Raw genomic sequence first — 72,089 nt, 5'->3', positions numbered from 1 at the left:
TCTTGGACACTTTAACTATTTGGGACTGTGATCTTTGTGACTGGTTTAGTGTTATCTAAGCTAAATCCAGACTTTAGTCCTCCATTCCACGTCCAAGTATTATTTTCACATACAAAGCCCAAGTCCTAAAAGATACCACTCACAAATATATGAGAGAAGAGTTTTAATCTATAGATGGACCAAGGAAGAACAGACCCAGGCTTAGTCCCTACATTGAAAACACATCTCAGGTACTCCTTGTAAATACACAACCACCTGTAACAGTGGCATCTTTTACATCTTAAACTTAGCATGTGGAATAAAAATGTCTTGATCACAAAAAGTCTGCTTCTAGTGGATGGAAAACTTTCCTGTACCTCATGACTCAGAGCCAATGAAACTGGTAAAACCCAGTAAAAGCTTTCTTGAGAAGAGTTGTTGTCGAGAGTCTCCTCAATCCTTTCTATGCTGTGCCCAGTTGAAGCATTATTTCCCAAAAGTGCACCAATTAGGAGGTTTGGTAAAGTTTCCAAGTCACATTTCTGTGGGATGAGGAGGTCCAGCATAATGACTATCTGAAAGACACAGCACATCAATTGAGTGCTGCTTCCTCTCCTGCTGTTCTTTGACCATTACTCATTTATTCATTAAAGAAAGTACTAGTAACTAGTACCAGTAACTGCTGTGCTTTCAAAATTTGCCACTCCATGGTCCCAGAGATGAAAATCCCCTTCCTCCTGCCATGTGGGATAGAAAACCTCCTGGTGTCCCTCTCCTGGTGCTTCACGGTTGCTCTGGAAAGCCCACCTGCAGCTGAGAGGTTAGTTCAGTGGCCCAGTCAGTGCGCCCTGAGACAGTGGCTGCCATGTTCTCTTCATATGTGAAGGACGGAGAAGTGGGTGCTCTAATTATGCTTGAACCACCCTGTGTCACCAATGGACATCTGCAAATTCATTTCTTTTTAGTACAAAAGTCTACATGCCACTTACCCTTGATCTGGTACAGAACTTCCACTGCCAGTATGTGGATTTATGCATACCATCTAAGGAGTGGAACAGATATCAGTTATTTATTATTGCTTGTAGTTTTCTCCCAGGGAAACTGTCAATACCCTTAGTTTTATTCAGCCTCTTTAAATATAACTCAAAGGGTTCTGAGCGTCAAGCAGTGGTGATAGTCACTGTTGTCACCCAGAAAAGGAAAGGCAGGGGAATTACACCTCCACGCCCAAGCTTCCCCAGCCTCATACTGCATACACAGCTTCCTCAACAATCAAGAGTGGTAAAGTCACCATCTAACACACGAACAGTCATGCTTCCCTTGCTACCACAAGCAGGAGAAGAGGACAAAACAGAGAACAGAGAGAAAGCATGGACAGATGAGGCCGGCAATGTCTTAAGCTGCCATGGTTAAATTCAGGAATAAGAAGTAAGATCTTCCTAAATGAAATTTGATATAATCAACGTGATTAAAATTCCTGATTTGGAATCCCTGAGGTAAATAGCTCAGCTCATGCTTTGGAGCTAAACCTTTCAACAAGAATATTCAAGTTTAGGAAATGGTTTGAGGTAAAAGAAAGCAAGGCAGAAACCCAGCCTGGAAGAATGTCTCAGTCACCACAGCGGTCTGGCAGGTTGTTTCCTAAGGGTAAAAGACACATGCCAGAACTGCACTGTGGGCTTGTGAAGTGGAAAATGAGAGAGAGAAACTAGCTACCTTCATAGAAAGTTTTAGTCTTAAAATAGAGTTGCTTTAAGTGAGCAGTATCCTGCAGCGAGCAGGGACTGTGGACACTCACTGCTGCTCCTAAGACTTCTGTGCTGCCTGCCACTGGGAGATCTGTATGGACACGATCACTAAGGGCTGTAATTTAAAACTCAGAACAATGCATTCATAAATCTGATGAATAACACAATGAGCACAAGCCAGACTTGGGAGCTGCAGTAAATGCTGAAAAGCTGATGTGGCTACAAAAACTTTGTCTCATGACCAGCCTGGATTGCTTTTACATGAGTCACCTGACCTCAGAACGAGGGCCTGCGAGGGCTGGGTTTTCTGATTACCCTTATTAGGGGTTTATTGTTTCTCAGATTTCACACTGCTAGACTGTCATTCCAGAAAATGACAATGCATCTGCTGGAAGCATCCCCCGGGGGTGGCCAGTGATTCATTTTGAGTGCTGTGATAAAATTGCACAGGTGTTTTGCTTACAAAATAAGAGGATGCTAACGTGGTGACTGCACTTACAGGACTTTCTAATGTGGTATTAAGAGAACCTGGTGTGTATTTGTGTCAACGTTTTCACTGTGTATCAAAAATGTCTGCATCAGAACAGTAAGTCAGGTCCACATAACTGAATCACTGTAAAATGGCTAAAATAAAAACAGAAGAACAATATACCAACTTAAGGGTCCAAATTTATTGAGACATAAAAGGATCACCCTTGCTACAAGCTAATAAAAAATATCCTTTTAGAATATCACTTCTAGTGCTAAATGTAAATCCAAACTTACTCAAATGCTATGTCTTTACTGTAAAAAAGGAAATGTTCTCTTTGAAAATTTCAATCTTATTTCAATAGCTTCTAGCTGCTGAAATCTGTAGGGCTGCATTTTAAGCTGCATTTTAATTTCTATATGAATTTAAGCAGTTCTTCTACTCTCACTTTTAAAATAAAAAAACATAATCTATTTCTCACTTACAAAGAATTCCACTGTAGGTGACGCAGGCGCTGGCGGGAGTCACTAGAATCCAAAAATGAAAATTTTTATTAAATGCTGTTCCACATTTCTTTTCCCTTCCGGGTCAGGGATGAACCAAACCTTTAATCTGAGTGATTGATATGCAATTTATACCACCTTTGGCTTTGATCTTTCAGTCCTACCACAGTGTAAATTTGGCCTCATATTTAAAACTTGGAAAATCCCCTGGTTATAACGTCTGCTTTTTCTCACTTCCCATTCTGCTAGAATAATTTTTTTTTTCTGAAATAGTTGTCTTTTTTGTGGTTCCTTTGAGAAGTGTAGCCCAGCATCTCCTCTTGAACTTTCATTTCTTTGTGTTATTTAGACAACTAAAGACCACTGCTTCAAGATTTTTCTTATTATTACATTGCAATGATTTGCACTGTGGAGATCTTAATAAATTCAAAAATTTTGAGTGTACATTCAAAAAAATGCAAGTGTGCATGACTTTTAAGTACCTGCTAAAGTCTCATTAAGCTCATGCCTGAAGTAAAATCCACCTAAGTATTTCACTGAATAGAGCCCTTTTGGGTCTGATCCAATGCACGCTGAATCCAGTCAAAAATTCCCATTGACTTCAGTGGGCTCCCAGCCGATTCCTGGGAGGTACTGAGTGTGTGAAGTTCAGCACTTCTCCTGCCAAACTTCAGTTCTTGCTCTGACATGTGTTCTTTAGTTTTTTTACATTGTCTTCTCTCAGCAGAGAAATATAAAATTTTTAAGGCCTCCCTGAAAGGCCAGAAGACTTTTTCACCACTGCTTTAAATGCACTCTTGTCAAAACTGAAGCATTTCAAAACGGTTCATTTCCTCCTATGAGAAACATAAAAACAAAAATAGTTTCAGGTCTAATATATAACTCCAGGGTTGATAAATGTCATTGCAGCTTTATTATTTTGAGGTTATGTAGTATTTTTATACAAATATTCAGGACATTCATTACTAATACTATATACATGTATAAACACAAAATGCAAACACACACTATTATACTTATTTACAATCTTCTAATGTTTTAAGTAGTTAACAAAATGTTTTTCATTTTCAGAATTATGGCTTTCATAAGTTTGGGTTCAGATGGAAATTTTAAAATGGAAACATTTTCAGTTCAGATTACAACCAAATTTCTAAATGTTCAGTTTTCCATAGAAGAAAAATTCCATTTTTCTGTTGATATCTTCTAGAATACTTCAGATTATATAGCTTTTTATACTTACTTCTCCCTCCAGCCTTTTACTAGCAAACATGGAAATCCACTTTTCAACATCCTCCTTTATTACAAATACTTCTACATTATGTATGCAACCAGTATCAGAACACAGTACTTGGCTTGCATAAATGAATCTTCCAAGTTACAGTGCATCAGATATTCATCTTGAATGGGAGCTCACAGCTAATCATAGTTTGTCTTAGACTTGGAGATTTATACTATGACCATTCTGTTGATTAGTAAGTACAAGTATATGCGGCACTTTCACCTTGGCTTGCCTTTTTGAAGCAACTTAGAAACACTAATAAATTCCTCCTTAAATAATCTTGCAGTTAAATAAATGGACTTTGTATACAATGTGACAAGCTAAGCTAAATTCTGCAGAGGAGAGCTCTGGTCTCTGGCCATTGTGTTAATTTTGTGGCAGCTTCAGTACACACAAAAATTGAGGGTCAAATCTTAAGACTTAAGACCACTGAAGCTCTGAAGTCTAATGAGCTATACTGGTTCAATGCAGCTGGAGATGTGTTCAGTTCAATATAAAATTGAATAATAGGAATTGCATAAGAAGAAGCCTCTGTTTTATTAAGATAATATATTCAATTTATTTTGTGTGGTCCCTGAATTTTCAAAAAGCCTCTTTACTTTTTTGCTGTCTTCTCATTGAAGCTGTTAGGAGGGTGCTTGATGGTGGAGATGGGGAGCTGGCACCCAAGAAGGTGTAGGAGGAAGTCTGAGCTTCTCAAACAGTTTGAGTCATAGGATATACCCACTAGAGGGATCAGGACAAAATTTAACCACACTTTAAATGTATCACTTGGAGATTTCACAGTTACTGTGCCATCAGAGTACACAGGGCATGTCATGTCTTTCAGATACAGGCACAGATTGGCCATGGGGACTAAGGGGCCTATTGCCCCCATCTCCAGAATCCATTGAGGGAGAAGCAAGGCACCACTAAAGCTGCTGCCCATAGCTGCCTTAGCCTTGCTGTTCCCAACGCTACACCAAAAAGCCAAGTGCCTGGGGACAAGGGCATTGCCCTTGCTGGATCCATACCTATGGCAGCCAGTATCAGCTGCTCAGGCAGTCCTGGTTTGGTATGGAGCTTGGTATCCAAACACTGCTTCTCCTGAAATACCTTGGCTCTCCAGAGTGCATCCTGTTCTTACCCCACCACCCTCACAAGGGAAGGAGTCAAATATTTCTTATCAGTTATTTGTATGAGAAGCTTTCCCCACATCTTTACAAATGCAGATGTGAAGGACTGTGTTTATTTCGAGTGACAACTGAGTTAGGAAATGTTTTCCACACCTGGAATATGACATAAAGCCTAGTGGTAGAAAGAGAATAGAAAAGAAAGTGAGAAAGAGAGAAAGGTGGCAATAAAAAAGAAAGGCTATATTTATACAATGACCTGTATGTGAAAGATGAGGGGACTGAACTTTCTTCATGGGAATTTAAGGCTCTGTTTCTATGCTCAGGTAGTCACTGTGCTGGCTTTAGATTGGCCTTTCACTATAACAATGATCCAAAGTGTGTTTGTCCTGTGAAGAGAAAAATGAAAATAGTTGTCAGTAATCTACTTCAAGCACTTTTTCCTCCTCCATCTTCTCTGCCTGCCTGTCTGCTCACAGCAGTGGCTCTTCTGAGTCAAAGCAAACATCATAGGAAATGGTGATTTGAAAAATCACCTGTTGATACTACTTTGGACTTGTCCTCTCCCACACTAAAATCAGTGGTGATGTAATTGATTCCTTCAGTGTGGTGCACAACCTGAACCCTGTTTTGCAAGGACCTTGTTCTGCAATCATTACCAGTCAAATCAAAACTTCCCTCAATTTCATTCAGAACACAATTGGGATATAAATATATATACATATATATTTGTATATATATATAAAACCTTGTGAAGCAGTACTTGCTAGGATAAACACAGACAAAGTAGAAAGGTTATTGGAGCACGTAAGTTCAGTGACTTGTTTTACTCCATAAGAAAAATAACAGATTAATTAGGATCTTTGTTCCCCGAGGAAAGCAGTCATGTTCTTTCCATCAAGATTTTGAAGAGAAAAATAAAAAAGAAAGAAAGAAGAAAGCCTTAAAAACAAACAAAGAAAAAACCCAGAGACAGCTCTCTCTGAGATCACTGCTGTAGTACCTGGAGAAGGGGGCAAGTGGGAGGCTGGTAAGTAAGAGGAAAAAAATGTAGATAATTTTTTTAGAGTACATTTGATAGATTCTTAAGAAGAGTTGCTGGTCAGGAAACCTACAGAATAAAGAGAAGGTGCACAGCAGAGACTCTATACTTACAATATGTCAGTGGTGTCCACCAGCAGAGGATCACAGAAATATTACAAAGGTAGAAGTGCCAAAAACTGCTGAGTCTACAACTGGAGAGAGAAAATGAATAGGAGAAAGCAGAGGAAGCCTCCACCCTTCGTGCTTCCCTGATCTCTTAAGTATAGCTAGTGCTTTTAAATCCTCTCACTGACCATTTCCCTGGTGCTTCTCTGGCAACCTAGTTCCCAACCCCCGTAGACTAATTAAACCAATAGAAAGTAATTTATGCTACTGTAATTCACATGATGCCTCTTCATCATTCCAGGATAATCCCAAACATTTTATTTCTTAGTGGAGCATTAGCTTATGTTGTACAGATATCTACATAAAGGCAGCTTACCAAAATACCCGGTTGGAACAGCATTGTACACAGAGGTTTAACAAATCCTTATACTTTCAGATAATTTAATAGAGTTAGTATTATTACAAATACAAGAGAACATAAGCTTTTAAGCTTTGCAGCTCACCAGCATTATTTCTCTCCCTGTTTTATCAGCAGCTATACTGATGGTTATGCCAGAGCAACCACGTCACTTTTTTTCTCCGTCAGATGACACTACACTGCCTGGCCAGACTACGTCGCTTGGCTGCAAACCAAGAACTCTTCTAGACTCCTAAAGACAGGAAAGGCGGAGGGAAGAGTGGGCTACATGGGCAACTAACACATGCCTGATTTCAGAAGAGCAGTTTATAATGAACAGCATAGATATCTTGTCCAGGACAAGGCTGTGTTGTTTTCAGTTTGGCTTTCCAAAACCGAAGTGAATTAGACTGTCACTCTGTAATGCACACTGCTTCTTTATCTGCTGCATTACTGCTTACACACTTGAAGCCTGAACTAGGTGAGACTGTTTCAGACTAATTTGAAGCTTTTTTTTAGATTGAGGGCAATTTTTTAACCTTCTATGTTGTTTTTCACTTCATTAAGAGTAGATCATGCATTTAAGAATATCTACAGAAGGCTTCTAAAAACTTGAAAATAAAGAGTGATCTCCTAAAAAGAAATATGTTAGTAAAGAAACTGCCAAATGTTGCATAATAAGAAATTAATGAAAAATAAAAGTATTTTTTCTTCCTACCTTTCCACTCTCTGCCCCCAAGCCTCCAGCATCTCTTAGGAGCTGTTCTGATTATCCTCTTAGGAATTGCTTTAAAACTAAGCAAATCCAGCATAGCAAGTTTTAAAAAATTGTTTTGTCTTTGTCCCAGGTTGCAAAAATATGTCATTAAATACAAACTCATGAACAGAGTAGTCATATCTGTGATTGCCTGGGTTATCAGCCATAGCAGGAGTGGTCTCTCTTATCGTATGACACCACTGCCTTCCAGTTGCACGCACTATAGAAAATGTCTGGGCCCACTGTAACAGCTATAAGTAATAGGAGTATATATATAGTGCCATTTATCTTCCACAGTGAAATCAGCTAATCAAATATACCTTGTAGTCCCTGAGTGAAAGTTGCCAAAGTACATTTTATATAGTTCCATTCATTTAATGATTTAAAATAGCATCACTTCTGCACAATGAGTGCAGATAATGAGTACTATGAGCAGTTGCAATCGTTATGCCAAATACTTTACACATAGGAGAAGTTTGGAATATTTCCCTAAAAGAAAATTGTGAGAACTGAAAATATTATAACTTTCCAGAGGGGAAAAAAAATTAAACCACACTGCCATTTTTCATCTCTCTTAGATCTTTGTTAACTGCATCGGGAGGAGAAAAAGGAGCACTCCTTTTTATTACTGTGTTTAGCTTTGATACAATGGCTCAAGGAACGCGTCTCTCCCCTTAGTTATTCAGTAACTTCTTATGAAGGGTCCAATTGTACACTCCGTAGAAACTCATGTTTCATATTTGAAAAAGATAAAGCTGTTCAATAAAGATTAGGGACTGTGGGGGAGTATTATAAATAGAGACAGGCAAGTACTAAACATTACATACCCGCCTGTGTCTGCATAGTGACAAAACAGTGGAGAAAATCTACACAGTAACAAAGTAGGACACCCATTGGTTTCAGATACCAGGTGAACGGAATCTTTGGGAACTAGCCATGAATAAACAGTCCAGATTTTGTGGAAGGGCATGGCTGATTACTCAGCAGTTCCAGTTTTTATTATGGAAAAGATACTTAAGTATCTTACCTACACACAGTTGCTCCAGTTGAACAAATCTTTCATTTTCTTTTTTCCTTCATTTCAATAGGTTTAATGACTATTTGAACAGCATAATTATCCTGGCTGAAATCATGGCAAGTTGTACGTGCAGTCTGGTCCTTAAGTTCACTGAGATCTGGATAAATTTGGCCAAACTAAGACTGGAGGGGTAGGGGGAGCATGGAAACTGTGGTGGTTTCCAAGATTTTTGACATAAAACCCAGCAGTTTTTGCAGATATTTTGCTCTGAGGTTTAGGTGCTAACAGATGCCAGGAGTCAAGACAGAATACAGAGGGAGACAAACCTATGGATTTTTCAACTGGAAAGGCTTTGAAAGAATCTTCACAATTGTTAGTTCCTGAGTTTCAAATGTATCTAATTACTCCTACACATATGGCTGAGTCAATTCTGAGCAGCTTCTAGTGCCCAAACATGGCTGTGTGGAGATGCACAAGGGCTTGAGAAAGTCTGACCTAGCTTCAGTTTCTAATCTTGTTGCTCCCTCCCCACAACAAAAATTAAAGGCTTAGAAAATAATTTTCTCTTCAGGATGAAAAAAGGGAGTTTAAAATTTTGTGGGTTTTCCTATGCCTATCCCAGCTCTGAATTAACTCAGTACTAGTATACCTATGCACAGGCCAGCATGAAAGAAAAAGCACAGAACAGCAATGATTGCTCAGCAGTCAGCACTGTACATGAGGCAGGGATTTTCCAGGTCAATTTTATCCAGTTCATCACTACAATTTGCTGGTCCAATTCTGCCAAATCAGCAGATGTACTTCTTAAAAGAAAGCCTCACCCAGTTTTGCATAGGCAGCACTCTGAGAGTTCGCAGGGTTACTAGCACTTTTCATCAGAGATTCATTGTGAATTGCACTTTTAACTAAAGCACACAAAGATTAGAAAACTCTCACCACTGCTGGACATCTGCATATCCCCAAGTCAGTTTATAACAACTGATGATTTTGCCCAGTTGAAATAGCAATATGGTACTTGCATATAGCAGGCTGAGACATGAACTGAACTGCTACAAAAATATATCCAAAAGTAGGCTGTGACCAACACACAGGCTATTGTTTCTCATTTGTGGTTTGATTGATGTACACAGGAAAAAGTAAACAGTTTTACCTGTTGATGGCCTGGTGGACAAAAGAATGGCTGGAATGAAATCATGTAAAAGAGGAGGAAAAAAAGTAAAGTAAAATTGAGAAACATTTCATTCTGGGCACTCAGACAACACTTCAAAAATCCATTCAAAAAGGGAATAGTCAGTATCCCAGAGTAAAAGTCTGCAGCTATTGAAGTACAGCACTGTGGGATTTAGTTAAGACTGAATGGTACCTTGTACTGCCCTTAGTCCTGCTGAAGGCAATGTAGAGTGAATTATTATTCCACGAAATCAGATATAGTCTAACTCTTACTTATTCAGGTGGAGGAAAACAGTTCTCACTGGGACAATCTCTGGTTATCGCAGAACCATAGAAAACTTGAAAGACTTTGACTTTCAAAGTCTTTCAGGGCTTCCCATTCCCCTGCCCTAAGGGAGATGCAACCATATCCACGTAATTCCTGACAAATAGTTCTCCTCCCCATCCTTAAGCTCCCCCAAGGCAGTTCCACAGCCTCCCCAGGTGATTTATTGTCCTCCACTTGTCTCCAAGCAGGAGACCGGTGCAGATATGCCCCAGGCGGAGGGAGGAGCAGCTGGTGGGCAGGGAGAGGCAGCCCACCTGCAGCCCACTGCAGGGAGCTCTGGTGAGCTAAAGGTGGGCAGCTCTTCTTGCCCACGTAGTCCGTCCAGGCCCAGCAGCACATCAGGCAGCTCATAAAATGATCTCTCCAGGTTAACAGGACCATTGTTGTTTTAGGCAAGTACTAAAACACTACACACCCACCTGTATCTGCATAGTGATAAAACAGTGGAGAAAATCTCCGTGGTAACAGGATAAGACACACACTGGTTTCAGATACCAGGTGAGCTGGTATGTCTTTGTTTCGTACGAGATGCTTTGAAGGGCAAGGCTGTACATGAAGCCTCTCCAGAAGCACACGAGCTCTCTGGAAGACGTGGTATGTGTCGTGTTCCTTTCAAATGCGTGCTTTGGCCACTTTAGGAAAATCTTGCCTGTTGACTAAAGCATATCCAGAAAGAGAGAAAGAGATCCTTGAGGGGAAGGTTAGGTCTGCAGAAGGAAGTAAATATCAGTGTGGGAGAGCTGGAGTGAAAGGGAAAAGAATAGCAGTGCGTGACTTTGTGCCTTCACATGCAGGCAAACCTCCCCGTACTTTCTTTCTGCATAACATCACTAACCTGCAACCCATTCTGTCTAGTCCAGGCTCTCAGCTTGTGCTTTGCCTCCATACTCATTCAAAGCAATGCTCTGAAAATCATCATCCTGGCCTTGCACGCTGACTGCAATCTTCTCCTGCCATTCCCCCTCTGACTGACTCCTTCCCACATTCTTCTCTGACCTTGTAATGTCTTTTTAGTCTTCTCTGTCTACACCTATCCTCTGTCACTGAATTGCAAGAGATTGATTCTTACGTTCAATGCCATCAAACTCATTATGGGTTTTTCAAGCTGGACAGCAAGGTTATAAAATGAATGGAAACAGCCATTCACATAAAAGTTGCTCTTTCAAAAAAGTCCTATCTACGCTGAAGCATTATGACTAGAATTGATTGCAGTTGGATCTGATTTATAGTATCATTGGATCTGACAGTATCTCATGATACTATCACTAAAACAGGACTTCTCATTCACTGAAAATGAGCTCTTATCGCTATGTAGAACTGTGGCCACAGCTTCCATCCCATCCTCTCATTTTTATTAGAAACATTCCATGCATTCAAGGCGCCAGCTAGGAAGTTGTACTTCATCGACACCATGGTTCGTTTCCTTTTATACTCCTACATCCTGCTGTAGAAAGGTTTTGCTTATGCTGTTGCAAAATCTCATTGAGTATACCAAAATGTATTTTTATGTACTTTTAATCTAAATGAAGTTTCAGAAACATAAGCATCATACAAAAAATCTCTTTAAATAGGTTTCAAATATGATCCCTTCTCTAAAAACAGCTGCAACAGTGGACATATCTTTCTGCTAAACTGGATGTCCCTCCAATCATCACAAGTTTTGCTTTTGCCTAAAAGCAATATTTGTTCTCATGGTAGCTACATTTTTGTCGTCAGCTTCCTCCTCTACAATACTGTATGTGATCCCATTTGTAAGGTGCTGCTCTTTTTGGGACGCAGCCTATGTCTTTGTCGCCTTAATTCTACCATGAAGTTAAACAGCACTTTTATGCTAACTATCATACTTTCAAAGACTTTCTCTTCCATTCTCTGCTTATCTTGACCAAAGAACTGTATAGCTTTTTGTGAGGTTTCAGCCTTGGAGCTGACCCACAGAAGCACTCTCCAGCTCAGCATGCTAGAATGTATCAGCCACCCTTACTTTTTGAGCATGGGGAAGAGAGGGGCTCAGTGAGATGTGGGGCACCCAACGCACATTAAAACTCATTGACAGCTTTTCCCAGTCCCTGCCATTGGTATTGACACACCAAAGCCAGAGGCAGCAAGCTCAAATGCAACATGGCAGCACAGAGCTCAGTCTGGGTGGTGAAGAGACATCTGACAATTTGGATATTTCTATTATTAAACCTATTATTAATTTTATTATTTATTATTATTTAAATATTAAAATATTATATAAATATTATTTCTATTAAACCTATTCAGATCCCCACTAATGTAGCTATGTTGGTTCTGGCAGATTAAACTAGAAAAATTGGTATAAAATTAGGTCAGGTATGGCTACAAAAATAGTGTCAGTGCAGTGAAAACAGAGCTGCTGTTCAAATCTCATCCAGAAGTTTGATCCACCATACATGTGATACAACTAAGCTAGAACACCAAAATATGGTGCAAGGCAAAATTCAAGTCCAAGATTTTTAAGTGCAGCATGATGCACCAGTTTAAATTTAACACCTATTAGAAAGCATATACCACTCCTCCCTGCTATCATTAACTTTTCTTCTCTGTTTCATTTTTACATGTATATGTAGAAATATGCTGCTCCTTTTGTTGTCCTCCTTGTCTCACAGAAACACTGTGAAACATTCATAAAAACTGACTGTACCTAAAGTCTTGAATAAATCCTTTAAATTTACTATTTCAGAACTTACATTATGTTTCTACTTAGTATTCATACACTGCTTCAATTCAAATCCAAATCTGTTTGTTATTAGGTTATCACTAAGGTTAACAGCTTAATTGTCTCATATCCAATCATTTAATGCTACCTACTATAATGTGACATTCTATTGCTAATAATTTTTTTCAGATCTATATGGAATAACTGCAAATAAAATTATTTTCATACAGTTCAGTGGACCGGAATCAATAATTTTGCTAGCTGATGGAGTGGCCTCCCATGTTCCACGTTTTCTTTCCTTAGCCTGCAATGTGTGGCCAGACTCCATTAGATTGTCCATTTAGCTTATCATCAACACTTACGCTATAAAAGTATTCTTTTATTAATATGTCCTTGAAAAACTGGCTATCAGGAAACTTTTTCTTTTAAATAAAATGCTGGAAAAGGTTCCTAAGTAGCGTTAGAGCTTCTTCTACTGGGAAAGGTTATTCAAGTTTTAATGGGATTGCAATTTTCCTTTGCAACATACTCATGAGCTACTGTTGTTCGCCTTTTGAAACAAAAATGCTAGCTTGGGAATGCTGTCTTTTATTTAAAAATAAAAAAATGAAGTGCAGCTGACAAAGATCAGATAATTGGACAGAGCAGCAGAGCTTAAACCAACAATGCGTTCAGCACACGGACATGTGATATCTTTTGAAATCTCCATAGGGTCTTTTAGCCTACAGTGAGCCATTTCAGAATCCTGGACCATTGCAGAATAAAGGCTTTGCTCTTTCAGACTTGCACCAATTTCCAGTGATATAATTATTTTTTCAGCTTCTCCTTCCCACCAGATCAATTCATATTCTACTTGGTAAACATGTAAGTTTTTACAGACCGGGTCCAGAATCCTGCAAGTAATGCCAGAAGTCTACAAAAAAAAAAATTAAAAGCCAGAAAAATGCTATTAATGAAGCATCAGTATGGTCTGTCATTACAACACACTATTCTCATTAACACATAATAAACCTAAAACTGGTAGAATGCCAGTAAAACAGGGATAGGGGAAAAGGAGTACTAAAAATGAGAGCCACTGGAATAGATAGAACAGAAGCCCAGCAGCTGGCTTCCTGCCACGCTGGGTATGTCTAGTAGCCAAGCTTCTCAGGGGGACTGTGTAGCCTGTGATTAAAACACCTACTATTCAGGTTTAAGGTTTAAAGTACTAACTGCTAAGTTTTAAAGACCTTCTCCATTTTTTGGTTAGTATGACTTATGGTCTGGCTTCTATGAGCTTTTCCCCATTCCCAAAGTGAAAAGACCATCTAGGGTCAGACTCCTGTTTCACCCTGGTTTTCTGAACTGGCTGGAATTGAATGGAGAAAATTGAATTCTATTACTTTTCCACCTCCTAATGTGAACAGCTCTATTCTGTCCTTGTATTGAGCCCAGTACAATTTGTTTAGTTCTTAAGTGAGACTGAATGTCCAACTTTACCAAGTGTTCATCTAAAACTACTGGCCAGCTGAACTGGCAGTGATATTTAGCAAGTTATTCATTTTGCAGCATTTTGATGACATTCCAAATAACAGACTGGTAGGTCTTGTAGGAAGATTTCACCTTACCCTCAGCAGGAACGTCATGTAGAATCTTTGAACTTTTGCTTAGTATGGGGAACAAAGTTGGAACTCAATCAAATCTACACCTCACTTGAGTGAACAATCTCAAAAAAAAGTAATCTTGATCAAGCCAAGACATCAAGAAGCTCCGACTCCTGATGCAACGGGAGACTCTCAGAGATGTAAGACTTACATTGTGGAGGGAAGACAAGCTAAAGATGGAGGCAACACATTTAAACAGTCATGAGAGTAAGAGCTGGAACTAATATTTAGTTAAGCAAATATGCTAAAAGAGAGACAAGTATCCTGACAAGTTGGAGTGACTTGGTAACCCTGTGGTGGCCAGTTAACATACTATAGTGTTGCTCCAGGAAATAAAAAGATTGTTTCATAAGCCCTGTGTCCCAATTCCTGTGGTCACATTTTGAAACATCCACTCCCTCCCTCTCCCCCCAACAAAAAAAAAAAACAACCTAAAAATACCTCCACCTGCTTACCTGCCTGTGGCCAGAGATTGAGCCCACCATGATCTGCAAGCAAAGATCTGCCAGTCCCAGAGAAGACTCTTTTTCACAGCAATGAAGGAAAACAGATGTATGTTGCTGTTCCTTATGTTGTGTTTTTCCCATGACTGAAGGGCCATGGTTTCCAAATCTGTCTGCTTAACAGCCAACATGCATTCATATTGCATGAAATGTGGTGGGGAGGTTAAATATAAAACAGGATGTAAAAAAAACAGTAAATGAAAGGCAGAAAGTCAACCAAATTAGACTCAGGATAAATGTGCAGACAGAAGAGTTTGGTGCAGAAAAAAAGAGGTGACCAAAAAAAAAAGCAAACCAAGTGATTAGCATTTAAAAAATTTGTAAAGATAGCCTTAAAGTCTATGAATTCACTGCCATGAGACAGCAATGAAAGTATGACAGTAGATGTACTGAAGAAATGTACTGTGAGAAAATGCCTTCTGCAGCACAGGCAACAAATCTGTGGTATTTTGTTGATACACTACCCAGTTTAGCTAAATAAGGATGAATTCACAGAAATGCAATCTAGTGATAAGAAGCTCCTGAAGCAAGACTGAGGGCTTGATTCAACCATTGCTTGAGGCTAAGTTCAGTACACTAGAATCAAGCTGGAGTTCAAGCCCATCCGGAGAAGGCAATTGTTAGGTGAGACAGAGAATGGATAGACCTCCCAGTTAAGTGCTTGAACAAAGGAAGAGCCAGCAGAAATTGAGAAGTCACTGCCTCTTTAGGTACAGGCAGTCACACGGTCACACGCCTAGAAGTGCTGTCACATAAGACACTGACACATCCTATAATGTTTTATTTTACTCTTTCTTCATGGAAGTGTCTATCCTGTACAGACACATAAGTAAGTGTACAGAAACCAGCTTCAGGGCAAGTGGTAAGCATTGCTCCTAGGAATTTATTTCATTATGAATATTTTAACATAACTTCAGTTGGTTTTCCATCTCAAAATGTCATTATAAAAATGCCAGGAGGTACATTTCAAGTACAGGGGAAAAAAGAAAAAAAAAAGAAAAGAAAAAGGAGAGGTTAAGTTGCTGTACATTTAACAGCAGCTGTGTTTCTCCTTGCTGTGAAAGTGCAAGCAAAGTGTGAGCAAAGCCAATGGCACTGACCTTCCTATTGTGTAAGGGAGAGCAACAGATTCTTGACAGTCTCCAAGGCAAAACAAGGGAGACCTTGCAAACATCTCCCTGTAGGGGCTCTAAACAATAGCAAAGGTTCTTTCCCAGGGTTGGATTTCTCTCTTCCTTTGGCATGCTTTCACAAAAGGGTTGGGTCCTTTGAGGTTATCTGCAATGTGCTTACGCTCAAAGCATTAACATGCCTGTTAGCTCTGTACCCTTAGCATACTTTTACTGTTATTAAAGAGTGATTATAACTCAGTAAAAGAGGATCCTGGAGATGAGATACTGGACTGAGGTGAAGAAAAGCAGGGCTCTAGGCTCTCACCTCTTCTCATGCCACTTCAGGCAAGCAACATGCTTCACATTTCTATTAACCATATGCGCGTAGTTCATAAGCTCTTTGAACAGAGATGATTTCTTTCCTTGCATATGTAGGTATAGAATAGCAGCAATGTGGAGCAATGGTCTAAACGAGAATGCCTTGGCACTATCAGTTACACACTAAACATTTTAACTACTATGACAAGGCTAATTTTGCAGCCCCCTCTGTTAATAAAAGAATTAAAAACATTATATGCCAACTTTCCTTTTTATTTATTGAGAATACTGAACACTTATTTAAGTGCATCAGTCTTTGGCTGCACTGCATCTCAGCTTCTCAGACACAAGTGCATATTTCTTTGACCATGTGATAATGATTTCCAGCCACATGGGACATAATATTCCCTTGCGCCATCGACACCGTCGGGAAGAAACTACCATCAGCAAGCAGGTTGTGAGAACTGCAGCATGTGTGTTAAGAGTTTGGTGTCAACTGCTGCAGCAGCTGCTGGGTTTGGATACAGCTGGGGGGCACAGGGGTATTTTTAATTGCCTCAAAGAATTAAAGTAAGACTGCATTCAAGAGCTTCTCACCAGCTCTAAGTGTGCCAACTGAAGAAAGCTCAGGGAAAAACAAGGCATGTGTTCATTGTCAAACTATTTTAGTAATAGAGATTAAGTGCTATTTTGAATATTATTTTGAAAGTGAATGGGTGTGATACCAGCCAAGGTGTGATATTGGTAGCAGGCACATTCTCATACCATCCCAGTAAACAAGTTACATACATACCTATTATCCATTGACAGCCACTTCCAGCCCAAAGGCAGAGCACAGATTTCATCCCATCAGCTTCGGGTCGATTCAGTAGCACATCACTACGAAGTACTGCAGAATCCTTGCACTCCTCCTCTCAGTCCTGGACTCGTCTCATGAAAATTCATGGGGGAGTTGTGGACAGAAGTTCTCCCTTTCCAGGACACATCTACACTGGGAAACAATGGCACAGGGCTCTTACAGATTTGCAGGAAAGCCATAGACTTGGCCACACAAAGATGCTGTAGATTGTGACAGCTATATATGCACAAAGCTTGGTAAACTACTGCAAATGTGTTATCTGCCTGGCCCTTTGCAGTGCTTCAGCTATTTAATCTAAAAAAGCCTTTCTTTTTAAGCCAGAGTACTTAGCTGACCTTTCTCTGTGCAAAAGAATCCACTTTATTTTGACATGTTATGCATGAAATTGACTCCTTCACATTAAGAATGCAAAAGCTTGATGGTGGTGCAAGATTCATGTAAATGAATGACCTGATCTAAACCCAACAGAACTACTCCTGCCTATTCCAGTAAGCTTTCCATGGGTGCACAACTGCACATCAGTATCCCCAGCACAGTATAGGAACCTTGTATTTCTGAATAAAAGGAAAGAATTATGGAAGTCTGTAGAGTGAATCATCCTCACTGCATTGAGATAGAGTATGTGAAATAATTTATATAACTTTAAAACTCCATTTCCCTTATTTACTAAATACAAGTCCACTCATCCCTTCGGTATGTGTACAAGCTGTGTTTCTATTTACCATTTCCCACTTTTCTCAGAACTTCTGTCAGCCTAAGAGCTTATTGATGGGCAGACCAAATATCCTTCTTTAACCAGTTTTGTGAATCCTGGGCTCTGCACTGAAATCATTGACTGTATCCAGCAAGGACACCACTCAGCAGAAACTGCAATTATTCAGCAGTTCTACTGAATAAAAATGGGGCAAACAGGCAAAACTATTGAAAAATGTTGTTTATGCTAGGCTAAACTCTGCTTAGCTACACACGGTTACCCACATTTGAAATACACAGAACTGGCCTTTTGTGGTAGCTGTGGTTCATCTCCTGCACAGTGGCAATGGGGAAAAGAACAAAGTGTGTCAGCATGAGGAATATTTTAATAGGACTAGGATTAAATTTAATTGCCTCATTTTAAAAGATCAGTTTATCAAATCCACTGTCTTACTCCCGGTTAAAACCCAGTCAGCATGCCTCTGGCTCTTTAAAATAGCAAGACAGCATTTTTTTCACATGTTAAGGCAGGCAAAAAACTTTTCTGTTTTGCCTGGGATAAAACATATGTGAGATGTGCTGTTCATTTGCCACTTCTTCCAGCCTCATCTGTGAATGCTTGTGGCTGTTGAAGTAGGAGTTTATGGCAGCATGTTTCTAGGGTCATGAGGCTGATGGTTCTTTCTTTACCTCTACTTCACTATAAATAGGAGAGTAAGCAGCCCCAGATGTAACATTTCTTCTCTGAGTGTAAGGATCTCCTTCACCTAGCTCCCAAGGGGTAAAAGTGAAGATTTAATCAGTCTTTACACTTTTATATTTTTTAAATTATTTAACTTTTATTACTGTTGCACCATTTATACAATTACATATAATTTCAATGCATCCATTGTACATTTTGTTTTTTCTTTTGTTTTCCAATGAGTGTGTGTTGGTGTCTGTGACACAGAATGGAAGAGAAACTGGAACTGCAATGAACGCAGACTTTTTCATTTCCACTGACCAATAAACAGAACTACAGGTGCACCCAACCACGGACATGCATTAACTCGTCATGAGAAATCTAGGTAGGCTAAGTAGGATGAGAATGTTTTTTACTCCCAAAAAATATTTGGAGAGGAAGAATTGGAGAATTGGCATTGAGAAATATGTGGACAGCTAAGTGGGTTTTGTCTGAAAGTTGGCATTCATCCACTGCATAAAAAAAATATCAAAATAAGAAAGGCTGTAAATAAAAAAAACACAGAAAATACTGCTTTCATAAAGATCTGATTGCCTTGGCACAAACCCAGTGGGCAGAATCAAACGCATCACTCCCAAACCCCATTACAGAACAAAAAGAAGATTTTGATACATTGGTGGAGTGCATTTACAGCAGTTCAGATACAAAAGATGTGCTGTACTTTCAGACATCCATTTATTTTACTTTTTTTTTTTAAATCCAGGACTTGTGTCAAGCTGGCAGAAAGTATATTAGATATTTCCCCACAAAAATACTATTTGGATTCTCCCCCCTCCCTCCCTCCCAACTTGATGGGACATCCTTTTATTTTTTCTTTTTTTTTTTTTTCTCCTTTTCTTTCTGGGCAATACATATTTGTTATTTCAGACCTGAAACGAGTTAGTATAGCTGAAAAAATAAAAAAAAGACACAGGTTGTTTTAAGTGGTTGTTTCAACAGGCTGTCCAATTTAATCTTGCACTGCTATGGTTTGATCCGAATTAGTCGCTGGAACTTCAGAAGGTTTCGCTTCCTCTGGTGGGGCTGCAGGGTCCGAGGCCTTAGCAGTGGAACTAGGTGCTGCTGCTGCTGCCGCGGTCTCCTTGGAAGAAGGTGCAGCCTCGCTGCTGCTAGGTTTTGAGTCTGAAGCTGGGGCCACTTCACTTTTAGTTTCTTGGGCTGCAGGCGTTGCGGGAGCCTCAGTCTTTTTGGCTTCCCCTTCCTCTTTGCTCTTGTCATCTGCTTTACTGGGAGCTGTGGCTTCTGAAGGCTGGGAAGCTTTTGCATCGTTGCTAGGCTCAGAAGTTTTGGGTGCTTCGCTACTGGCAGCGGGAGCAGGGGCTGCAGTCGGCTCCTCTTGCTTGGGTGCCTGTTCAGTGTTCTTCTGTGGCTCTACTTTTGCATCGACAACAGACTCTGACTTCTCTGGTTCTGGTTTCTGGGTTTCTTCCTGGGTCACTGTTTTCTCCTTCTCCCCTTCTTTTTCTTCTGTCTTATTGGCAGCGACCTGAGTATCCTTTTCGCCCTTTTCCTCCTTGTTGTTCTCCTTCACTTCTGTGGTCTCTGTGGTCTGCTGGGCATCCTCAGCCTCCTTTGGAGTCTCCTCTTCCTCAGTTGCTGCTCCTTCAGCCTTCTTGTCTTTGTCTTTAGCTTTTTCATCATTGACACTGTACCCCTTCTTCTTCTTGCTCAGTTTGCCTCCCATGTTGGAGCTCTATAACAGAAAAGAGAAGGAGGTGGTTACCCAAAGCCCAGCAGTTATCACCAAGAGAATCAAAACCAGATCAACTGAGGCGCAAGAGAAAAATTGATACTGGCTCCTGAAAAGAAGACTACAACAGGTTTGGTCAGACTTTATCAGCTGCACGCACTGCTGCCACTGAGCACTACTGCCGCTGAGCTTATGTCCCGCTCAGCCCTGCAGCATTTCAGTCAGCAAACCCGCTTCCGCCACATCCCCTTATGAACAGTCCTTCTCTGAACCCCTCTAACCCTGGTTACTTTTCAGGGGGGAGGGAGGGGAGGGAGGAACAAGATGATGGAGGACTAACATACATCACCATCTCTTGTGTCCTGAGAAAGGGATATAAAGGGTGGAAGTAGAAAAAAGCCACAGGTTGGGCACAAACTGAATTTGACTGTCAATCTTGACATCCACCCCTGGTTAACACAAAGTCCACTATCACTCTAGCAAAGGCTATGAACAAGCTTTGCATTAAGGTTTGGAAGGATCAAAGCAGGCCCAGAGTCAGCGAGAAGGCTGATGTTCTTCCTAAAACAGAAGACTGCATCTACTCACTCCACTCACCACTTGTTACCTACACAGCCAGCTCCCACTGTATATACAGCCTATGTGCAGGGCTGATGGTACCCACAGGCCAGGAGCATGTGCTAGGGAGGTGTAGGCATCACACTCCAGCAGCCCCAGAAGTAGGAGCAGCTCCTGAGCGGGGACGTCCCCATGCACAGAGCCCCCATCCAGCCCCTTCCCACCCTGCAGAAATCGCTCCCGCAGGGATCGCCAACCACGAGCCCCCGCATTCCCACACACGGCGGCGCCTCACAGCCCCCCGCAGCCAGATGGGAAATGCAAAGCCCAAAACACAGCAAGCCTGCGACCACTCAGTAAGACAACAGAAGCAAATATGGGTGCTTCTGAATGCAGGCTTACATGTAGTACGTGACACGACGCAAAAAAAATAGGGGGGGAAAAGAGGGGTGCATGCTTTGTAGCCTCTGCTCACAGTTTGCAAGCGTGACAAGTGATCAGTTACAGAGTTCAGTTATTTAAAGGAAGTTCAGCATGTATGTAACCATATCAGTATTTATATAACCTTCGTGTGGGAGTCTCAACTAAGAATATACAAAATTTTCCACAGTATTTCAAAGCAAACTTTGTCTATTAAAACAGGAGAAGACACAGATATATTGTGTCATTAACGAACATGAAAATCACTGTGATTGCCTAAAAAATACAATTCTGGTATTAAATATATCATTCACACTCAATGAAAGGATGAGAAAAAAATTTCCTAGTTTCGTACCGTTTGAAAATAGTGCAGAAGGTGATTTTTTTCATAATACCGTCAAACAAATGTTTCATTTAAGAATTTCTCTGAGGGAGCTGAATAATTCTAATTTTCTGGTTTGCAAAGTTATGTAGTCTCATAGGCCTTGTATTTTTCACACACTTGCCAAAATTGTGGATACAAACCAGTAAAAATTCATAGGAGTACTCAAAATAATTTTTAATATCACTAAGAACTAGCTGTCTCTCAGTAGATTTTCTGCTACCACAGATACAAGGTACAGGCACAGCCCAACAGCAGACTTTCCATGTCTTGGGCAAAAATGAGATATTATCGTCAGCAGAGACTTTTCTGATTTCAGTACTCAAGAAGAATAACAATTTGCAAATACTGTTGAAGGGTTAGCACACAGTCCTGCAAAATGGTAACCTAATGTTACTAAAACACTACTTTGTTGTCTGAAATTTTATCGGGAATGGCAATAAAAGGATTAACTTCCACAGAGCCAGAGTTGAGCAATCTAATCTCTACCTTCATGGCAGAGATACCAGCTTTTTAGGTATTTAGGGCATCCTATGGTCATTCATTTATCTGACAAATTTACAAGCTTCTTGATACTCCATAAATATTGCTCCAGCTTATTTTTTATGTACAGTTACAACTAAAAACTTTGAAAGGGCTTTTGCAAGTCAGAAGGACCAGAGATTTATACTGAAGTCATGTGTGTATCCCAATTTGCAGTCCCTAATTAAGCCTGTATTTGTTTCCCGGAAAAGCCCAGACACTGTGAGCCTAATTTCATTTGCTGCGTCTTCTCTATTTTTCCAGATTTTGCTATTTCATGGATAACAGTAACTCACCACAATTTATATTTTCTTCCAGAAAAAGCTTTTAAACCTCAGATACAGCTAGCTACAGAACACATATGCCAAAGGACCTTTAATAAGCAGAGAAGCATGCATATGAGAAATGTGCTCCCAAACTATGAAAAGAAACACGCACCGTCTTTGCTCGGAGGTATACTGCGAAATTGCTGTGTCTCAATTTGCATCACAGCCAGCTGGCTCAAGATACTGGAGCAGAAGATGGGGAAGAGGTTCAGAGACTATCATTATGCTCTATTAGTAAATATTTATAGTTACAAATGGACTGCCACCGTCCAGCATAGTTTCAACTACTTTATAACAGAACAGATTCACTTCTTGTGACACTGAATCTTACATCTCCCTATTTAAAAGCCACCTAGATCATCATTGTTATAGCTATGCTAGGCTATCATGCAAAAGCACAGCAATCACGAGGGTCATCGCCCAGCCCTGCAGTCAGCAATGCTATGATGTTCCTTTCCTCCTGTATCTGAATTACAAATACTTCTCCTCCTCTCCCCAGCCTCCCAATAACATAGCTGAGCTCCCCTGTCACGTTCTCCAGAAACAGCCCCCACATGCTCTGCTGCCTCAAACAGATGCTGATCTAGTCCCTGTCCCACCTTAACTGTGCCTGAAGCACAGCCCTGAACTGTCCAGTGCAAAGAGTCTCAGGGTGCAGCAGACGCAAAGCAGACCTTAAAAAGTATTTTAAAATTACAACCAACTATACCTGGAACCAACGTAGCATGTAGATCAAGCCACTTAACCATCTCTGACTGTACTGGATATTCTTGCAGGGATAATTCTGCCTGGTGCCACATGAAAGTGAATCTCAGGGAAATGTCTCACAAGTGAATCAGACAGCAAAGTGCATGAAGTCATTGAGGTATGTATTCATACGGTGTTAAATACACTCTGTATTACTACCTACATATTAACACTTGCAAGAGTACAGAGCTTTTTGCTCCTCCCCACCAAAGGACTAAAGTCTAACAAAAAGGAGATAGCCTGCCTGTCCCAGTGAGTCTGATGGCCCTGGCTCCATTGCTCAGCCTCTCCCACTTCCCCTGCCTCTTCCTAACCCCCACAGCCATTGCATCCACCTTGTGAATGACAAACCCAGAAAAAAAATTGCCTACAACTATTTACCATACCCAGTATAGCTTCACTTATTTGTACTACCATTGACACATAGTGGTTCTGAACTAGCTCTAGCAACTACCACCTGAGCGCAAACCACATCCAGAATGCAGATCCTTGAAAATTTTGGTGCTGAGCACCATTCCTGTAAAATGGCACAGCATTTGATGGCTGTGCCTCTTCAATACTAGACAGAAAAGGGTCTAGAGAGAGACAGTCTAGAAGCAGATTTTATGTAAGAAGTTGCAATATATTAATTATTTTCAGGGAACTTTGATGAACCAGTTGGCAGACCAGTGCATCAGAAGAGCAAGGTTAAATATAACACTTCCAAGTTATAACAGACTTCAGCTTCTCAGCATGCTCAGTATTCTTTGACTGCATTGCTCTTCTCATGGAAGAAGAAACAGGTCCAGAGACCACTATGGAGGACTTCTACAACAGGAGCAAGGATTTCTTCAGTTTCTAAGAGCTGCTGTTCATTGTGCTTGTCCTGAAGTTTCCATTCTCCTGCAGAAAGCAGGAAGAGAACTGGAGAGCTTGCACAGGTATCTTTCTTATTGTATAGAAAAAATAAGCTGACTATATTCGTTTTACAAAATATCATGTCTACAGGTCACCTAGAGCATGCTTAAGCACTTTGAAAATTGAATATTCATGATAAGCAGGATTTCCTGGGATAACAGTGTCAAAAAAAGAGTTAATGTCCGTAAGATCATACTACAGCAGGAAGAAGAACTCACAGAACATTTTAGATTTTACACTTCAAGACCGAGCTGATCTGGTGGAGATGAATCCTTGGAACACCGGCAGCATACATTTGTACAGTTCAGGAAAGGAAATGTTATTTCCAAGTTTTATATTTCAAATCATGCTTCTATAATGAAAAAGTCCCTAGAATTAGACTCTTAGTATCTCTCTCTTCTGTCAGTAAAGATTTGTCTGCCCAAGTAGATTTCTTATGTGCTTATAAATTTCTAAAGATTTCATTTAGCATACACTTTCACATCCCATGAAAGGGTCTGGCTATTACAGGAATGGACTTGCTATCAGCCTCATTCTCAGTACAGAGAACAGTGCATCGGGAAAGGACAAAACCACAGATATCACCTGTAAATTGCCATAGTCTGATTGCCAAAGCTAAACTTCCAAAGCTCCCATTCCACTTCATACAAAGTGTGGGGAGGTCAGTCCACCTTCAGAAAAACCAGTTCAGGAAGACAACAGGTATCTTCTGAAATCCCACAGCCTTCAGTGCAATGTAGGCACGTGCAGTGGGTCAGGCCAAAGTAGCCCTTGCACAAGCCTGTTCCCAGGCATGAGTTATCTCATACCGCCTGCAGACAAGAGCTGTAAAATTCACATCTCACCCAAGGCAGGGTTTCAAGTCTCCAAACCAAAGGGAACACCAATCCCAGAAACTGCCCCACACCCCAGCTGCTCAAAATGAATAAAAAGATCTTGAAGAAACCATTGCATCTCTGTAACTCATTGATTCACCCTACACCTCTGTTTTTTTAAAAAAATGCAATTTTTTATAAAGGGACATATATAGGAACTTCCAGACACAATTTTCAAAAGATTTTCTGCAACTTTTAGGAAAGAAAAAAAAAAAAGAACTTACTACTTCTCAAAATATGCAGTACAATTTCATGCTTCCCTTTACACACACACACACAGAGACACAGACACAGACACAGACACACACACACACAGAGACATTCCTATCTCACCAGCCCAGGTCAATCAGTTTACCAGGTTAACGTTAGAAGATGTCTGTAGCATACCCCTAGATAGAATTAGACTCCCTACCCTTGTCTTTTAGCAACAAAGCTATGTTTTATCTGTTCTTTCTCAATTACCCTCACACATCTTCCTTTTCCTGTGATATTACTTGGAATTAACAGAACAGAAATGCTAGGTCTCACTGAGGTTCAAGCCTCTTCACACCTTAATAGTAGTGACCTTCTCTTCTCTTCTCTTCTTTTTCTTTGTCTTTCTTCTTTCTCCTTTCTCCTTTCTCCTTTCTCCTTTCTCCTTTCTCCTTTCTCCTTTCTCCTTTCTCCTTTCTCCTTCCCTACCCTACCCTACCCTACCCTACTCTACCCTACCCTTTTTCTGTGTTCCTTATGTTTCAGAGCAGTGACAGGAACCAGCTGTCCTGCAGTCAGTCAGGTTGTGGTGCTGGTGCAAGGGAGGCAGCAGAAAACACACACCTGACCATCTCTCCCTCCCGAAAAGACGGCTGGGGGTGGCACACAGCTGTGCCCTGAGGGGCTGGCACCTCATGCAATTCCACGCCTGCAGGGCTGTGAGCAGCACACCACCTTCACATGGCAGTTACAGATACCGGAAGGTAACAAGATGCTAGTTCATTAAATGCGCACAACAAAATGTGGCCTGTGGTCTCCACATGCCTTGGTTGTTCAAGTCGAGTCCTTAACACTAAACAATTCGGTGTGTTTATTGCTGTGAGACACACGATAATAAACTGGGAACATCTTGGCTTGGCACCTGTGCTGTTTTCTTCATGGACCACAGGTAATTTTTTTCTCCTTCTCTCAGCTTGTGCACAGTCCTGAAACTACTGCGCCTCCTTTCCTTCCTCCAAAGCCTCATGAATCTCAAGATCTAGTAAAGGAGTATAGAGGAAAAGAATAGTGAATACGTAAAATACAGAAACTGTGTTCACCTAATTCTCTAACTTTGATCTTTAAAATAAGATAATTCCAATTTTGTTGCTGTCCTGTTTTCTTTTAATATGCAACCAATAAAGGAACTCTAAGACGTAATTTTGACAAGTCTAAGGGTTTAATACTTGGCCAGATCTCAGTCCTACTTTCCTCTGGTTAGAAATAGAATACACTTGATGCAAATTTCTTTTAAAAAAAAAAAAGAAAAATAGAAGAACTTCAATTTTTACATTATTTTAAAATTCCCAGGGATGCATATACCACACAAGAATGGGAAGGATGATGTGCTTTTTTTAATATGGGCCATTTGTCATTAACATATCTAAATTATGATCATTGATAAGATTTAAGCACACTGCAGGCTGATATAAAATTGTGCCTGGCTATTTAAGAACTTGTACATGACTAACTGCTTCATTTGAGAAGCATAACTACTACTAATACAGCAAGTTATCAGAAAAGTTAATAATCACATGACAATTATTTTGAGAGAAAATTAAAAATTGTACCTGAGATATTACTAAGATTCGTGTGAAATACTTGAGCTCTGAGGCATGTATTAAATCATCAATTAGGAACCGCTTTTTCCAAGAACAGTACAGGAATGAAGATCAGCAGTTTCGTAACAGGCAAAGGTTTTGCCAAAACTATCAATTTGTATTAGCATCAACCTGAAACCACAAGTTCTTTGCACATGTAATTCATCTTTGCGCCCTGTGTGGAATAATGTTAGCTAGCTAGGCAGAATTCCTGAATAAAAATAAAACCTATCCATAATTTGATGAAAGAGCGATGAAGATTTTGTGGGTTACATTGAAAGTAACTATCGAAGACTTTTGACTTACACCCTCGTGACTTGGAGGACTGTGCAGCTGAAGACCCTGGAGACACATAGTGACTGAAGATCCACTACCCAGTCTGACTCTGGTCAGCACTACTTTAGCTGTAGGAGATTCTTCAGAAACAAATATAGCAACGTACTGCATTATGCAGTCTCTGTGTGTTTCACCTTATATTAAAGCCACTTATGTGAAGTACTGACCTGTGTGCTGTATGAGCTTCTCTGTAGAAGCATGCTCCCAAATGCAATACACCTCATTTCCTTCAGCCGTTTGTTAGAAGCCCTTAGCCTCTCCAGCTACAAAGCCACCTTGCAGAAAACATGAGCAGAACATGGACCAACACAGTCTTGCTTTCCCGAGTTAACAAGCAGCATGGAAGAAATGCTCTGCTGTCTGCAAACTCCCTACTCACCCCAGGCGAGGCTTTGCTTTGTAGGCAGAGAGAACATCTTTTATAAGACCAGCTAATAGAATAGAAATAACATCTACAGAATGTTATGTAATATAGAATAGATAGAAATAACATCACCCCTATTCTCCTTAGACAATCGTCCATAGCTGATCCATTTTGGTGTTAGCATTATTTGAAACTTTCCTGTTGCTGGTTTCAAATCAGAATTGCACTGGTTTTGCCACACCTGTTTTTTTCAGTGATCCAACACAACATTACATTGCCCAGCAGCATAGATACAACTGCCAGTGCCTCCAGTTTCATCCCTGGCAGCTCCTGCAAGGCTGGTTTGCATTGTTTATAACACAAACACAAGCCATATTAAACACTGAGCAACACAGAAGCAGCATAAAATAGGTTATTTTTACAGTGCAATATATGTGTTGCTCAGCCTTGTGTTCAGTTCATCCAATGCTCTGATCGCTTAAATTAAAAATGCTGCCATCAATTTCTATTTGCCTCATCTGTCCCATTCAGTCTACCATCCTTCCTACAGCCTTGAGACCCAGCTCATGTTTAAGGCATTTCTCCTATATTCAGATTAACTGCATATGTTCCTTTTGTTGAATAATAAAGCAGCTTGCAGACATGCTCATGCAGGTACACACATGCAGCCAAAAGTCAGCCTGCCCCAGACTGCGATCTTAATCACGCTATTGTTAGGCACAGGGTTGGAAGGGGAAACTCTGCTGTAAACACCTGTTTTGCAGAGACTGAGATTAATTTTACAAGAACACCTCTTGTAGGAACAGTCTGCAGGCTTCAAAATAACCTGAAAGAATAAGCCAAAAATATAACCATGTGCCTCCTCCTTATTCTTTCCAAGTTGCCACATCACTTTGGGGTTTGTGCATGACTCCCCAGGAAGAAGATTAATAAATATTTTACACTAGCCAAAGCTTTCTAATCTGTATCCTAGAATTAAGCTCCTAAATAGGAAAAGATGCAAATTTCAGAAGTGCTTATTACCCACATCTTTCAAACTGTTCGGGTCCCAGGAACATGCAGAGCCGAGGGAGAGGCGAGATTCCACACATATTATTCCAATTATGGCCAGCCACTTTTTGCCTCCCTCAAATACTTAAGACACCACCACCATGTCTAATTACAAAAACATGCAAGGTGATAGAAGCCTAGATAATGGGACGATTTCCTTCTAATTCACATTTTGTACAAATGTGGTCCCTCCAGCGCTCTACCATGGATCTCAATACCACAAATACACTTGGCTGGCAGACCCCTGAACAGTTTCAGGTGCCTCCAAAAAAGACACTCCAAAACTGTAAGTCAGTCAGATGCTAGTAAGCAACAAAAACATTAGCTTCCTCTACACTACAAACCCCGTGAAGAGCAGATGTGGGAAGACCTCATTCCTGGAGGGACTGCACACCGGGAAAGGGAATTTTTTCAAGCTTAACACCTATAGCTTGTATTTCTCTAGCCTCACCCTGAACAAAGAACACGCATCCTTATACTAAACATGCAGTATGAGGCACACGAAGAGATTTTAAATTCATGCTTTCTATACCAAAAAAATTACTCTACAATCCTCATTTACATGTTTTCTTCAATAGCAAAGGTTCTCAGTTACTGTTTGCATGAATAGCAAACTTACCTGCTGTTTCCTTAACAAGGACATGGAGACCCATGTTCACTTTTTAAAAAAGGCTTTAGGGTATTTAACTAGGGAACTGTCACTGGAGACAATTATTTATGGGGATCTACATTTACATTATATGTGTTTAATATTCCACACTTTAAACATCTGTATTACTTCAATGCCCATTTAACTCGTCAAACTAGTTTCAATCAAACTTGAGACAGTCCTTAGCATATAAATAACAGTATGCTGTATGAAATGGATACATTCATTTTGAAATCTTGGAACTACCAGTTTTACTTTGAAAATGGATTCTCCGAGGTGATTGCTAAATTCTTTGGCATTTTTCTTTCCCATCTCTAGCCTGCTCATGGTGCTGCTTGCTGGAAAAGCACTGGGCGTACGCTCTGGCTGTAAGAAAACATCCTACAGCTAGAAACAGGACTCTTAACACGCAGCTCAGACCTATGATATATCATGACAATCCTTAGACTATATATTTTCCTCCTTCTCTTTGCATGACACCCTCACTACGGGCAGTGAAGCCATGTTTATAATTATGAACCATATCCGAATCTCAGTTTTGTTTTGCTTTTTCAAATACAAGCCACATGGAGTGCAGCACACCATTTCTGACTGCAGCACATGACTCCACAATTGCACCACAGAAAGGAAGCAAACAACAGAGAAGCAAGGCCAGCCACCAGCCACCCAAGGCAGCCCTCTCTGCTGCAGTGTGTGTTGTGGTGTTCATAAGAACATTGCAAGTGCTTCCTTCCAAAACACACAGTATCTAGTTTATGCAGCAAAACAAAAGATTACCAATTTAAATGAAGTATTTATTGTTGTCTCCTTTATTCCATTACCTAACTATTAAACTATTTTAAGGTTTAGGATCTAGTTAACACATTCTCTACCTGCTTTTATCTGTTTCATCTCTATATTAAGCTTCAGCAATAGCTCTTCTCTATTTTTCCTCAAAAGGAAATGACTGCAGATCCACTTGATGCTCCAGGAGGTATCGCAGCTTCAGGTTTAGACATTGGAAGAGGCTGGTTGATTTTCAAAAAACACCCACAGTTCTCTTCTCCCAAATCTCCATCACAGAACATGCAGCTGCTTCAGTTACTGGTGATGTGCCCACCTTCCCAATAACCTCGGTTCTGAACACCACAATGGCATTCCTCAGAAATGAAGGTATATGCAAGAATCACAGGATTAAGCCAATTTCATCCTCCAGTTAATACACAACTGCTAATGACAGCTAAATTAATAACTGGAATGTTATTCTGAAAATACCTGCAAGTTTAACATTGCATTAGAAAGCTGAGTACACTTAAGTCTTTAGGACAGTATTACACATCATGCCTCTGGTGGAATTTAACATCCTTCAGGCAGCCAACACAAAACCTACTTACCACCTCAGCAGCACTTACAGGGTATTTTACACCAACTTCCTGAAGAGCTGCTGCATTTCTCCTTGGAATAACACCTTTTGACTTTTAGTCTTGTGTACGAAGTTTTATTTTAAACGAAAAAATCTGTACTGAAGTCAATGTATACAAGTCAAGTCATGTTTTGCGTAACATCAAAACTACCTATAATTAAACACTGCAAGACTTTGGGCTGAATTACAAGTATTTTTCATGTTGTTAACAAAAAACTCCGCCTCGTGACCACAGTATCGGTGTCAGCACCTTATCAGCTCTCAGCTTCTCAGAGCTCTGTTGCAATAATGTCTTGTAGTAAAGACATGCTCAAAAGAAATGAGAGAAATGCAAGCCTGAATGCTCAACATCTTGGAAAACTTTTTACATTCATGTTCCCGAGCAGCCGTTTGTGCCATTTACATCTTCCACCAGACTGTAGCTTGGTCTATTAGACTAAGTTTGTCACTTGGGTCACTCTCACTTCCTGGTTCTCACACTAGCACAATACATGTTTTTTTAATACAGCATGCATTTAACACAAAAGAAAATCTCATGTTCCAGACTTTCTTTTTTGATCTTGTTTAGAATGCATGTTTATACTGGATTTTGACTTTTTTTCTCCTCTCCCCCCACCCCATGTTTTAAACAAAGCATTACATTCAAACTACCAGGCTTACCGGTTTCACTTGAGTCACTGGAGGAGGATTATCAAAACAACGTGGAACTGGTACACAACAATCACTGGCAAGCAAAGAGCTTTAAGCATCTGATTTCTATTTCTATCTCACAAATATCTCTCTCCATCTTTTTCACCACTATTCATTTACACTCCTCTAATGGCTGTTCAAAATACCAGGATGTCTTAGGCAATCTTTTATTAAGACTGGCAAGAGCTGTATCTTGACCCAGATGAAGAACTGTAGGTATGCATCAACAAATGTTTTCATGTGGAGTCTATCACACTCCTTCAGTGCCCCATTTTGGTAATAAGCTATACAAATTCAGAGAGCGCCATAGATGATTGACAGGAAAGAGGCAGAGTTTGCTTTTTGGCTTCAGTGGTGCAAGCTGACAGAGGGGGCTGCAAAATAAAACCAATCTCTATTTGTGTTTTGTGCCAAGATGAGAATGGTTTGCTTTGAGAAATCCACTTTGAAAATCTAAAGTGTTTCTAATAATCCCAAAGTAAGAGTTTTGCCAGGCAATAAGCCATACCATGTCATGTGTTAGATACGTAACCTTGGATTCAAGGCTCCCAAATCTAGATTGATTGCCTAAGTTTCCTTCTGACATCTTTGTTGACTGTATTTTCTCTTTTCTTTTCCTTGGTTTTGGTTTGGGTTATATTGGGGTGGCTGATCAGCTCTGCTAGAGGGAAGGTTACATAAGACTGGAGGCTAACAAGTCCATTTGGCAAGATTTAAAGATAGCAGCTAGTGCAATCCATGAATTGCACTAAGAGATTTATGTTCAAACCAAGCAAGGCAGAAATCCGATTTAATAATTACTCACCCAGAACCATTCCAAGCTATCAGCTACCCAAAAAGGAAAAGAACAAACAATGCAGAAGGAATGAAATGAAAACTAGAAATCAGGAAAGGTTATCGGGTGCGTATCTCCTTTCAATAAAATAGCTTGTTTTTCTTTTCCATTTAAGTACCAGTAGGAAATCTGTCCATCTTAGAGCTATCAAATTTAAACTCACAAAATGAAAGCAAAAGAAAAATAACTTTGCAGGGATAGCTGTGGAGTTGGATGTAGTCCCTTTCCCTTCCCCTCACCTGAGCGCTGACTTCCATTTCATGTCAACGAATGCAATTAATACCTCATATGGCCACAATTCAATTTCTGCAGTTCAGAATGCATATCAATTGCCTTAGATTATATTACTTTTGATGTAGACTAGCCTTCCATCAAGGCTGTATGTATGCCAATTTGCAATTTTGCTCAACTCAGACCATAAAACAGAAAAGAGCTTATTTGCAAGGCCCATGTGCTGCACAGAAAGCTATTTATGGAGAACTCTTAGAGTCACTCCTTCAGCTTAAAGAGGTTTCAGTCCATTGCTATTTGAAGAATTATTTATTCTAACCAAAGAAGGCAGGCAGACACCAATATAAAGTATAACTAAGCTATTTCAGCATTAAAACGAGAGAAGTCTATCAAAGTAATGGAGACTTGAGAAGTACAGAAAATTGATTTTCATTTTTCAAGACAGAGCCACAAATAAAAAGAAAAATACCACTAGAAAGTTTCTGTTAGTTCTTTCATCACTAATGTATTTCAGTAGCAGCCCATGTTTCAAACCAGCACTGGAGACCCATTTTGCATATTAGTCCATATGTGGAATCCATCCATGCCCCAGGATGTCCGCGTTTCAAAAGGAGTAAGAGGATGTAGATTCATTTTAATGCCGTTAACAGAATACATCTGCCAAGACTCACAACAACTGGCTTTTCCAGAGGGTTTTTTGTAATCAGTTCTCCTGGCTGGTGAAGTAGCAATGGTCAGACCGAGCAGCACTTCAGTTTGTTTTTTTTCCTTCCTGCACTAGCAGGTTAGCTGGTGGATGGAGCCCCTGCATTCCCCTACGAGATCTCATCAAGGAATGGGAACTGAGTGAGTGCCTCTGCCCTGCTGCCTCAGCTCTGGCTCCCAGGGTTTGGCGCTTCATTTGCTTGGAGGGTGGGGAGAGGGAGCTGCACTTCATAAACTTTAAGATGTTGGCTGTCACAAGCCAAGAGGCATTCAGTTCTGCAGAAATCATATGCGCAGTTCTGCTCACTGCATTTTTCTGGGTAATCCCCCCACAGGCACAAGTTGAGCACTAAATTCACACATCCCAAACAAGGGGGCCGGCTCTAAATATGATTCAAGTGCATAAAAGTCTCATATCCATATTTGGAAATATTACTTTCAAAGGTCTCATGCTATTTCAGAAAATGCTAAGTGAGCCAATATCAAGAAATATATCTCAAGAAACACGTAACTATTTTAAGAGTATCTGCAACCCCAAATTGTCACTTAAATCTCTTACCTACCACAATCTCTTACTCTCTTGTATTTCTTCTATTTTTAATCGCAGGTAACTGGTAAGCAATACCACAGTTAAGCTTATTCTATGATTTATACATAAAATAGAATAAAAAACTTTTTTCCATAAATGGCCAGTTTCACTGCCCACTTTCAGCTCAGCAATTCTTCACTATAAAAGGGCAAGTCTTCTATTTAAGTATTTATTGCCTTTTGCAAAGGAATGATTAAAAAATGGTTTCTTTTCAAAGTCTATTCTGTATGAATATGTGGGGCTACAAAGAGGGGTCCTTTTATGCTAGTTGCCAGTGACTGCAAACTTCTCTCACGTCACACACCTCTGACAAAATCTGACATGAGCCACTTCATTCAAACACAGAAATCAAATACAGAAGGAATTATTCTCTTTATTCAGGACAAGGTGGTGCTGGAGCATGTCCAGAGGAGGGCAATGAAGTTGGTGAAGGGTCTAGAGCACAAGTCTTATGAGGAGCGGCTGAGGGAGCTGGGGTTGTTTAGTCTGGAGAAGAGGAGGCTGAGGGGAGACCTTATTGCTCTGTATAACTACCTGAAAGGAGGCTGTAGTGAGGTGGGGGTCGGTCTCTTCTCCCTAGTAACGAGTGCTAGGACGAGAGGAAACGGCCTCAAGTTGCGCCAGGGGAGGTTTAGGTTAGATATTAGGAAAAACTTCTTCACCGAGAGGGTGGTCAAGCATTGGAACAGGCTGCCCAGGGAAGTGGTTGAGTCTCCATCCCTAGAGGTATTTAAAGAATGGATATATGTGGTGCTCGAGGACATGGTATAGATGGACTTGGCAGTGATAGGTTAACAGTTGGACTCGATGATCTTAAGGGTCTTTTCCAACCTTGACGATTCTATGATTCTATGATTCTATGACAACTTAGATAAACAATGCAAAACTACGATCACACCATTACATTTTGTCATACCCTGCCATTCACACTTAGCGTCACGTGTGACGCCTGTCCCAGCTCTGCATCTTTCTGCAAGTCTAAAGAACCAATCTCATATCCCTAAAATCAAAACATGCTCGTTTGGAGCAGGAGTCATCTTCTCAAGGTGAAATATGCCATCCTAGAGGAATGAGACAATATCTTTTGGTTTAGGCTTCTGGGAGCTGTGATAGTACAAAGCGTACCATGGTAAAAATAAGATGCGATCTTCCCTTCCAAAGCCCAAATGCAGACACATATTACTGCAATAAAACTGCAACGTAGTATAAAATCATGAGAATATCTTTCTCTCCTTGTTTTCAGGGGTCCACAGCAGCCTGGGGCCAGAGGAGGCAAGAGCCCAAAACCTACTCAGTCTCTTCCAGTTGCTGTTGCGTGGAATCATGGAATCATAGAATGCCCTGAGTTGGAAGGGACCCACAAGGATCATTGAGTCCAGCTTCTGTGGAAGGCCACCTCATTTGCAGCCCAACTCCCCTATTTGCAAAATGAGATAATACCAGTTTTCATCCTCAGAAAAGCTCTGCCTGATGCCAACAGGTGCTATAAAGGGTTAGAGATATTTTTCCTTATTTTAAAAAGCAAGCTCGTTCTGTATGACTTCTTCACCCCAAATCTCTGTTAGAGAAGGCTGTTTTTCTGCATGTTGGCACTGTAGTGAATTACTGTCTCTGAAGCTTACCATTACATTGCACATACTACAATAGCATAATGAGCAAGTCACTCATCTAGATTTTACAGTACTGTGCTAATATTGTAATATGGAGCTGTAAAGCATCTCTGAAAATTTTCAGGTATTGCTGAAAGCTCCTTCTGGAACCAAGCTCCTTCGCATTTATGCCTCTAGGCTGAGAACATCTGTACATGGACATTTTGATTTATAGTTCCAAATACGCACATTTCACTCAGTTTTGGTTCACTTGATGAGAAGGTTTTTCTCTCAAGCTAAGAAAGCTCAGGTGTATCCAGCTGGATAAAGATGAAGCTACTGCTTGGCAGCCATCTTAGTGCTTTATTAAAGACAGATGTAAGAAAACAAAGTAATTTTGCTTAAACAGAACATTGTGAATGCTTGAAAAACTACAATAAACCCCTTTTAACCTGCTTTCATTAGGTTTTCAGGTGTTGGACTGACGCATTGTGGTCAGTGCTATGTTTATTCTATGTTTATTAATTAGATGCAAGTCTGTCTTTGTTAAAAGAACATCCCTTTTAGGAGTAATTATTCAAATTTGAACAGATGCAAGAGGAAGCTCTAAACTGGTTCACTAACTTTCCAAGACCTTTTCAAAGATTACGCAAGTTTGAAAATTCTGAGTTATATTTGTACATACCGCAGAAGCTGCCTTTCCTACCTACAGATCTGAGCTGTAGTGACTACATTATTACAGTCATAGAAACTCATGAAAATTAGAAGTGTCTTACTTTAATGTGCAATTAAATATCAACCAGATGTAGCAACACAGCACTGCTGGAGATAATGCTCAACAGAGCAGGATACGAAAGGATCGTCTGCAAGGAAGGGCAGGAATTAGGGATTTGAAGGGTGACAAGTTTAGGTAAATTCCCCGCAGTAGCAGCATTTGCACACTGTCTCCTCAAACTAGTCTATGTTCTGGAGTTTCAGAAGCCTAGGTAAGTAAATTAAGATAGCAGCACAAATTTGGCCAAGTAGATAATATCAGGGGAATGAAGAACGGACACATAGGTCTCAGTTCTTAGTACCTGCACCAAGGGACAAGCAGCTACAAAGGACTGCACTGTGGGCTCGAAGTCACAGACTGAATTTGTGAACCATTAAGTTTCTACCCATTGACTTTGCTGTAAATTGTTTTATGTACATTTTGATGTAATTGGTTTTTTTATTATGAGTAGATGAAGGGCATACACATGTTGTTGCAGAGACTTTCACTTCCATGCAGGTTACATCATGGCAATTACCTAAACACGAGGCTTTTAAAAAATCTCATATCAGTGTCTGTTGAGCAGGTTCACAACCTATTTTGTAGTCACTGGCTTGAAAATAAATTTATCTTAAAAGCAAAAATTTTTTGGATGAATTTCAAAAATAAGCATACTTTACTTTCCATGTAAAAAGTTCAAATAACTGTTACAGAGGAAGAAAAAAGGTTAAGAGGTTTTTTTTTTCTTTTAAACTAAAAGAAAACTACTTTCATTATCATATTTGTCAGAGGCCAGCCAGGAAAAATGTTATGTGTGCCAAAAAATTTTAAAGATCCTAGCCTGAGAAAGAAGTGAGGTTGAAGTAACTAAATGATATGGGATCATAACCATACAACACTCAGTTTCAAATGAACTCAGTTTGTATGAACTCTTATATTTGTAAGTTGTCAGCTCATAATTTTATCATAACCGCAGAGTATTTGGAATATTTTTAAAGCATCAGCTCTAGTATTTATTACAAAAATAATCTAAGCTTTCATTTCTAATCCTTATTTTAGCAAGAAAAGTCCTGAAAAAGTCCTAAACCCAGAAGGCATTTTTTGTCTCATAGTTTCCTACGACATCTTTCATTTTAAATGCTTAAGGCTGGAAACACTGCATGCTTGCAAGGACAGAAAGGTATCTGAAACATTCATTAAAAAAAATTAATGTCAATTTATTTCAGTCATTCATATCTGTTAGCCTGGTATTCAGATAAATTCAAGAAACACAAGAATTCTGCAAATTTATTTTAAAATTTGTGTGAGTGTTTCTCCTAAGCATGCTTTGTTCTGACAAGTTAACCTTACATACTCGGGAGACAAGACTTCTAGCACCATTTGAAATAAACCTGATAAAGGACTGTACAACAAGGCCACAGGGAAGACAGGACTGTGGATGGGAAAGAAGAGAACTGAGTCGCTGGTAACTGGTATGTCAAGAGTGCACAGATGGGAGTCTGTCAAAATCAGTACAGGTAGAGAAAGTAGGCACTCCCAACAATTTTTCCATTTCAAACCTACATAGAGAATCCAAAATTGTCCTAAAAAAATTAAATCAAGAACAATCTTGTTGTCTACAAGCTAGCTACAGTGCATCACTGAAAGATGATCCATGCTATTAGCTCTCCATCTACTGAGCTTCTGGAGTGTTTTGACATAAATTCCTTTGCTCATTTGCATTTAACTGATATTTTTGGTGCTCTGAGTGGTTTTCCAGCTGGAGCACTATAACAATCGTTTGATTTTATTTATATTATTCATAGCATAGAATTAATCCACAAATGAAAACATGGGAATTTTAAATTGGCTGTTAGGCCATGTCAACTGTTTTGCCTGGATATTTTTGTCCATCTTTTTTTCCTATCTCATTCCTATTTTTAATAACTGGCATATAACTATTTGCTATCAGGCTAGATTAAAACAAAAGCAGTTCTAAAACTTGTTCAGAGTAATGTGGCGATATTATCTGCTATACCACATAATTCAGATACAAATCAATGTGTAATTTCAGTATTGCTGAAGAGATGGGAGTTTCCTCACCTTTTTTTAAGTTCCAAATTTTATTTTCATGAGTTATATTTTCAAAATTCAGTTATGTGGTCTTGAGGGTTTTTCCTTACGATCTTTCCCTCAAAGATAACTATAGATAATAGTGCAAAGCAAGAACTCAGTCTTTACAAAATGCCACCATCATTAAGAATAATTTTGCAGTTTCTCTTGAAGAACTACAAAGTAATGCTTAGAAATGCTAAACAAACGTTAATCTGCAATGACTGTCTGTAATTCAGTACTTTCAAATGAGTATTAAAATACTAAGTTTTCTATTTAGGAGACTGAAATTTAGCTGGGATCTTTGATCACATCTCTAACATTTGCCAGTACAATTCTCTTTCAATAAAAAAAACCAAGAAAAAAAGAGACGGAAAGTCTCCAGCACTGTTTGCTAGCTCTACAAATTAAGTTAGAAACTGGATCAAAGAATACTGAACCACAGGCCCTGAAGCTGGTTGGCTTTGTTGAACCCCACATTCAACAATTTTTTTCAAAAATCATGTCTTTCACATGCAGCCCAACTGTATGACATCTACAGTTACTCAAATATGATCCTCAGTTACCAGAAATATGCTCATACCAGCAAGTAGCAGCTGGAAAACTTTTGTATCAATGGTAAACCTGGATATCAATATCTGCAAGCTAATAGGCAGAGAAAATAAGTATTACAGTTGTACATGGCCACCTGCCTATACAGATTGAGAGCACTTAACTCTCTTCTCAACTGAGTGTCACCCTCCTCAGACTGCTTTAATGACTTTAAAACATTGTTTAGAAGGTTATTGAAAGCATATTCTTTACATTTGCAAGGTACAATGCCATTTCCCCACTGTAAATCGCTGAGATTTACAGCTTCCCCTTGACTAGCACCTCAGCACAATGCTGTGGAGCAGAATGCACCACTGGGCTTATGAAGATTCGGCATGTGTGATTAAGCATGTGGAACAAAAGACTTAGTACTCAGCTGCAAAAACATGCAACAATTAATTAAATATTTGACTACAGCAGGATTAAATTAAAAGCCTGACTTTCCACTAGCACTCTAACTCTGCCTCGGACTAATGTCTAAGAAAATATAAAGCCCCATCTTCCCTCATGTGACATTATCAAGCAGTTGACAGGAGAAGGAAGCAACAGGAGAGCAACTTTGTGCACGTACACATTCTTCTGTTAAAAAGAGAGACATTAGACCATGACTGCAATTAAATTTAGCAGGAAACAAAGTCTGGAGTCTGTAAAGAGGTAATGAGATCCGAGGAAAGGGTGTTCTTTCCCCTTCTTATTTGGTACTGGAAAGGCACAGAAAGAAAAAAAAAAAAGAAAAAAAGAGTAAATGTCACTCTACATTCCCATTCAGATGTGGGGATTTCATTGAGCCCGTCAATCTGCACCCATTTTCAGTCGATGGTTATCCACAGACAATAGGAATGCATCACAGAGCTGTTTATTTTCCATTTAACACTCCACCAGAAAAGATCAGCAATCCTGCGGCTCTGAAAGCCTCCATGCTCCATTGCTGATCTTGCTAAGATCGGAGAGACCATCAGCACTCAAGGGCGCTATGCAGATTTATAGGTGCAGATTTATAGGGCTGAACAACCAGTCACAGCCTGAAACATCGATATCTAAATGAAGACACTTCCGTACACTTATTGTATGGACACCTCCAAGCTGTACTTTTGTTCTTGGAGCGTGATATTGCTGGGAGGTTTTGATAGCACTAAGACGACTCACTCTCTGGTCAGATACTAGCAAAAATTTGGTACAGTAGGTTCATGGAGGTTATTATTCCTGTCCACCTAAATCCTCCCAAGACAAAGTTTTCTACTTTTAATGCAAAAAGAAAAAAACTGCAAGCAATCCCACCATTTTTTTGCCTGTGAAGCTACAAGATTTTGCATCTCAGCTGTAAATAACTATTTGGTATCATTGGGTCATGGTGCCTAGCTGACCTAAGAATCTGAACAAACTATATCTGACACTAAATTCAGTGGAAAAGGGGCATAAAAAGTGTTAAATGTTTCTTTCATTCTAGGCTATGCTTTAATTCTTTTCTACAGCTGTGTTTTAGATCTCAAAAATGTTGAGGCATTAAGGAACCAATTTGGGCAAGCATAGTTGCCAAGCTCAGGTTGTGTAGAATCTGAGAGCTGGAGGTACCGAAGAAAGTTAAAACACAGATTTAAGCTAAGACCGCTAGCCAGAACATGAGCTACTGAAGTGCGAGGAATTATTGTAATTCAGAAAATTACTCACTACCATTGTCCATACTGACCATGGCCTAACAGCATATGTGTAACAAGCAATGCCAGGAAAAGGTTACCAAATTGGTCCCTACGCTTTTCTGATTATTCAAATGTTGTGTAAGTATCTGACAAATGGAAGACATCTTTACAGCCCCTAGGATTAGCAGTCATTTTAGGATGCCACTGATTATTTCTAAGGTCAATCTGTGTCAATGTTAGAGAGTGAAGCTGCTTTTATATCCAACCAAGTTTGCAAGAGAAGGGAAAAGGACAAAAGGGCGACCCTTTCCCTTTAGAACACTTCTGAAGAAAGGATGTCTCCTATCTGCTTCTACAGCTGATACTGGAACATGGCAGGTCACCTCCCTCCCGCTGGCTTTCCTCCATGTTTTTACCATGTTCCTCACTGAAGGAATATCCAGTACATTATTCTAGCGTGCAGGGCAGTGTGGCCATCATACAAAGAAGGCAAGATGTCCTGTGTTCTAACCAAGAAACCAAAGCAACTTTTACACAGGGTCAGTATGGTCCATATTGCTAGTTAGCTCTCTATTACCATGACAGAGCACCTCAGCTCCCAGCTGTCCTATGCACATTTAGCACGGGAAGTGTCCCTTCTCCTTTTCCTGGTACCAATTAGCACCATCCTCCTGTTTCCTCTGCGCTGGCATGAAACAAAAGACCCCACGAAAGAAGCTGGCGTTTCTAGGTGAAAACACACAGAGGAGAAGATTTACACTTTGAGGGAGGGGAGGAGAGGGACAGAAGAGAGGACAGAAGACTAGAGAAAAGAATATATAGGAAATCTGTCCCCATGTTCAAAAAGAGTAAGAATACGCTGCCACAAGACCCGCTTTCACCTCCTTTTCCATGGAGCCCTTGTAAACAAAAAGTTCTCCCCACCCACAGCTGTAAGTCAGATAATGTCCCATTATACCAAGCGTTGTACGCAGGTGTAAGATGTTCTCCTGGCCTAGATAAGAAAGGTACAGCACCAGCAAAACACCGAAACAAAACAGCAAACCAGAAACCAACAAAAGCTCTCTCAGACCAGTAGTAGCAACTCCAGCACTGGAGCTCAGCATCTGTTTGGACACAACCTGGCTTGCCCAAAGTGCCTAGTGTCACTCAGGCAGCGGCACAGTCTGAATACACAAGACTAGGCCCAGCAAGACATTAAATGAAATTTAACAGCAAAGTGTACAGAAAAAAGCAGTATACTTAACTCATTCTTGGTAAACGGCTATTCAGTGTAGTTGGGTTGAGATGCATAGCTGACCTAGGAATCTGAGCTATCTACATTTGCCATGACATCCAGCAGAAAAGGGGCATAAAAATTGTTAAACGGGTTGAAAAAATTCTCACCTTGAGTATAATCTAGAGCAGAGAGAAAATAGTTCGGTTACTCAGCAACATATATATATATTTTTTTATTATTTTAACAGATATCTGATACTAGACACAATAATCCACACCTCTATAACTACTTTTGTAATTGTTTATATTGCTACAACTACATAAACTGCATTTATGTGCTGGAACTGATTTCTGGGCATGTTTTCTGTGACAAGCAGGGATAATAAGTCACACAGTCTTCTGTTCTTCACTGTCACCTTCTGCTGTATGTCACATTTTGGTTTATACGCTACCTTTCATAAATTACCTTCCCCCTTCCCTTACAGTGCCACTTCACTTTCATGAAACACAGCTGCAGAGACTTCAGTAACAAAGAAATTCCCAAATTCTCCCACTCTCAGGCATTTTCCTGTCTATTACACTGCTTACAACATTAGAGCGGTATTATGTGAAATAAGGCTGCCTTAAGCGTATAGCTGCCACTATCTGTTGACACAGGGCACTTTAAAATGAGAATGTAGTAAGAGTCAGAGTTCAAGAATCGTGCGCTCAGTCCAGCTGGATAACATACAAACATCTTACAACTCAGTCTCATTAAACGAGTTCAGGGAAAGGGCATTGCTAAAAATGAAGAACAAATGTCTTGATTTACAGATCTATGCAGCATTTGCTGCAGTACATTAAACAGTAACAGAAGTCATTTTTAATGCAGCCTCTTTCACTGAGAAGCACATAATGACACCGCATCTGTGCTACTACATCTGAGAAACCCAGAAAGGACACGTACAGCGTAAGTCATTTGTGCTACCTTTTACTGAAAGCCCATAGCAGTAGAAGGTAATGACAGCAGTATGTTGATGTACAAAACACTGCTCCAGTTACTTAAACCAGGATCCTTAATCCTTGCCCTTCCTTTCTGATCACTGCCTGTCTGGCAGCCAGGCTGTGGACAGCCCAGGAGATGCTCTCAGTGACGACTGACTTGCTCAATGTACCATATGTCACTAAGTTTAAGAGACTTGAATTCATGCCTATAAGCAACAGGGTAGAAAATCAGAGACGACACATTCATATTTTCATGGCAGGGACATGCTGATACAAATCAGAGTACTGATTTTACCAGTTTACCAGTAATAACCAATTGGTCCATAGCAATCATACTGGTTGTTGAATAAAGGCACTTTTTTGCTGAACTATGCACAGGCCTCTGTGAAAGAGCTCTGTGTCAGGGCAATTGCTTCTGAACTGCTACTCCACTCTTTCCAAAGATGCCTAAGCAACTTCCCACACCATGTTTTATTTCTCTGCTACTGCAAAACGCCACGCAGCACAGAGCACACACCCCAGACCCCACTGGGATGGACATGAAGCACTGTCGAATGCATCTGCTATTGTGGAACCAGGTCAAGATGCCCTCGGCTGATTTAAAAGTGAGCTGCTTTGATTCGGGATTTTGGGAGAGGGGCAGCAGCTTATTTCCCTAGTCACCACTAAGGAGTCTGAGAAGGCAGCATGTTGTGACGCATGAGATTCAGTTTCAAGTTCCTGCTCTGCTTAATTCAGGGTGACCAGGAATAAAAGAGCTCTATCTTGACAAACAGTTTGAACTTTGGATCTCCCGCAGCCTAATCTGTCCTTTAGCACACGTGTACAACATGTGCAAGACAGCCTTCCCTCTTCCCACAACAGGAAAGGACCTGGGACACCTCCTGGGTGTAAAAACAGATACGTTTCTACAAACGAGCAGTGCAATTAAATTTAATTTGAAGCAATACAGCTATTTCGTTTCTACACTCTACTCTGAGGGAAGGAGGAATAGGTGGAAAAGGGCTAAACTGTGCAGCAATTCTGTAGCTCACAGGCAAGACCTCCCCCTGCCCCCCCCCCCCCAACCCTGTAAGCATAAAAAACAATGGCACTAATCCAAATATCTTCTTCCACCTTGGTGCCAGCTTGTTACCCATTCTCTGGCAGAGAAACTGAGATCTCATAAGCAAGCACAAAGAATTTGCTTTTTCCTTTCCTCATCTGAAGCTTTGAAGATATTCATCTCATTTTTACCTACATAACAATTTCTCCAAGTTTAGGCACAGCGTTAGTTAACTTTCTGCAGCTAAGCAGACAATCAGAAAAAGACTCACAGGATTATAAGGATCATGTATCCATGGTGATTTTAATAAGAAATCTTACTTGCAGTAGAATAGATAGAAGCAAGAAACAGAATCAGGCTTCATGGGTGATTTATTTTAGTTCATCTCCTAGGAAGTAGGATCTTACTGGTTTGATTTGAAGCCAAAAAATTTTAAGCCTGGATCAAGTTCTTGAGATTCAAACTCAACTATATTCTGCTCTCAGAAACAAGGACATTGTGGCTGCCTTTATCTTGAATATACCAGTTTTCTTTGGTAAATTGCTTGTAAAGTATTAAGCCAAGTTTTGACAGAGTCATGCTGTGCACATTAATTTCACCAACATAAGTATCTTACTTCAACCTCCCGGTTTCTTTTCCTGTAGCTTTCTGAGAGAACAATATTTATGATATTTCTGTTCCTCCCCGAGGCCACCAATGTTTAACAGTGCTCAGGTAAAGTGGCCTAATACACATATAGCTAATTTTGTCAATTCTTCAGCCAGGAAAGGACAGGAATTTTGCAGCATATGTCAGGATGCTGTGTAGAAAGGAGCACTAAACAGTTACAACTTTTATTTGTATCTACATTTGAATTACATTATTTTTAAGAATTTGTATACATGTAAATATATATATGTATATATACACATATAGGTTCTACTGAGTATGAGCACCCTTTACTAACAAAGCTTCTTCTTGGATCAGCTGCTTAATGCCCCTTATTCCTTGCAGCTGATTGCTACATTTTCTGAAACACAGTAAGTTTATTGTTACTATTTATTTTAATAAGCTATTCTATCAAGCATTTTTAAATTGCTCACCACCACCATATTCCCTGAGATGCAGGATAAACAGAGCATTTGGGCTCGCAACATCCATGGGATTCTGTGACTGAGCTGCCCAACTGCAGGTGTGCCCTAAGCTGTGAAGCCATTTGCGATGCTAGAGAGGCTCTTCTACGCCCATTTGGTTTCCTCTGTTGTCTACAGCTATATTTTACTCAGCGTCCTTGCTCAGTCAAGGAGGAAGAAACCCCAAGAAAACTATGTCAACAAAGTAGAATTTGATAGAAAACTTGTAAGAATATGGAGAAAAAAGACCTGTTTGCCTTGAGACTGACTCTGTAGGAGGGAGATGTCACAGTTAGAGTTTTAGGCTTGAACGAGCTAAGACCAGAATGGAAATTATGTTAAGACTTCTGAGAAAAGGACCCTGACAAATGGCAAACCAGCAGTGAAATGTTTGCATTCCTTTTGCAAGGTCCAATAGCTCTGTTCCCATAGCTGCTGTATGTTGAGATGGATGATGCAGCTACAGCAACAGAGAGCCAACATCCATGTTCAGTGTAAAATTCCTAAGTCATTACTTAATCCTTCTTTTACCTCCCTCAAAACTTCTAAAAGAGGAAAAAAATAGGGTTAGCTTGTTCTTTGAATTAATTAAAATTATACTAAAAATATTAAAATTAAAAGATCCACTGCAGATAACTGGACCTGTCACTTGCTTCCCTGGCACAAGCTGCCTCATCCCATGATTCCCCTCTCCACACTGACCGGGGGCCATTGCTGTTCTGCTAAAAGGAGAGCTGTAACTGCATTACTCGATGAGTGACATTTGGCCATCTGCAGCTCCTCCAAGTCCCACCGTATTCAAGTGCAGTACCCAGTCGTTTATAAGCCAGTCCTTCCATCGGGTATACTCGGTTGTTTCTTTTCTCCTACCACCCACCATTTCTACCCCACTACTATTTTGAAGAAATACTTCTACTCAGAAAATTTGCAAATTTTCATGGCAATTATTTGCCTCCACTTAACAGTGCTAGTTCCCTACATAATTAAAAGGGAAATACTGCATCGAGCACAGAAAGTGTTGTTTAAAGCACAGAACCTTTTAATCTTCAGCATTTTGTTTGCCATGTGATTGCCAACTGGATAATGTTTGGCAAGCCAAGGGCATGTTTTGTTATATGTATATACAGCTAAACAGAAAAGAGTTTAAAGTTTAACTTAGTATAATGATTTCTGCTTTAATGCCCCAATTCAAGTCTCGCCAGAAACAATAGGAGTCTCACTTAGGGGATTTATACTGGGTCCTTAAGAAGAATAGTCAGCACAAGCCTTGATTTTCTAAGGGCCCTACACAGAAATACGCTCTATCATTGCAGAACCCAAATGCGGAGAGATCAGCAAAAGTCAGCAGCCTGAGCTCTACTTAACTTTGCTTCTATGTCCTATTTAAAACTGCTTTTTCCCAAAGCTACATAATCTTACTCAAATGGTCAGTCTTGCTAGAACTATAAAAGGATTAAACAACACTTAAGCCCTGATATAGCATAAATTAATCTGTAACTATTGATTAGAAAAGCACTGAAGCAGTTTTGTGTTAAAAAGTCAATCCTAGAATATTCTCAATTAAAAAACCCCAACCTCAGTGCTCAGAACTAATCTCACAAGAGTCCAGAAGGCAGCAGAATCTCAGTGTAAATATTTAAAGTTTTAATAACAAGATGTTTATGCAAGCTCATAAGTCCATGTGTGGCATAACTATCCAACATCTACACTGACATTGCTAATTTTGGTTTGTGTGGACAGAAGGAAGGCTCAAGTAAATACTGCAGAGAACCGTTTTTCCAGACCCCATCTTTCTGTCAGTGCAGAATTGCTAAGGCTTGCAGAGATATTCAGTTAATGTCAGGATAATTTTTTTTCCTGTCTGGGAAAGGTACAGCACAGGTAACACGTACGCAGTTGCTCCTTCAGCAAGTGTCATTAGTCAACAGTTTTCCATTAAAAAATAAGCGAAAAAAAGAATACAAATACAGCCCAGGTTTCACCTTTTTCAGAGGAGAAGATGACCACTCAGGTTATGAGAAATGACCATTTTAGAGATGAGGTTGGTTGTTTTTTTTTCTCCTACCAGCATTACAACATATCTTTCCCACTGCCTGGGGCATAGCTTCTGAAAGAGGAAAGTTTCACAACACAGCGCCGGCAGAGCAGGCGTGCATACTGCACACCAGCCTGGGACGACAGAAATTGTGCAGGAAGCGAAACTACTGTAAGTTCACAAGTTTTCAAATACAGAGCTGAATATAGATACAAGCTAGCTGAAAAGTGGGAGAAAAGTAGAGTTGACAGGGTTCATGCAATGTAGTGAGAGACAGAAAAATGCGTAGCAAAGAACTTATGTTTTTTTGATCTGGACCTTTCTAATTTAAATCACTTCACAGATTACCCAAACAGGTTGCTATTTCATGCGTACTAAGGTATTTAAAGCAAATTTACAAATAATCTCATTTTTATCTAAAAAACTGTATCTAGCTCTGGGCAATCTAACAAAATACGAGTCTGCTAGGTCATCCAGTGATCATTAACGTTGGTGGTGTAATACCTTTGAAGTACTGCAGCAGAGCTCATTTAAACATCTAAGGCTAGCTACCAGGCTGCACTGCTAGAGTCCTCAATATCTACAAATTTGGAGTGATTGCAGGCTCTGGATGAATTAACAGCAGAACAGGAGATAGGCTGCTCCATACAAGCTCTCCATACAAACAGAGGCACAGGCACTGTGCCATTCCAATGGAATTTCAGTCAGAACCAGGAAAGGCTTCCTAAAGGCTGCACAGAAATGTTTGCCATTGCCCTGCAAGTAACAGTTCTGAGGCCAAAACTAAAAAAAGTAGATCATCAAAATTTTGTCTCTCAACATATGAGATTCCACCTGCATACCAGGGTAATACGAAACATGTTTGGTACAAGCCTAGGCAAGGAGAAAAGAGGATTCAGAGGGCATGCGTGTACTCTGTCACTTCCAGGCCTAAACACAAATGGGTTCACACATCAACTTTTACATCAGATTCTGCAGGAATGAATGACCTGGGGGACCAGGACTGCCTCTTCGTCAAGCTGTGTCCATTCTGTGAAACCGACAACTAAACGTTATAAGAATCTGGCCCTATCTTATCCGGATTTAGCTTGCTTTATTGACTTGAAAAGACTTTGAAACGAGGAGTCCCCATATGACAGAAAACAAGCCACGGTTCCAGAGAAACCTAAGCTTCCTTCCTGCATGCTGGCCATTGCAAAGGGATAACAACAGGAACCCTGAATGAATACGGCCATTTTAACATTAGTGACGAACTCTGCAAAAGTGAAGTACAAAGCTGGAAAACAATTTGCTGTGGGATTGCCCCAGGCATGCTAAGAGAAAGGAGTGCAATTGCTACTTCTTCCTGAAGGAGAGATAGAAATCACCTTGGTGAATTGGATTCCAATGCCAGAAAGGCAGTCTGAAGATTAACAATAGGGAATATGTCATAAACTGTGGGTATCCTCAAAACTTAACATTTCCAAGATACTAGTTTTGTGAATCTACAATATATTTAGAAAAAGAAATCCTCCAAATTCAAGAGAACTTAAAATAAACTGCCATTCTGTCACAGAGGCACCAATCATGTTTTTTACTTGACTGCACATAATAAAAAAGCCAGATCTGGCATTACATTTCCTCCATTCTTCATTAAATTTACTCTTTAAATTTTACACTCTGATCCCCGGCATAACTTGAAGAAGGCCTCTCACCCATCTAAATTATGCATTCTGGTGCGTTCAGCATAAGCAGTGCTTTCTCCCAGTAATGCAACAGACTCTCATTGCAGCATCACAGACTCAGCACAACTGTCTGAAAGAGCGAGAAAGTAGCACCTCACAGATAGAGTCAACCTTATTACTTCCATCCTGCATTTATTATAAGAAATGCAGTAACTTATTCTAGCCCACCTGCGCTAGGACGAAGATATTTTACATGCAAGGACTTCAGTGCCGCAGCATTATTTGATAAATATTTCCCGAGCTTCTCAAGCAAGCAACTGTCATCCTCTGATCACTGTGTCAAAAATGAAGCGAACATAGATAGTAACGAAGATTCAAGTATAAACAGCAGGTGGTCTGCACCCATCCAGTAAAACTAGCACTCAGCAAGAGAATTAGTCTTAACTGGTATTCTGGTAAGGAATCTGCAAATGAGAGAGGCAGCATGGAAGATCATCCCAGAGGCACTCATCACAGTAGCTGCAACATAGTTTAAAAGAAGTTTGCAATTTTAAGTGGTTCAGCTTTATCGTGCCTTCAATAAAGAAAAATAAAATAAAAAAATTACAAGAGTGATGCGGACAATACTTAATCAGTATTATTTTGGAGGAATCAGCCATGCCATCATGATGAAAAAGAACTTTATTCAGACAGCTTCATTTTTTTTATTGTTTTGTTGGTGTGCACCAACAGATTAGAATAGAAAGTCCTTAAAGAGTCAAATGGATGCAAATAGAAGCTGTTTACAGTGAGTGGTCTGGAATGACTGCAGAAAAACTCGTTATTACTCAACATCGACAGTGGCAGCAGTGGAGTGATCCAGGAATGGGAAGGAAAAGAATTAGGAGTTCCTAATATGGGTGAAGTCATTCATTTCTAAGAATGTATCCCAAGAGGCAAGACGCAAAAGCGATAGCTGAAAATGTTCATTTAAGAGTGAAAAACGTCCTAAGAAATGACAGTGGGAAAAGTCCATAACACATCCAGAAGCTGCCAAGGGATGACTGGTCTGATACACTTTCTATGTTTTCATCTCTATTTGCAAGGTAAAAACTTAAGAGCTTCGTGCAGCAGAGCAGGACTGAGCAAATTCATGTCTCCCCGCAGGCCTGTGAAACTCTGTTATATAAGCTCTTTCCATTTTACATACCTCCATTATTCACTAGTTCCAACATACCAAGCACACAGGAAATTTTCTAAGTATTTAAAGGAAAGCATTTGCCAGTTAAAATTAATTATTTTCTCCAGCAAAGGAGGTAATCCAGAGAGTGAGACTTCTGCTTTGAGGTACTCATTTGCAAAACACCGAGCTGTCTGGGGGAGGGGATGAACTAGCTCAGAGCATTTCTTAATCCATGAGAGAATTTCAACTCAGTGCAACTGAAGAAGTGGCTAATGGTCAATGAGCAAAAGAAGCTCCTTGCTCAAGGATGTGCTGCACTTGTTACTGCACTTAGTGCCTGCCTACTGGGCTCCATTCATTCCTATAGCCCTCAGTGGAAAAACCGATGCGATAAAATTTAGGCCATGTAAGCGAGGAATTTAAAATAAACCCAAAGTAAGGAAGGACCAGTATTTTTGGAGATACTACAAGTACACAAAAGAATCAGTGCCAGCTGGCAGACCGTGGGGCAGATAGCCTGCCAGAACAAACTATCCTGCGCCCTGGCGCAAGGTTTTGGCAAGCTTCGCTGCCTCTATTGGAAGCATATTTCCCGTGAGCCCTGGCAGCACCAGGCAGGCTTTCACCTAAGCTGCGCCCAGGCAGGAGTGAACACAGGGAGAGGGGCAAAGGAGGAGAGCTGAGCGCGAAAGGGAGCCTGTGGTCAGGCAGGGGTCTGGGACTACCTCCCACTGTGTGGAAGCACAAAAGGTAGAACTGGGATGGGAACTGACTGCAAGAAAAGCCCTGAGATCCAAACACGTGAAGGATTTAGGAGAAGGATGAGGAAATCGCACAAGAGGGATTCCTAATGGCAGTTGCCTGTGCCAATAACTAACTAGAGGGGGCTCTGCACATTAAATCAACATCTTTGAAAGAGGCCATTGCTGTGATAAGGGATAGGACAATCGTGCCAAACTGCAAGGGCAACGTCCCCAGAGCAGGAACACAGAAGTGCCAGACATGGGAAAATCACCCTGTTGGGGACTGGAAGAGATTATGTGCTGGGCTGAGAGCCCCTGGCTGGAAACGATCTTTGCTACCTCATTTTGTTTTGGGGTTTGGGGGGTGGAGGGGCTCAGGGGGGAAGAAGATAAAAGGGGAAGGGGATTATTCAAGGCAGCAAGGCAATCCTTAATTCATACAAACAGATTTTGGTCTTTGTTCCAATCTCCATAGCGAACAAGAGTAAGTGTCTGCGCCTGCATGCTGCCTCCCATAGAGCTGACAAAGGTTAGGTCAAGATTCAGGAGGGCTTGGAGGCAGCTAGATTAGGTCTGGCACTGAACAGGAGTTAAAATCAAGTTTTGTACAATCAAACTTATCTCTACCAAGCCTTCCTCATCTGTGTTTTTTCCCTTCCCATTATCTGAGGTAATGAAGAATTGTCCATTACATTGGCCCAGCCCTGAAGCAGTTGCCCAAGAGGAGCAGAGGTGAAACAGTCTCCAGTACTGCAAAAAAATACACACATTGGCAGACAGCAATGGATTAAATACAAGCACAGGGTTCATCTGTTTTTCCATTCACTCCAGTATTTAACTCTATTAAGGTTACTTTAAATACAGAGGTCTCACTCACTACTGTAGTGGGATATTTTTTGAAGTCATTCCAGAATATTTTTACTGTGCTGCTTTTTTTCTTTTTTTCCACTCTAATGGGAAAGCCTCACCAAAAAAAGCCTCAATTTTAAGAAAAAACGTTGATTCTTTTATGTCTTCAAGGACTTGGCAAGCAGGCAGATTTGGCAAGCAGAGTCATGGCCAGGCAGCAGCTTTTAAGTTTACGGACACGAAGGCCAGTGACATGAGGCACATACACTCTGTATCACAGCTGCCTGCTACTGAATTTCCACAGTGGGTCAGTGACTCGATTACATAAACAGTGGAAATAAGAGATCAAATCATCGTCAACACAGCCAATCTATTAATAAAATAAAGTCTTGTTGGGCATGAAAAATCAGGAACTGGCAGAAGACAAGCTGGGAAGGTTCCCTGGCTTAAAAGACAGCACAGACCTGAGTTTGAAGTTACTGGCTCCAGTAAACTTGGCTTAAATCACTCTTCAATATTTACAACTTTTTGAAATATCATGCATGGCTTCACTGAACACATGGTATATTAAGATTCTGGCCATACAAAAAGGAAAGGCAGTACCTTACAGAACCTGTTTCTAACACTTCTCATCTTTACTGTGCTTCAAAGAAATCCTCAGATTGTTTTCATCTCTGTCATATCTAGAGGTATGATAACCATGTCCAAGTACGGTCAGCTCATTATCTTCAGTGGATCATTAGGAGCACTGAGGAGCTTGGCTTTCTCCACCAATGGTAGATGTCAAGGCTTTTAATTTAGGCATTTAAGTTTGTTTCTTAAGCTACTTGGTGAGAACTGCAACACTACGTTTTCAATTTTTATAAAAACTACAGAACAGAGCAAAATCTTTTACATAATAATGATGTGTTTCAGAGCACTACTAGCTCCTTGCTGTAAGGACCTTCATACACAATGAACTAAGGCTTCAAAACACCATATAACCCCAGCATATAATCATAGTTCAATTCAAATAGCTGCTAACCACAGCTAAGTTACAATCCCCTACTAAGACCCAGCTCACACTGAAGGGATAAAAAGAAGCAACAAGAAGGGAGGAGTTAAAGCATCCTCTATAACAAATAGCTGAATATCTTAATCAGCTCCTTTGTAATGATTTATTGCTTGGCCTAAGCAATTTGCTAAAAAAGTCAGGGTTTCATTTGTGGTCTAGGAAACGAAGGTGCAGGTGCCAGTATCTAAGTATCTTAAGACATAATAACATGATACTGTTTCCTGGAAGCATGGTCAGGGAATTTCAAATTGCCACCACACCGTGTCAGAGTGAATCCTTAAATAGTACCTGCAAGATACCCTCTGAAGTCTTGAAGTGCTCCACGATTGTTGAGGCAGCAGCTGGTTGAAAAACAAAACATACTCTGATCTTTGCTTTATTGTTGATCTGCGTGATGTCCTTCTTTTGGCTACTCTATGCGTTGTTCTGTGCAAACAATTGGACTATTTGTCTGGGAATAGAAATATTCTGTATAGTGCCAAAATGGTCTAATTTTTAATTTTCTTTTAAGATGGCGTAAGGAAATTCTTTCTGAAGCAGTGCAAGTTACATGTAGAGTTAAAATGGAAAATAGAAACATTGTTCCAAGAGAAAGAGGAAACAGTCTCAAAATAAATGAATTTTCCATGCATTGCTCCATCTGACCAGTTGCATTAATCACACCATACAAGACGCATTACACCTTCTCGCCTCCCAAAACTGCACATATTTTAGGCATGAGAAAATTAAACCCATGTAAAATTGAGAAATCGTAAGCCCCTGAAAACAGGTGTTTAAAGAGTCTTATCAATCACGCTTGTAGCAGTGCTAAGTTTGGAGAAGATCTTGCTCTTAGCTTAAGTAGACACTAGTGATTGATTTGACTTTGATATTCAGAGTTAGTTTTTTTATTTCACTGTTTGACTACTTCACAGGAGAAATATTTGTACAAAATTTTTACTTGTTAGCTAAGACAACACACACAAGCCAGTTGTTGAGGCCAACAATACCCCTGAAGCAATGCTTCAGCGCTAGATGGCGAAAATAGCAGAGCAACCCAAATGAACCCAGAATTTCAAGGGAGCGCTCTTTATATCCCTCTAATTGGGTGGACACATCAATCCTTGTTAGAGCACCTCAGTGATTCATTTGTTGTTTACTGAGGCATGTGCTGGAAGAGTCCACTGGCATGCCTTCAAGGGTCACAGAGAAGCCTCTTCCATTGAAATTAAAAATCTAGTTGTCTTTAGCAGCTTTTTAATAAACAGGATTTCCATTTGACACGCATTAGAAGCTTGCTTTGTTAAGATTTAGAAAGAAATGTTTGTCCTCACAAAAAAGCACAGGGGGTTCTTAATATTCAGATTAGATTTCTGCAGTGATTAGGTATTATTAGCACATGAGTTTCAGCTCAAAATGAATATAGTTTCTTCCTTGTCTCAAGAAGGTCTCCTCAAGGAGTCACCTTTCTTCCTCTCAGAGGCAGCAGCCTTTAGAGACACTAGAGTCTTTTTAACAAATGGATTTTCAATCAGACCTGCATTAGATGAGAAGCTGGAGTGCTCCAACACCTCATCGGGTATAGGTTCACACAAGACCATCTGCAGCGCAGATGCATGCAGCCTAGCTTTAACACCAGCTGCTCCAGGTGCTGCTAGTCATGTGGGCTATCCCAAAGCACGGTGTGGGCTACCTATTTGTGTATTCACACTGCTGCTTGCACGATTTCTGCAGATTGCTGATCTCCATGCTGCCATGCAACTCCAGCACATGCCTTGAGCAAATTCAAAATTAGTAGTGCATCACAGAGCCATCACAGCAGGACCAGGAGTGTAGATGTGCCATAAAATTCACAGGCAGAAGGAGAAGGAAGCAGCTTTTGATCCAGCAGCATAGTCGTGCAGCTTGCCTGGCAGGGACAGCGGGTAAGGCCTCAGGTATTGCCCCTCACGCCCCCCACGCTGGGTAGCTTCCCCACCAAGAAGGCACATGGCATCGCCCAGGGGCGGCTGGGCCAGAAAGCTTCATGAGATCACGAATTCAGTCCAACTCACAAAGCAGTTTTTTCAGCCTGTTCTCCTTGATGGCTTTTAGCATTTATATCAGGGATGATATGCTTAGCCACAAACTTGTTAGCTGAGTATAAGTTACATCACGTTTTTTACAAGCTTAAATTCCTTCATTCACCATGAGTTTGTTTTACAGAAGCAAAACCACTAGAAAATAGCGGTCGGTGTCCTGTTCCCTGTAACGGAGGAAACGTTGGCTTGCTATAAACAGCGTTTATGCTGACTGTCTATGCTGAAGGAATGACACTGGACCCATTAACATTTGTATGATGGATTCAGTCTCTACAGTGCCATTCATTTGTAGATGTGTGCAAATATAAGGTACTGGGATCTCCATCATTACTGTCTTCTCTCATGTTGCCATTTTCTAATTATTCACTTATTTAAGGTTGAAGTTAAGAGGGACCGTTAGGTTTTACAAACCTTTCTGAAGAGCTATGTGCACAAAAATCTTTATAATGAAAGATCAAACTGGTATATTTAACACTGATGTTTTAAGTGTTGTTTTTATTCAATTTAATTCAATTCAAAAGAATGGAAGAAGGATACTTACTACTCCAGCCAATGTAACACTGAAACTAGTACTGAAGCACTCAGTTGGAAGGCAGAACTATGGGGCACAGAGCAGTATAACACACTGGTGCCCACATTAGTAGAAGGAGTAGGGTAAAACACATGTGAAATTCTACAAGAGGTGGCTAAACATTCTCAGAAGGATAAAATTAGCTCCCACAGAGCTTCCTCATGAATGTGGCTATGGTGCTGCTGGGAACAGAGCTGACTCCCGCACTTCTAAAGCTACCAAATGCACGATGGACATATTCCCACTTTTATGGCTGCAATATAAATGAGCGGAAAATTGTGGATGCATAGCTGTAGATCTGATGGATTAGGAATGGTCCAACTGTTCTCTACTTCCAGATAAAATCAGAAAATAAATTTACTTGCAGTTGGTTTCTCAAAAATCCCATCAATAGTCCTTTCTTTTACCGTACTGTCTCAGGACATGGTAGAAGACACTTCTCAGGGACTATCGGTAGGTAGGAAGTACCCGATGAGTTACTGCATGAAAAGATAATATGATAGCTGGGCTCGCCTCACAAAATACAGCTTTGCACAAGTGCACTTACCTCACTGTCCTGACAAACTGTCTCACGTTTGGCTAACAGTCCTAATTTCCCCTCCCACAAGCAAGTGGTACCACTTTCCTGCAGCCAAATGGCTGACACGATACACATAAATACAAAAAACCTGTACAAAATGAAGCTCAGTTTTGTAGCCATCTCATAAGTACACTAAGTGCGAAAACTACATATATTCATAAATTATGCTGAGCAGCTATCTACAGGATAAGACATTTCATAAGAAGTGCTAAGTTCCTGTTTACAATATAAAGGATTTCTTAAACCAGCACCAGTGTAGCAATTTGGTATATGCAACATGTTTTGATTGCTGCTTTACTGATGTAATTCTATCAAGGAGTACAACCTGTAGTCTCAACGACCTGTTTTGTAGTGGGAATCAGGAGTTACAGATGAAAGAGTCAAGCTAAAATATCCTTTATCTTTTGAAGCAAACTATGAGTGACTCTTACATTAACAAAAAAAAGAACTCCTTTGAAGAGATCATAAATATGTATTAGGAATTAAAATGTAGTCCCCTTGATTAAAACTGACGGAAATCCCCCCAACTCCCCCCAGTCAGCATTAAACGAACATTAAGAAACACTTGAAAGTATGAACTCAAGTTTCCAGTCCAATGTAGCAGTTTTATCACAACAACCTACTCACTATTTTTAATACTCAAATCAAAAGACAACATTAAAGTAAGAATTTAGTGAGCCTTCTGCAGCTGTCTTGCAGTGCCAGGATCACAATATCCCTTGAGAGGTCTGGCTCCTGCCCAAGGTACAGAAGTGTCAGATGCTCCGAGGCATCCCTTTACTCGCCATACCACTTTACTCACACCTGAGTTTTACACATCAATCTCCATTCAGATGTAAACAAAAGTATTGCATCATAAACCATAAGGGTTATGGCTTGCTTTTATGGGAATTGAAACAACTTAAAAAGACAAAAACAAGGAAGCTTAAGATTTGAGTCAGTCTTCATTTACACAGAATACATACAGATGTAAGATGTAGATGGTCATTAGAGGTCACAGTCTGAGTTAACTCACTTCTGATTTCCCACACTGGAACCCAGTGCCAGTTCAGACATACAGTGATCTTTGGGCAGATTTAGCCCTTTGGCACTGAGGTAATTCACTTACTAGATTTTAAACCAAAAGGGATTTTACTGGAAGATTTCACAATTGGTTTTAACCTGCAAAAGTTTGTGCAATTTTTTTTTTAAATTCCATAATGTGATGTTTCCATGTTCTAGTCATAAGATGGATGGTCTTAAAAATATGGGTTTAGATGAAAACCATGCTTAGAGGAGTAACATTAAAAACCATTAAAATCTTGAAATGAAGGTGTATTTAGGTGATACAGCTAAGCCAAATTAAATAGCTTGCTGTTTCAAGTGGGATGGGCCCACTGCCCACTCCCCTTCCCTTGCACATGGTCTGGCTCTTAGCTGAGCCCTGGGCAAGGTGATTCAGCTCACTGAGCTGGGAGAAAAGGAGCCCAACCAGAAAGAAACAAAGCAAACAGGGGAGAGCATGCAGCCAGCCCACCCTAAGGAGCTGCCGACGCAGTTCAGCTGTCCCACCTGCACCCTTGAGGTGGAAGTATCTAACACCATAGATGGGATTAGTTCTCAAATAAGGAAAAAATCCCACACATTGTAATGTAAATTTAAAAATTTCGTGCTATGTAATTTGCCTCTAACGTAAAGTAGCGGGACCAGCTCTGTGGTTGAGATTTGTGCCAGGCACTTAATTGGCAGTTGGGGACCTGAACATCTTCCTGGAAATTCCTACAAATAAAATACTGCAAAATGGCAGAAGGGGTAGATATTTAAGTTATGAATCCAAACAAAGACACTGGCTTTATACCAGATCTACATGGCAAAAAGGTGTCCAGTCTCCCAAAAGATTGGTATTTATGGAATTTTTATATGAGCTTTCGCAGTCAGACAGGCAAAATATTAGCCACAGGTTTAAACCCTTTGCTTAAAGAGAGTCACTTTATCTATAAAAGAGCATGTTTCAACTCTTCTCTGTCCAGTTCAGACCTGAATCTCAGCTTTCAACACCTCGGTGAGTGCTCTGACCACGGATGTTCTCTTGCCAATTGGTAGTTTATGTAGCATGGAGTAGCCAGCTCCATCAGTAGTGGCTGAGACTGACCCAACCAAAACTGGACAATAGTCTGCTGAATATGTTACTCGCTTGTTTTATAGGAGACAAGTCTAATACCCCAGCTGGAATCAGCAAGAGCAAAAATTTGAATCTTGGTGGTCCATATGGGTTTCTTGTGCATTAAATGATTAGCTAGCTCAAAGTGGGTAAAAGTCTGTCCTTTTTTTTCAGCTAGAAATAAAATCCTGCAGGATTATTCCTACAGAATTTGAGCTGCAAGAACTCAAACATTTTCCAGCAGAAAACATTTCATTGAAAGCTTCACAGCCAGCTCCATTGTCATGGCCAAATCTCAAACCTTTTTATGACAATCTTGTAAAAAAAGTAAAAGGAAATAAAAATTATACAGTCAAAAGTACTCTTCACTTGCCTAGAAAATGCTGATAGGATTTTATTTAAACTTTCCTCCTATCAGTATTACACTTCCCATTTGGTGAAAAAATTGCAAAGGATGTGGTGCTACACAGGAAGCTACAAAATCTATTCAAATATATTCAAATTTCAGATAATTCACATTATAGTTTTTGCAACAAGTTTTCTTATTGCTGCACATCCTCAGGGTGCTTCACCAATAGGCATGTCATATATGCCTTTCTTTAATTAACACTCATTAGTCCACAGGCTTTGTATGCTATTGCATGCTTTAGGTCTTAAACCTCAAAACTCTATGAATTGTACTCTTTATTAAGTGGCTAGTTACCTTATGGTAGAAAATGGAAATGTTTTTACTATCCTAGTGTTGCAGATAGTAGTCTTGAAAGCATACTCTAATCCTGAAATACCAGCTTGAGGGTTGATTTTGAAGTTCGTGTTTATTTTCATTGGCCTGTCTCTTAAGTAGAAAAGGTTTTTGTAGAAGCAGACTAATTATGCCAGCCATATCTGGTTTACACGTCAGATATTTCTCTCTGACAAAGCAACCCAGCTCTGGAGTTTAAACATCGACATGCACATAATACTTGAAGATAAAAACTATTTTCTAGGGCATATCAACCCTTGAATGAAGATCCAGCATGGTCTTTTTTAGCACTTCATCTTGCTTACCTATCGCTTGTACTGCGGCGCTCCATAAGGCAGCTGATGAAACAGGCTTGGTTGAATCACTCGTGAACAGTTTTTACTGAAACCAGATTCACCACCAAAACGCAGCTGAAGCCAGCTCCGATGCAGGATGTTGACTCAAACCCAGGATAAGCAGTGAAAGCCCCACAAGCACCCTAACCCACCATCTTCATTCAATAGCTCCCACGCAGAGATCTACTGCAGAGAAGAGGCCACTGCCTGTGTATACGCTAGTATACACTCCCTATCTACCCTAGTATATACTACTGCATAGTAGTATGCGCTTGCATAGCCTCATATATCTAGGACACACTCCCTTCCCTCACTGCTGTAATCACTAGGTCTGCTGTTTCTCATGTACAGGCCCATGTACTGGGAAAAAATTCTCTGCTCTACAGACTATCCTGCAGCCCTTTGTGCCAGTTTATATGAGCTTATTAATATTAATAAGACCTAATGCCAGGGATTTTGTCTCTGACCAAAATAATCCTAACCTAAGGCATATCTTTTACTGACCTATCTACTCAACATGAAAACCGCACTGCTGCACACACTTACCTTCTACAGATTAAAAAGACAATCCTTCTTCCTCTTCAGGCAGTAGGAAACTCGCCTTCAACATTGATACTATCCACATTAACCTACCGTTGGTTTCTCAAAGGAACCAAGGAGAAAGAAAAGCAAAGAGATGACAGAACACCGAGATTTAATGTTTTGGTAAATGCTTACGTACTACGATTGCAAACACAAGCACTGTTATATCACATAAGAGCATCAGACCCAATCAGTGCTGCCCACCCAACCATCCAAATTACTGTGGAATTCTAGTGGCTCACAGCTCTGACTTTATTAGTACAACTCAATTAGATTCAAAGTAAATACTCACTGATCAGCAACACAAATAAAAGCTGAATCAAGCCCACAGCTCTAGTTCTGCTCCTAAACATGCCTCCCTCATTGAAAAGTTCACTTTAGAAAATGCCAACACACTGTTGTGCACGGCTCGAAATCCATACGTCGCTGAATAATCTAACAATTAGCAGCTAAATGAAGGTGAGCATTTCCCCATCTCTAATAACACCAAGATACGGGCAGCTAGCCAAGAATCTGGTTCATTAAACAGAAATATACGTACAAATCCTGCAAGTGCTTCTTAAGCACACAACACTATTTCCAGTAAGCACATATGGAAACTAAATAAATCTCAGGTTGCCCTCAGGTACTAAAAGGTTCATTGATTTCAAACACGTAGTCCAAAGTAGCCGCAGCATGGATAGTCCCTGGTATTGAACCAGGAACTTCAACGGCAGCTGCCCACCTGCAAGCAAAAAATAGATTGCACAAAGATATTTGTTCAGCTAAACATCAAGTCTATTCAAAACCATTTATGAATACACACCAAGGATTTCTTTAGAAATGAGCCTAATTTATATCAGGCTTAACCTTCAAAGCTATTGTTATTATGCCATTAAGTTTGACCAACCATGTGTTGAAAACGTGTGTATAGCCTTTGTTATGCAGTTAGATTCCCCACTCATCTGTGGAACAACCCAGCAAACGTCTCTGCAGCCTGTAGATTAAATAACAAAAGACATCCTAGTGTAGTATCAATCATAATTACGCAGCTGTCCTCAGATGCAATCGCGAAATTTCATCCTGGGCTTACAGAGTAAAATTTTCAAGCATACCCACATGACTACATATCACTGTCTTGAACTAAAATGTAGGAACTGAAAAGTCTTGATTATTTTTGTAAGCTTTACTCCCCTTCTTACACATCAGCCCCAATTTGAAGAATAGCCTCAAACTTACTTACGGCACGTTTCAGGAATTCTGTCAAAAGTGCTATGAGAAATGTCTGTTTAACAACCTATGCTGTTCAGCATCAATAAATGAAATCTCTTCTTGCCAGCTCCAGAAAAGCCTTATTTGTGTATTTCTTTCTAGCATATACCATGTCCATAAAGTATCTTAGTACAGGGTTTCTCTTTCGATCTCTATTTTAACAGAGCTCAGACATACTGCCAATAAATAAGAACACTTGGGAATGATTTTGCTTCAGTTGAACTAATTTCTCTGCACCCAAGAACAAGCTCACTGCAAAGGTTCCCCCTGTGCCTGATCCCACAAACCATAGGGCTGGAAGGGTCCTCAAGAGAAGTCTAGGTAGTCCCTCTTCTTGCCCCAAGGCAGAAGGAGTTACACTTGACTGATCTATCGCTGGTTATTTTCTTACCTTTTCTTAAAATAATCATTCTCTTCTTTACACTGCATAAAACCAATGTATTCATTTTTCCCTTTCAGAGGTCCTGTTTGATTACTCTTATTGTTTACGTGTGCATCCACTTGAACGGTATCTCTCTTTTATGTGGCATATGATGCATGCAAGTAATATCTGTAAATGTTCAATGCATAGCATACAAAAGGAAATTCTTAGGTGTCCATTTTAGGACAGTTAAAAGGCAATTTATTCTATTTTGGTTGCAAACGCTTAGCACAACTAGGGAGCAGACCTCCATTATTCTTGTTGTCCCTTTCTGGTCAACAAAATCTTCTTTATGGTAATTCTAATCTCATATTCTTTATGGCTACCACATACCATCTTTATTAGAAATGATTCCACAGACAAGGAATTTTTATTATGATTTATTCATTTCAAATTATTCAAATTATTTTAACTCAGGTTACTGACCATCTTCCATCTGTTACAGAGCAAAGGGCAAATATTTTCCACATACAATCTAAAGTTATGTTTATCTACTCAAACAGTGGAAATCCCATTTCTTGTGTACAACAGAGTTACTTGCTAGTCCTTAGTGGCAGAACAGAGAAAGACGCCTCCTTGTTTCCATGAAAGGCTTTAACGTGATCCTAAGTTATGAGGTCTATTGCTAACATAAAAAAATATTCCACCATGTTAATTAAGATGAACTCTCTGTATTTTTTATTTCAGAGGAAGGGAAGCTGGAAGGTATTCCTGGCTGTGACTCCATAACTTTGAAATATAGTTTCTTAGAAACCGTGAGCAGATTTAACCACAAATAGCTAAATGCGCCTAGATAAAAGAAGTTATATTTAACTATCTCCCTAGCTAATTAGATCAGGGAACCAGAATCATATGGCTAGATTAATTAAGACAAAACAGGGCATTTGTAATAATTAAGTTAGCTATTTGGTCTCCTTTCCAGTGCAGGGAGTCAATGAGCATCGTTAGCGCGGCAGCCGATGACTGGCACTTCAGACCATGTATGCCCCATGGATGCAGTCCTACCAAAGCCACTGTACTGCCAAGACAGCACAGAAGGTTCCCGTGGACAGTCTCATTTTATTTGTTTGTTTTAAGAAGAAGACCAAGCGGCCAGAGGATCTCCTTCCCTGGAGGAGTCCCTGAGGCTGCTCAGAGGAGAGAAGGTTTCCAGAGATGGCAGGGTGAGACAGGCAAGAGATACAAGCCGGGAACCTGCAGCTCAGGAACAAAACTGTAAAAATTCTGTGAGGAGCAGACCTCCCGTCAGACCCCAAAGGTTTTGGAAAGGAAGTCCGGGACCAGGGAGGACTGTGGAAATTTGCTCCAATGCAGAAAACCACTGTGTACTTGAAATCAACGTTAGTATTCGAAACGCAAGGGCTCATGGGCAGAGATCAGGCTGTGAATAAACCTTTTATCTATTATTTTGGTTCTCTCATCACAGTAAGTTTTCTCTATTTAAGGATTTCATTAACTGAAATGACTAGTTGTAATTCTAATGAAAATAACATCCTTTTTTCGTCTTCTTTGGGACCTCAATGTACAGGAGGTGATCTAAATCAATCCACTTCAGTTCTCTGGCCCCCTACTTGGGAACCCTCCACAGCGACCAAAGGCTATTTTGTGTCTTCACTCTCTAGCTACAAACTTGTACTTCAGAAAAAAAATACTTGCCATCATGAACTCATTTGACCTGAACATGGCCCTCATCTTGATGGCATTCATAATGAATTTGCACAGCAATCGTGTTGTCGTCTCCATCATTTATAGATGTTATGCTTTATTTGGACACAATGAAAATCTCAAGCAATTAGAAGTGGATCCAAAGAAGCGTTTCTCTATGAAAGAAACTCAGGCCAGTATGACTGTGACAGCTACTGGCCTTTATGCAATATGCAACCCAGCAAAGCCACAGCTTGACAGACAAGCTTTGTCTATTATAATAGCAAATGTTTCCCCTAAGAGTGTGTTTTGGACGGTTTTGCAACTCACTAATGTAGTTTAATTATGATCTTGCAGCAATTTTTTTAATGTCCTACAGGAATCAAACAAATCTAGTTCTAGATTTGGGAGCCATATTCATGCAAACAGTTGGGGTTTAGTAGCATTAGTTTTAGAGTTTAGAATTAAAGTTTTGCAATAAGTGGTTCTGTTCTCATATCTCTGTTTATTACACAGGAATGACAGCACACACTTAAGCTTATGACGCAGATCTTACTGTGTTCTGCATATCTACTAATGCACTTATTGCATGTTACTGTGTGATGAACAAGGTGTTCTCTGAAATAGGTTGACTTAGTTCACAGCTGAAAATACGGACTTCTGCAAAGGATAACCAAGGGAAATGGCAACATAACCACTGTGATAATTTAATTGAAATACAGATAAATGATCTACAGGAACGTGGCAAGGAAGGATACAGAGCCAAAACTAGATGAAAAATGAGTAAGTACTAGCTTGAAGACACTGGAAGTTTTTTTACTGTTACACATTTACAAATACGCACAGAGATAACAAGGTATATCCCAACATGTTAGAATACAGAGTATCTATCAAGAAGCGCGTTGAATGGCTTCTTTAACCAAGAGAAAATCTGCCAAAGAAAGAACTTCGGGTTTTAAGTAGAAAGGAAATAAAAGCTACTGAGATAAATATTTCTATTCTCAGACTGTAAATTTACTGTCATTGTTTCACGGCAAACTCCTGGGCAGACTTTTTCTCTGAACGACAAATCTGTCAGTGCAGAACTTCCTTCGCTCCCTATCACCTCTGTGTTTTAGATGGTGAGGCACTCGGATGTTCAGTCTCTTGCCTCACGCGGTCAAGGGCTGTGGGAGAGCATGCAAAGCCAGTTCATTTCCCTCAACACCATCCTCCATATATCAACTCCAAGTTAGAAAAGAGATTACAAGTATTTAAAGACACAATATTTATCCTGCTTCAAGCAAGGGGGATCCATTATATTTGTCATTTGTTGGCTGGTATGTTTGTTTTTCCCCATAACGCCTTGGTGACTGTGTTGTTTCAAGAGATGTTTACAAAAACACCCATAGGTGATTTGCAGTGTAGTTTGAACCCTTGGTAACAGAAGCTACCTCAGCACTGAAGGCCACTTTTAAGACATTGTACCATAGTGGATTGTCAATACAGTGTATTGTTCAGTCAGGAGTGAGACACCATGAGGAGTGCCACATTTCTCTTGCCATTACCACCAATAATTTGTTCATGAATCTGTCAGTCACCAACTCATCCACAGAAGAGTATGACAGCTGAACTTTCAGTGACCTAATAATTATTTTAGTGATTATAAAAAAATACTGCAATATTAGTTTTCCTGAGCTCTGTGGAAGCTTTTACTCAATATTACATGCATGGGAAAAGAGTACACTCGGGTGAGCTATCACATTTCAGTGCACATGGCAGCTCTTACTTAGCTTAGTTCTAAAAGTATTATTCATTAAGGCAATGTCATCAGTTCAAGGCAACTGGATGTAAAGCACGGGCCACTATGCCCAAAGCTCAGTGTTCCTCTAAATATCACCTAGGGAAACTAGCCCTGAGGAAATCATTAAAATGTACAATACTGGTGGACCATCAGATGGCCACAAGCGGCTTAAAAGGGTTCTGCTGATATCGCTGCACTGTAGGATGGTTTTCTGTAAGGTGAAGATCCCTGAGGGTAGGAAATGAGAAAAGGCAACAGCGTACAGCAACAGAGAATGGATAAATCCTTCTTACCAAAAGTCTTCCCTGCAAATGATACCAGATCCATCAGAAAAAATTATCTGCATGGACAACTTGTCACTCTCCTTGAACTCTCACATCCTACACGCAGCTTTCTAGAGGCATCAGGGTGCTCTTAGCTATGAATGCTGTAGTTATGCAGAGCACATATGGACTGCAAACAAGGAAAGAGTTTCCACATTTCCACATTTGCTTTAGTCCGCTAATTCAGGCATTTGAATTATAGGCTTGGGGGCTATCCTGAGCACTCAGGTACACTACAGAGGCCTCACTTGCTCCTAGTGAAAGCTCCTAGTGAAATGAAGTTACAAACAACCAGTACACTCTCCTCCATCTCAGGAAAAGTATGGAATGGAAGAGCCTGGAAAATCTGGCCAGATTTTCATTTTCACACTCTGGGGAGCTGTTGTCTCCCTCGCTTCACAGGGCTTGTAGATCTGAAAAGGAAAGCAATAGTCAACAGGCAGCTTTCACCCACTCTTCAGTGAGACCAGCTATTTCCAGCACGGGCCGTACATTCACTGGTGCAGAGCTTGCACGCAGGGCTGGGCGATGCTGCTGGAGGAGAACGAGCCCCACTCTCTCAGCCCATCTGGTTTGGAAACCTGTTGGTCAGAGCAGCTAGCACGTCCTCCCCATTTGCCTCAGCTTTTGTGGTGACGGCAAGAAACCCAGAAGAGCTGTTTTCACCACCTCAGAGCTCACTGAATTTGCTTCCTCCCACCAGCTCAGCACAATTAGTAGCGGAAGTCAATCATGCACTTACCAGTGCTGGCCAAAATACAAGCAACAGGAAACTCTGCGTATGAATGGGGAATGCCAAAATCATCTGAGCATCACATCTAGTGGTGAAAGGTTTCACCCTATCCTTTTCCAGACTCCTAGTTTTATACCACCTCTAGCCTGTTTTTGTTTTTGTTTTCTTTCTCCCCAAATGACATGCTTCACTGCTTTGAGGAAGGGTGCGTAGAGGAAGCTGATGTAGCAATTCTCAGGCTCCAGTCTATCTTGGACAAACAGATGTACCAAAGGGTTTCTCATGGTTTTACTCTCCCATGTTGATTACGTGTTTGCAACTGCGTTTTCACTATTTTCTACATCCTGATTTGCACTGGTGTTGTGTGCACATTTCTAAGGTAGTTAGATGAGAAAGACATGTATCAGTTCTATCAGTGTTGATCCATTCTTTGTTTTGTCTAACTTTGCTTCATTTCTTCTCTATAGTTCAGCAATCATCTTAAATTTCTCTAGCAGATGCACATCTACAGCACCCTGCTACATGACCATCTTCTACTTCATCCTAAAACTCTTAATAACGTCAAGCTGTAATTTTGAATATGAGCCCCTCCTTCACCATCCAATCACAGAAGGAAAACAGTAATTGCAGAAAATAAATTCACAAACTAAAACCAAGCTCTACCCTTTTGCAGGCGTTATGCTGTACATCCCATTGACTATTTAAGGACTACTGAGGCAGGAGATGGCCAGCAGCCCCCTGATTTTACTACTTGTACAGAAATGGCTTCCATTTGTCACGTCAAGTCATGACGGCATAGATTTCTGTCATTAAAATTAATCCCATGGGAAGCGTTGCCATTACAGTTACTAGACTTTTGCCTGGCATAAAAGGTTACACTTCAATGTTGCATTCACATCCTCTTCATGCCAACGCATCGGTACTACAACCACCATCGTGACATCATTAGCAAGCGTCCATCGACGTACTTTCATAAGTAGCAAAAGGTAGGTGGTTAAGGCCCGATCTTATTATACATTCAGTGATGTATGCTTTGTAAGGACAGCAAGTCTTTAATCAAAATGAAGCTCCTACCACCAGTCCTTCGGTTTACATTAAGCACCAAGTGCATGCTGCTCTGAATGACGGCTAGGGCAGTGTACGTAAAATTAGACCTTTTGAAAAGACATTCAAATTCCTACAGGGTAAAAAAAAAAAAAAATCCCCGGATTGGCAGATCATAATCATACGTGGCACTACTTACCAGGCTAAAATCTAAACTATTGCAACATGTGACTAAAAACCACGTGGCTTTCCCAACACTACAGCACTGGTGAGGTCCTTGGCAGCCTATACCCAACAAGTCAGATCAACTATACAGGCTACTTAATTTCTGTTCTGCAGAACACAATAGCAAACACATCAAAAGAGATTGGCCTCTGATTTATATCCTAAGACAGAAGGTTTTTATTAATAAAACTGTTTCCTCAGAGTTAAATTCCATTAACCATACTTAAGAGGGAATTACTACACATCTTGCTCCCAGGCAAAACCTGACCATTCCACATGTGTTACAAATCAGTATCTCTTTACATTTATTGGTGTGCTGAAGAAAGTCAAAGGATTTTATTTTCAGATTCTGGCAGGTCAGGAATCTTTCATGTTTGAGGAATCATGTTGCTATCAATCAGTTTCTATTTTAAAATTATGAATTTTCATATCAAATAACCAACAGCTACATTTTTATACTAACCGCGCTTCTCCATCTTGAAGTAAGAAGCTTCGCTGGCATCATGCTTTTAAGACAGCCAGCTGTGAGATATAAGATGCTGCAGAGAAGACTTTAAAGTCCTTCCCATTCTGTATGAGGTGTTTCCCCCCTTCTTCCCCCTGCATTTTTTTTAATCTTGAAAGCGTTTCCTACTAATGCATGAAACCTCTGTTGTGCTGCAGATGGTTTCTATTTTCAAGTCTCTAATGCTTTCAGGAATTTCTTTGATTTCTCTAGTTGTTACCTCATTCTTGTCATTCCTGATTGACACAGAAGAAGCAACCCAAGCCCCTCCTAAGTTTTCTTTCTTTAGTTATGAAGCTGTCCCAATGCATATGTACGGTACTTCAAAATGGCCTTCCTTTACTACCCTTGCAGGAATGAAGATAGGGCCTTGAATATTGATTGATAACTCTTCATTGTATTTGAATATCACCCAGTTTTCTTACTTGAAGAACTCAGATTTTAACTATTAAATTTACAGTACACCCAATTTACAGTGCACCCACCCTACATTTACACCTATAGACCTAAATCAAGACCTGGGATTTGCGCACAAATGTGTATGTACAAATGTAGCATCCTCTTCTTGCAGATGGAGGGAAAAAAAGAGAAATAATCTGAAAGTCTTGTTTTCAAAATTAGTGCAAAATCAACTTTCAATGGCAAGTTCCCAAATAATTAGAAGCTCAATGGTAGCTGAATGCTTGAAAATGTAGCTGCACAGAATTCCCCAAGATTTCACGGGAAGGCCTGTTTCTGCCCTGCAACCAGCTTCTGTCCCCGTCTATCCCATTGGGGCACGGGTGGATGCGGACACAAGGGAGGAATTTAGCATTGTTCAGACGGACGCTGTCCTGTACACAGGAGGCTCTGCTGAAGGACTTCATGGTTCACTGCAGGGGGCAAAGCTACCAGTAGAACATGGCACACACACAAGAAGCTTCACTTGGAAAACACAATTTATTCCCAGAGACTTAATGTGGAAAGATCAAAATATACAAATTCTTAAGGACGAGATACAGCTGTAGAGATGGTTCTGAAATGATTGACTGTGCACACTTTATAATCTCAGGGAAAGGGTATGCTCCAAAGGTACACCACTTTCTGAAACAAATCAATTTTTTATCACCAGGTTGCTTCAGTGGGTGTTGCATTTCAAATGCAAGGAAGCAGGGCGGGGCAGGGGGGCGGGGGGGGAGAAAAGAAAAAAAAAAGCACCTGATCATTGCTTCACGCAATAACTGGAACAGTAATTTTACCAGTTTTGCCTTTTAATGTTGATTTTATTTTAACTGGATATGATACGCTCAGAGGTTCATATCAACAGAAGAAACTGCTGCGTGATTGCTTTTTGGCAGCTACGTACAATTTCCCTGAATTACACAATCAGCTATTTCATACATGAAGCATACAAGAATAGACAGAGCCACCATGAGTTTCCCAACGCTTTGGGTTTACTCTGTCCACAGACCAGAGCTGGTGCTCTCCAGTGAAACTAAAACAGCCAGACAAAAAGAAAATATTCACTGCATACACTCCAGTAGGTAGGAAGGTCACAAAGCAAAGCTTCTCCCTCATACGAAGTTCTGTGAGACAATGAGCAGAGACAGCAAGTGCAAAAACCTTTGGTCATGTCCTTGCTCCTTCCTTTTCCCTCGCCCCTAAAGCTCGGAGGGTCTGCCCAAAATTCTCGGAAACACCCTGACTACGAAAGGATTGTGCGGCTCAAGGTACCTCCACTGGAGACGGCCGTAGCAGCAGATGCCGCATCCTCCCCTGGTACGGCGCTCCCACCCCACGCTCTCCCTGCTCCCGTGCTGAAGGGGGAACACCTACACGGGCAGAACACCCCCGGTGTTTGAAGCCTGGTCACTGGTCTGGGTGGTGCCTGGCAAGCACCTGGCCAGCAGAGAGGGGACGTTAAGACAGATATTAGGGCTCGGATGGCAGGGCTTCTTCAGAAGAGACCTTAATCGAAAACACTGGAAATACAAAGTAATCACCATGTGAGAGGCGCTGGGGTGTGCGTTTTCCAGCAGATGTTCATTGCCCTAGAGGGGAAGCAACAAAACCCACTGTCACCCTCTGTTGAGGAGCCCACTTGTAATATTCTTTCGTCATCTTTCACTCCGGCTTGACAAACACACCAGTTCTCTGTGGTCAGAAACTAACAGCCATTAGCTTACAAAACCACCCATTTCCAACAGGCTTCAGCGTGCTCACCCTAAAGAGAAACATATATCCTAATTTTGGACATATATCCTAATTTTGGACAACAGCATCTGCTGGGAAGGCAAAGGGGCGGAGGAGGAACGAGCACCGACGCCAGCACCGAGATGCAACAATTCGAACAAAAGAGATTTCACGATGTCGCACTAAGGCAAAAAAAACCAAAAAAACAAAAAAAACCAAAAAAAACCCTCCCTCATGGGAGATTGCTTCCCCTCGGCAGAGGGAGATGCTTCAGGAGACCGCCGGGACACGCAGAACACGCGTGTCTCCCCCTAGACGGAGCCCGGCAGCCAGCGGCGTGGCTGCTCCACCGCCGCGGCAGCTACACCGCACCCGCTTCCCCCCCTTGCCCAAAACGGCCCCACGCACGGCCCCGCCGTGCCCGCCCCGCTGCGGAGGAACCCCCCTGCGCCCGCCCGTCCGCGCCGCCCCCCGAGGGCCGGGGGCGGGGGGGCGTTGGAGCCCAGGGCGGGGGAGCTCTGCGGGCACCCGAAATCTGCTGCGGGCGGGGCGGGGGGCGGGCAGCACCTTCAAAAACGTCAGATTTTGCCTCGGCGAGGTGGGGGGTGCACGGGGGGAGGAGGGCGGGTGAGCGCCGCCGCCGCGCACGCTGCCAAATGCCAGAGCGAAGCCGGGCGGGGTGCGGGGGTGAGGGGCGCTGGCTGGGACGCCCCGCTTCGCCCCCCCGGGTGAAGCCCCGGTAAGGCCGGGGGGGGGGGGCGGGGAGGCCCGAGGGTCGCAGCGCGGCGCCTTTGTTCCGCCGCCGGCCCCATCCCCGCCCCCGCCTCCGCGCATGCGCCGGGCCGAGACAAAGGCGCGGGCAGGGGCGGGGGGGGCTTCAGCCACCCCCCAACCCCCCCCCCCTCCCTGCGGCGCCGCGCCCCCCCAGCGCCGGCCCGCGGGGCGCCCACGCGGCGTGGCGGGTGGGTGGGTGGATCCCGCGCGCTTGTTCCCCCCGCCCCCCTTCCCCCGCGTGAGGCGCCACGCCCAGCTGAGGCGCGGGGAAAGTTCCGTGCGGGAGCCGCGTCTGAAAGACGCGCGTGTGCGTGGGGAGAGGCGGGAGAGCGAGGCGGGCCGGCGGGGGCAGGAGCAGGGCTGCGGCGCGGAGAGAGGGGGACGGAAGGGGGGGACCTGTGGGGCGGGGGGCGGCACTCGATGAATATTCATGCGGAGGCGCACCGGGGCGCCGGGCGCGGCGCAGCGCCGGGGGGGGCAGCGCCGGTCCCCGCCTGCTTTGGCGGCCGGTCCGCAGCCCCTGCCCGGGCGGGACCGGGGCAGCCGAGACCTGGGCACAACGCCCCCGCCAAGAGCCGGGGTTGCAGCCGCCGCGGCCTCCGCTTCGCCGCTCCTTTCGCCGCCTCCCCGAGAACAATCGCATTGTCGCCAGCCACAATGGGCACGCGCCGCCCCGCGCCCCGCCGCCACCGCGGGCTGCGCTCCCCCGCGCGCCCGGCCCCGCCCGCCGCCCCCCGCAGCGCCGCTCCCCGCAGCGCCGCTCCCCGCGCCCGGCACCGGGGCGCCCAGAGCCCCCGAGCCCCGCCGAGCCCCCCCCGGAGGCCGCCTGGCCCCCCGGCACCTCCCTGCAGCACCGCCGCCCCCCGCCCCGCCGCCCTGCCATCTTCCTAGCGCGGTGCGTTTTCTTCTCCGAGCCATTCATTTCGTGGAGGGGCTTGGGGATCTTTTTTTTTTTTAAAAAAAAAATATTATTTTTTTTTTAAGCAGCCCCCCTTTGGAAACAAGGCACCGAAAAGAAATTGGGCATAAACCCCTGTAATTCCCACCACACCCACGCCCTCCCCCGAGAAAGCCTTGTCGGGCATTTAAATTCCACGGCACAGCCTTCCGCCCGTTTTGTGCCTCGCACCCGCTGCCAGGCGGTCCGCCTCTCGAGGAATCGAGCTCCTCGCAGCGATACTCCCAAAATGTGCCTCCCCGTCCGCTCCGCTCTCCCCGCTCTTCCCGATGGAAACGCACATCTCCTTTCCCCACATCCCAGACGACACGGGGGGGGGGGGGGCGGGGGGGGGGGGAATGATAAAAATTGCAAAGCTCTCGGGGTCTGCTATCTAAATGGCATAAGTGCGATATACCGCTCCTTACCTGTTTGTGCTTCTCCTCTCTCCCCCTCTGTGTATTTGGGTGCTGGGGTGTCACAAAGAGAGTCCCAGGTAGCCCAGAGCCCGCTCGGCTTGGTCCGAGGGCTGCGGCTCTCCCCTGCTCGCTCGCCGGGACCGGAGTGACTAGTGCCTGCTGGAGCAATGCCGCCGCTACCGCGGCTGCTGCCTCTGCATTTCTCACTCTCTCCCCCTCCCTCTTTCCCTCCCTCCCCCCTCCTCTGTGACAGTCTGTGGGCAGTTCAAAAGCCACACGCACTTATTTATTTATTTCTCGGGCTCGCGGGCGGGAGATGCGCTGCGCCACGTCCGCGCTTAGGGAGCGCACGGACCCACGGTTTTATAAATCTCCAGCCTCGGACGCTGCGGGAGGGCTTGCTCGGAGGTCCGCAAACGCACCTTGCAACCTTACCCCCCCCCCCCCAAAAAAAAATAAAAAGAATCTCAGGGAGGATGCCGGCGAGGAGGGGCCGGGGAGCGGGAAGGGAGAAGCCAGCCTTCCCGCCCCAAGGAGAGCGGGCGCGGCGCGGGGCCGCACGCCGAGGTGCGCAGCGCTCCGCCGCCCTCCGCACCCGCGCCGCGGCGTGGGCGGCCGTGCCGGCCGTGCCCCGTGGGGCGGCGGCGGCCGCGGCCGCGGCCCCGGTGGAGCTGGGAAGCGGCGCGGCGGAGGGAGCGGGCAAGGCGGGCCGCCTGCCTAGACGGGCGGCCCTTTGGGGGAGCGGGGGAGCCCGCGACCCC

General features: G+C 41.6%; 1 protein-coding gene across 2 annotated transcripts; it reads right to left on the bottom strand.

Moving 5' to 3' along the window:
* Window positions 1-18,535: 18,535 nt before the first annotated feature.
* BASP1 (brain abundant membrane attached signal protein 1) lies at window positions 18,536-71,537 on the bottom strand. Of its 2 annotated transcripts, none has more exons than XM_087736935.1 (2): window positions 71,338-71,537; window positions 18,536-20,152 (listed from the first exon to the last, which is right to left on the bottom strand). In XM_087736935.1, exon 2 carries the CDS (start codon window positions 20,141-20,143, stop codon window positions 19,409-19,411), a length of 735 nt encoding a protein of 244 aa, XP_087593061.1. In that variant the 5' UTR covers window positions 20,144-20,152; window positions 71,338-71,537; the 3' UTR covers window positions 18,536-19,408. The 2 variants fall into 2 exon arrangements, with proteins under 2 accessions (XP_087593061.1, XP_087593055.1); XM_087736929.1 differs by lacking the exon at window positions 71,338-71,537 and adding an exon at window positions 65,262-65,283.
* Window positions 71,538-72,089: the final 552 nt, after the last annotated feature.

This window comes from Nipponia nippon, unplaced genomic scaffold, assembly GCF_047370975.1.
Source record: "Nipponia nippon isolate SJK-2023a ecotype South Korea unplaced genomic scaffold, ASM4737097v1 scaffold_1, whole genome shotgun sequence".
Lineage (NCBI taxonomy): Eukaryota > Metazoa > Chordata > Aves > Pelecaniformes > Threskiornithidae > Nipponia > Nipponia nippon.
The sequence above is the reverse complement of the archived record's forward strand: the minus strand, read 5'-3'. Positions and strand labels throughout refer to the sequence as shown.

Coding starts and splice junctions, on each gene's coding strand:
- BASP1 (XM_087736935.1), bottom strand. CDS start 20,143: ATGGGAGGCAAACTGAGCAAGAAGAAGAAGGGGTACAGTGTCAATGAT.